This window comes from Lynx canadensis, chromosome D3 (genome assembly GCF_007474595.2).
Source record: "Lynx canadensis isolate LIC74 chromosome D3, mLynCan4.pri.v2, whole genome shotgun sequence".
NCBI lineage: Eukaryota > Metazoa > Chordata > Mammalia > Carnivora > Felidae > Lynx > Lynx canadensis.
The window spans coordinates 20,719,017-20,791,105 of record NC_044314.2 but is presented as its reverse complement, the minus strand read 5'-3'; the positions used below and the strand labels follow the sequence as shown (position 1 = coordinate 20,791,105).

The following is a 72,089-nucleotide window of genomic DNA, read 5'->3' as shown; positions in this document are numbered from 1 at the left end:
TAAGAAGCTTTTACTAGATCTCATAGTCTTGAGACTTAAACCTAGGAATGCTCAATACAAAAATGTATCATTTTCCCACTACCATGTTGCCTGTCCAGTAAGTAGTAACAAAAAATATTTGTTGCAGGATGATGATGATCATCATTGGCAACATAATCACAGGCACTGTTAGAGCGTTTACTAAGTGCCAGGAAGTCATACAAGCATTTTACCCATACTATCTCCTTTAAGCTTCACAAAAGACCTCATCAGACAGGTTTTATAATTATCCTTATTTTACAGATGAAGACCATGATCAGAATTGAATTAACTTACCCAAGGCCACAACGTGAGTGGCAGAGCCCGGCCGTTTTAGCTCAGACTATGTGCCTTCCAGCCACCATGTGTTCAGCCTCTCACTTGTACAGCACTTTATAGTTTACAAAGCAGTTTCACCTCCATTTGTCTTTATGCTAGAACTGTAAGTCACTTGTTCCTGCTACTAGCGTTTTACAGACGAGGCTTATCCATCAAAGAGGATAAGCCATGTTCCAAGCGACAATAGCTGGTAGCTTGCAGAAGCTGCTCCATCTGAAACATTTCATGCTGATAAATCCTAATCTGAGTTGGAGATCAGCCAAAGTATGTGTTTGGTTTAATAATTAAAATGTATATCACTGGAAGGTTTCTAGGAAGTCTGATCATGGGGAGAATTTTGGGTATTGACAGGCTTAGATAGGAGGGTATGTTAACCAGGAGAATTTGAGGGGTCCATTTTTTATAATATGGGATCATTAAACTTTCTTTCTTTGGAGATTTGGGATAGGTGTTAATAGTATTTAGCTATTTTTTTAACCTTTAAGGGATTCAGACATAAAAATTAAAAAAAGTAATAGCTGTGTACATTTCTTTACTCCAGTGATACGCAAAGCACAAGACCAATCATTTTCCAGGGATGAAAGTGTAGATATTTAGTATTTATTATGAAAATTTGACAAATAATAATGACATTTATACTTTTCTTTCATGAAGCAAATTGTAAATAAGTGAGAAACTATAAATTGCAAGTACAAATTAAAATGAAAATGACCATTATTTTTCTTGAAATATTTGGTTTCACTCTTACTATTTTATTTAAATCCTTTTTAGGTAGCACAGAATCTATCTGGTGATTGGTCTTTGCGGAAAACCTTCCTTACTAGTTTCTTAGCCTGTGTAATAACAACAGCGATCAGTACTCATAGTTTGTCTGGTCAGCATAGGGGGCAATACTACTGTGGCCGCTATTATCCATATATCCTCAGAAGATAGGGAACCTATAATAATCATTCCAGAAACAACCTCACTGCCTACCTCTCAGCCTGCAGTGGCCCCTACACCAGAAGGATCTACTACGACCACAGCAAAGGCACCCACAACCACCCCAGCAGACAACTCCACTTCAACCGAACTTACTACCGTAATGCCCACTACCACCTTGTCACCTGAATATACAACCAACACAGTTTCAACTGAACCTACAAATATAACTACCATAGTGGCGACCATAGTGGAAGTTACTACCATAGTGGCGACTCCCAGAATTTCAACTGATCCTGTTACTACAGTGGATGCTACCACCACCCAGACTGAATCCACCATTTGAGTTGAGCATAATACCAGCACAATGGTTATAGCCACATCAACAGAAATTATAAGTAGCGTTCCTCCAACAGACTTTGCAACAATAATCACTTCAATGGAACGTATACCCCCTGAACCCATGACCTTTGCAACTTCTTCTGAGCCTGCCTCAACAGCCATCCTTGCTTCACATGAACCTGTAAGTATCACCTCTTTGGTTAATCCTGTGACCCGTTTCATGGCAGGTGCTTCACCTCAACTAATGACCACAAGAGAAACGACCACTTCCAGTGAGTGAGGAGACACTGCAATTTCTGCTGAATCTACTGCTGTTATAAATACCATCGCCTTTTCATTTGAAATTATAATACATGCATCCCCTGAACCTAAAAACACTACAATTTCTACTGATCCCGCTACACCTAGAAATAGAACAACCACTTCAGCTGAAACTACAAACGTTAGAAGCCAGACTTCCACTTCTGCTAAACCCTTAGCTGCAGCACCAACTATCCTTGAAGTGAACCTAAACCTTCTACCCGATCCACTGAGATTGCAACCAGAAAAGTCCTTCCTACTTAAACTGAAGCTATAGATACCAATAAATGTGTATAGATCCAAATACGAGGACCAGAATTTCAATTACATTTATAGCCACTCACACCTTTGTCAGGAGCTCCTATTAAGATAAACGACCCTTCAACAGAATTTATAACCCTTCACATGAATCTGGAACCCCTGTAAGTGTAATCGCTTCAGTTGAAGCTACATCCACAACGGCAACTAATACTTCAGCTGAATTTACAATCACTGCCGTGACAGCCAACACAACCATCACTTCTCAGCTCTCTATAGCCAGTACTTGAGGCAAACCTATAATTTGCATACTTTGAATTTACAACTATACTGGACATCGCTGATTGCCTTCTCTTCAAGTCATTTCAATCACACACACACACACACACACACACACACACACACTTTTAAAAATGAAGCTGGAGACATAGGTGCTTTTTTTTTTTTTTTTTTTTTTTTAAATTTTTTTTTTCAACGTTTTTATTTATTTTTGGGACAGAGAGAGACAGAGCATGAACGGGGGAGGGGCAGAGAGAGAGGGAGACACAGAATCGGAAACAGGCTCCAGGCTCTGAGCCATCAGCCCAGAGCCTGATGCGGGGCTCGAACTCACGGAGCGCGAGATCGTGACCTGGCTGAAGTCGGACGCTTAACCGACTGCGCCACCCAGGCGCCCCCATAGGTGCTTAATAAATATCTGTTCCATGTTGTTCACCTGCCTAACTACCTACATAACTATGTGTGTAGATAAATGTTAATTGACTTGTGTATTGGTTTCCTATTGCTGCCTTAACAAATTACCAAAAATGTAGTGGCTTAAAACAACACGATTTTGGGGCGCCTGGGTGGCGCAGTCGGTTAAACGTCCGACTTCAGCCAGGTCACGATCTCGCGGTCCGTGAGTTCGAGCCCCGCATCAGGCTCTGGGCTGATGGCTCGGAGCCTGGAGCCTGTTTCCGATTCTGTGTCTCCCTCTCTCTCTGCCCCTCCCCCGTTCATGCTGTGTCTCTCTCTGTCCCAAAAATAAATAAAAAAACGTTGAAAAAAAAAATTAAAAAAAAAAAACACAACAACACGATTTTACTATCTTAAAATATAGTTAATAAAAATGATTATCTCTGCAGGAAGGTGTATTTTCTTGTCTTACTTGGCTTCTAGAGGCTGCTGAATTCCTTGGCTCATGGCCCCTTCTTTGAATCACTTCCATCTTTTGACAACATCTCCTTTTCTTATTCTGACCCTTCTGTCTCCCTTTTATGAGTCCCCTTATGGTTATGTTTGGTTTATCTTGTAAATCTAGGGTAATCCCCCCCCCCCATCTCAAGATCCTTCACTCAATTGCATCTGCAAAATCTCTTCTTTTGCCATGTAAGGTAACATGGGGATTAGGATATGTAACTTTGGAGGACATTGTTCAGACTAACGTCCATCTGCTGATTCCAAATATTCATATCCATTCCACATCTAAAATACATTCATTCCATCCTAAGCCCCCCTCACCAAGTCAACCCATTGCAGCATCAACTCAAAATATCATTAAGCTTCATGAACTATGAAAAATACAATCAAAATGCTTATTTTATGATAATAATCTATATTAACATAACAGAATATGATATATATGATTTTAAGCAATTATATTTTATGCAGCACAGTAATTGCACTGATAATGATTCCAATATCTTCATGAAAGTTTCTTTTGTATCTCCTGTGAATGATATTCTTATATATTAGAACTATTTAAATGGTATAGCAACTACAGTAAGCTTTTGAAATTTGATAGCTGGCTAGTTAATTACATCAATGACATAAGAAAATGTAATAGATACAATAATCCCTTTGCTTAACTGATTGCCAGATTTCAAAGAGCTTGAGCTCTTAGATTTATGAGAGCTTGATATTAGTTCTCCAATAGGGAAAAGGAGGGACACACAGATGTTTTAATTATCAACATGATGCTCATGGTCAAATTTCATCCACAAAAGCATATTATATGGATAAAATGATTTTTTAAAAAGTCAGTGATGACCCAGCATTTAAGACAATATTGATGTTCACTCTATTAATAGAAGAACTCTAAAATGGTTCACTGCTAACAAGCTTGGCTAACAAAAACTCAAATATCAAAGCTCTCAATTGGCCAAAATGCTCACTCAAGTTAATAAGCTTTCAGGGGCGCCTGGGTGGCCCAGCCAGTTAAAAGTCCGACTTTGGCTCAGGCCATGATCTCATGGTTCGTGGGTTTGAGCCCTGTGTAGGGCTCTGTGCTGACAGCTCAGAACTTGGAGCCTGCTTCAGATTCTGTCCTCAATCAATCAATCAATCAATCAATAGAATGTAAAAAAAGAAAACAAAAAACAAGTCTTCATACGAAAGTATGAGAAATAGTGAGATATATCCAGATACTTTTTGTACATATTCTAATCTAATTACTTTGATCTATGGAATAAGAAATGCATAAGAAATGTGGATTAAAAAACTCTATCATAATGCATGATTGTACACAATAACATTGTCATTTAGGATTTTGAGAATGGGCATTAAAAGTTTCTGCACAAGTGACAGAATGATGGATGGAGGTACCACTATCCAGGCTATTAGATAACATTGAGGTACAATCAAATGCTTATGGAATCCCATTTGCTCTATAATTATGCTGTCTTGGTGCTAAATTTAAATGTGCATCTCAGTATTGTACTAAGGCAGTGTCTTAGGCTGTTCCTGAGTTTTTCTACACAGACTTGGTCCGGGATCCTTCTCACCTCGTCTCGTGTTGTTCCACTATCGTTACGGTGTTGACCTTAAATGTACAGTCTGAGATTGGGCATCGTGTCATCTGCATTCCAGCTAGTAGGAAGTTAAAAAAGAAGGTAAGCTCCTCTCTTTTAAATAACTCACTTTGACTTGACAATGTAACGTTAGGCTAATAGCCCATTAGATAGGATTTAGTCATGTGGTGGCACCTAGCATCAAAGGGGACTGGCAAATGAGGTCTTCATTCTATCCATATGCCTGGTTAACCATATGGGGGTTCTCTTACAATAAGAATGAAGGGAAGAATGGTTACTTAGGATAACTTGTGTTTTTAAATATGTAGCCAGATTTTTAAAGAAAGGCCAGTTTAATTTCTGCTCTTTTTAAGGTTCATAAATTTTGTTGGCTAATAATAACATACTGTTTTTCAATTGACTTAGTTAAATTCAGTGTTCGTGTTCATTATTATGGAAACTCTCACATGATGTGAGTCCCCCCCTCATCCCCTTATAATCCCACAGCAGTTAATTGGCCTAATTTTATTGCTGAGCAGTCATCATGTTTTCATTGCTCCTTGGAAGAATTTTTTTTCTTACCTTTTCCTTTCCACAGATTTTTCATGCTCATCATGTTCTAGAGCAGTTTCTCAACGTTGGCATGTTTTGGATTAATAATTCTTTGTTATTAGGGGGTGTTTTGACAGCATGCCTGTCCTCTACCCACCAAATGCCCGTACAACCCTTCCCAGCAGCTGCGACAATCAAAATTGTCTCCCAGCATTGCCAGATGTCCCTTGGGGGGAACTTCCCTCCTTGTGAGAGTTTAAGCTATGTTATTTAGCTTCCATTTGTTCCAGTGGCATTCTATAAGCTAAAGGCAGATTTATGAGACCATTTTTGCAAAGATCATATATTTTGCTTTAAAATCATAATTGATATCTATAAAATTATGTTCCAGCAGGCAAGAATGCTGCCTGTTTACCACTGAACACTTAGCAATTAGTATAAAGCATAGACCCTAAATAATTTTTTAATGAATTACTTATTTTTAAAAATTTCCTCATTTTTTGGGTAAATTCCTAGCAGTGTTAGTGCTGGGTCATAGGGTAGATCTATTTTTAATTTTTTTAAAATGTTTTTACATTTATTTATTTATTTCTGAGAGATAGAGACAGAGCACAAGCGGGGAATGGACAGAGAGAGGAGACACAGAATCTGAAGCAGGCTCCGGGCTCTGAGCTGTCAGCACAGAGCCTGATGCGGGGCTCGAACTCACAAACCTCGAGATCATGACCTGAGCCGAAGTCGGATGCTCAGCCGACTGAGCCACCCAGGCACCCCTCTATTTTTAATTTTTTGAGGAACCTCCACACTTTTCCAGAGCGGCTGCACCAGTTTGCATTCCCACCAACAGTGCAAGAGGGTTCCCATTTCTCCACATCCTCTCCAGCATCTATAGTCTCCTGATTTGTTCATTTTAGCCACTCTGACTGGTGTGAGGTGATATCTCAGTGTGGTTTTGATTTGTATTTCCCTGATGAGGAGTGATGTTGAGCATCTTTTCATGGGCCCATAAGAGACTCTTAAAAACTGAGAATAAACTGAGGGTTGATGGGGGGTGGGAGGGAGGGGAAAGTGGGTGATGGGCATTAAGGAGGACACCTGTTGGGATGAGCACTGGGTGTTGTATGGAAACCAACTTGACAATAAATTTCATATTAAAAAAATTAAGCATTTTTAAGTTTAACAAAAATTGGATTTATTAAAATATTTCTCTTGAAAGAGTTTTAAAGGGTATATCTCATGTATTATAAATATCTCCACTTGAGAGTTTCTCAAACACTTAGGTATATAAGTATCATCTAAATTTCTGTCCTAAAACCCCAACTTCAGATCCATTTTATCATTAAGTCTGGGATGAGAGCAGAGCAGAAATCTTTACTTAAGAGCAGTTGCCACCTAGGGTCTTCTCCAATTTTGAGACTTCAGTCTTTGCTTTTCTTTGTGTTTTAAAGGACCTGTTATCTACTAGAATGTCTAGCTTTCTATACAGTCTCTTAGGAGATGGTTAGTGGGCAAGGGCATAAGACTAACAGATGGGGCCGTCAGCGTGGGATCCATACTCCATAGGGTGTGTGACCCTTCCTAGACTTTAGATTCCTCATCGGGAATTCGCTTTCAGCTCTGTTAATGGTTAATTTTACTTCTTTTCCATTTTATTCAAGGATTGGGTTCACAAAGTGTATTGATCTAAAGTGTATAGCTAGAACATTTTTATGTTTTTATACGCATGTGTAACCACCACATCGATCAAGATCTAGAAAGTTTTCTAGTACCTCATAATGTTCCCTCATGCTCCTTTCCTGTCAACTCGTCTACCCCACCCTGGGATAAACAATAGTTCTGATCTCTATCATCATCTGATTACTTTAGTTCATTCTTGAACTTCGTATAATAGAATCATACACATGTCTGATTTCCTTTGCTACATGGAGTAAGTGAACATGTCATATCTAATAATGGCTGATTTAAAAAATATATGTGTGTGTATGTATGAGTTTGATATAATGTATAGGATTCCATTGTGAGTATGCCACAATTTATTCATTGTGGGCATTTGGATCATTTCCAGCTTATGGCTATTATGAATAGCTATATGTATATGGATATTCTTCTATATGCCTCTTTTGTCATATGCACTCAGTCTCTTGGGGATCTATCTAGGAGGGGAGCTGCTAGTTCATAGGATAAGCATATATATTACTTTAGCAGAAACTGCAGCTTTCCAAAATGGTAGTATCATTTTGTACTCCTACCAGTAATGTGTGAGAGTTCTAGTTGGTCCACTTCTCACCAACACTTGTTAATGTCATTTTTATTTATTTTATTTATTATTATTATTTTTATTTATTTTTGAGACAGAGAGAGACAGAGCATGAGCAAGGGAGGGGCAGGGAGAGAGGGAGACACAGAATCTGAAGCAGGCTTCAGGCTCTGAGCTGTCAGCACAGAGCCCGATGTGGGGCTCGAACTCACAGACTGTGAGATCATGACCTGAGCCGAAGTCAGATGCCCAACTGACTGAGCCACCCAGCTGCCCTGGTAATGTCGTTTTTAATGTCTTGGTGATGTCTTTTCATTTTAGCCTGTCAGTGGGTGATTTTGGTCTGACAAATGTGATAGATGTCTAGACAAGGAGGCATTTTTTTCCAAAAGAACCAAATTATTTTACCCTGATTGCTTTGTTTGCAAGGGGTTATTTATGATTACTCTAGTCCTTCAGATAAATTTAGTTGAAAACTTTAAAATATTCTAATATAACTCTCACCCCAATTTTTTTCATGCTAGTTTTTTTTTTTTTAATTTTTTTCAATGTTTTTTATTTATTTTTGGGACAGAGAGAGACAGAGCATGAACGGGGGAGGGGCAGAGAGAGAGGGAGACACAGAATCGGAAACAGGCTCCAGGCTCTGAGCCATCAGCCCAGAGCCTGACGCGGGGCTCGAACTCACAGACCGCGAGATCGTGACCTGGCTGAAGTCGGACGCTTAACCGACTGCGCCACCCAGGCGCCCCCATGCTAGTTTTATGTAAGGTAACTTTGGACATATGTGTTTGATTTCTGTTGGGTAGCTTTTCAGTTCAGTAGCTAACTTATTTCTTAACTCCTAAAAATATCTTGATAATAAAGACATTTCTACAAAGAGGAAAAGGGAAGGTTCCCTTTGAGGTAAAATGGAAGGACTAGAATGGAATGCTTACTGTTATACCTCTTAACTATAACTCTTAAGGTGCCAAAAGTGTGCCAACAGCCTAAACAATTATGTTTATCTAGTACTCTGCAAGGAGAAAAGAAACTTGGCAGATGTATTAGTGGTTCCTGATTTATTAGATCATGTTGTTCTCACTTTAGGAAACATGGAGTTGGAACCTAAGCCAATGTGACCCAGAATTTCATTCTGTCAAATGCAGGGAGCACTATCACAGTGCTGGTTCATAGCACTGGGGACAGCTGGAGAAGGTCAAGGCCAGGTGATCAGGAGGCATGAATGCCGTAAAGGTGGTACCAACATAGGGAGAAAGGCTAGGTCATTCTAGGTTTGAAAGGAAGCAACTGGAAACTTCTTTTACTTCAGAATCCTATCATAGATTGGCCTTGAACTCTGGACGAAAGATGTCTGAGGTATGCTCACAAATGGGGAGAGAAGGAAGTATTATGTAAGATTATCATAGTTTGCTTCTGCTAGGTGGGTTGCAGAGAGAAAAGCCACAATACCTCTCAGAGGTGGCATTGTTTTTCTTGTTTCTCATCGTTAATTAATATTTTACTTTAAAGAACTCTAAGGTGAGTCTTCTGTTAGGAATGATATTTAATATTTATTTTATCAACACCTGCCAGGTGCATCACAGTCAATCTGCCGTCTGTCAACTACAATATTACACAAGGTTGCAGATGTAAATGTCAGTGGTCAAAAGGAAAAATAGTCCTGGGTTTAAACTGGCAGCTCAAGAATGGAGAAAAAATGTGGAAAATACATAGTAAATGTGGAATCCTCTAGAAACCAGCCTGTGAGTATTTGTTGTTTCATTTGATAACTTGTCTATATGAATTTTATTTCTAGTCTGAATAGAAAACCCTAATGCTTTTCACATAATATCACATAAACAATGCTTATATATTCTTTACCAAAAGAACCCATAAACAATTATAATTGGTAAGGAAAGCGCAATTTATTAGCTTTTCAACCAATACCTATAAATCAGAAATCTTGTATTTTTTGTGTTACATGTAAACAGAACTTAAAATTTTATTTTCTGTGTTATTAACCTAAAATATTAGTATTTTCCTGGGACTACAATTAAAATATAATATGCTGTTATAACCATGCATAAAGGGGGTTCAGCATTTGTAAAAGCATTTTTTTAAGTTTGATATCTAAGTTTTGGTGTATAATTCATAGATTTTTAAGGCTAATTCTAAAAATTTATGACTCAAATAATTCTAATACTTGGAAAATCAAGAAATTAATCTTAAATGTACTCTAAAACTTCAGTGAAACAACCAAGAAACCATGGTTCATGTAGACATCATTTTGGCAGTTATGTTTTTCATACCCAAGAGTTAACCCATTGTTTTGTCTTTATATTTGTCTTGGTAATAGAAACAAATGTGGAAATGTAGTTAGAAATAGACAGTTTAAAGAATGATTTGTAAGTGTGTAGAGAAATGTTTTTTTTCCACCCATGAGATAGACAAGGAGGTCATGTTGCTCAATAAATATTTTTTGAATGATTAAACATCAAGGAAGATACTCCTGTCTCAAAAGCAAGAGATTTTTAAATAATCTATTGTTCTAGTTCATGTGACTCCCCCCCCCCCCCAAAAAAAAAAGGTCTTCAGGTATATCTGAATCCTCAGAACTGGATGTTCGTTATGTTGAAATACTCAGATTAAAACAGAAAGTAGTTGCCTTTAGTGAGGCATTAGTTCATCATTTTGGTGGTTTTTATAGATAACAAAGCAGATGATAACACAGTTAGAAACATTTCAAATTCTATAAAAACAAGGTATAGGATGTATGCATATTGCCCTCTGACAATTTCTTTCATGTGGATATTTTGTCACAGTGGTAGAAAAACCTTGTCCATCTGAGGACAATCTCAACCGATGCAATAAAACATCACTTAAAAGTTACATTTTAAAAAGCAATCTAGGTTTTTTTTCTCTTGGCAAAATATTATACCTTAAACTTTAACACCATAACTTTTCAATAAATATACCAAGTGCATTTCAGTTGTAGTAAATAACATTAGTGACTAATTCTGATTAGAGTCAAACCAGAGCCAGGATAAAACAATGATGGAAGTTATAATCAGGATTCAGTATTTGTGACAAAATCCAAAATTCTCCCTTGGCGTGGTGTAGCATAGTGGCCCAGCATCATTGGATTTTCGCTCCTGACAAGTTACTACCTGTGGGTCTTCCTTTTTAGAAGGGGCTGGGTTTCTAATAGGAGAATGAGATGCAGGAAGCTGACCTGATGAGTGAGTTTTGATTGGATTACAGAGTGTGTTAAATGTTTAAGTTCATCAACCTCAGGCAAATTGAGTCATGACTGAAGACTAAAGCATAGTATCAACACACTTAAAAAAAGCACAACTATTTATAGAGCTGAATCCAGATTTCCTAAGTGCTCCTGAGTGATCAGCAGAATGTTGCTAAAATTTATTTATTCCACTGAAATCGTTAACTTCGAAAGTGTACCTCCATGATCTCCATGATCTAACTGGCAAGGTATGCTTGTCCGTGTTTAATCACAGTCATAGTTTTATTTTAGTGGTTGAGTTGCAACGGACTACTGTCCTACCCACACAAATAATTTACCCATTTAACATTGTTGGTCAGCGAATTTAATAACCATATAGGAATAACAAGATTTAGAGAGAGAGTGTGCAAATAGCACATTTCTATCCTGTTATGAAGAAAGTCCTAGATAATTCATAGTTTCTAGAGGTCACAAAGTGTCCCCCCAGATTCTGATTTCAGTAAGTCTACTTCTCCTTAGAATAATATATTAGATTTTCCCCTTCCTCTAAGGGGAAGAAACTTCAAAAAAACACTTTCCTCAAAAAGTTTTCTTATGTTTTTCTTTTACAAATCAACTACAAAATATTCTGATATTCAAAAGATCTGAAGAGGAATTCGGCACCCTGTATCTACCACTCAGCTTAAGAAATGAAACATTACATAGTTCTTTAAAAATCAGTCAAGATTGGGGTATGCTGGTGGGTGCCTTGAGCCAGACTTCTTAAAAGGGTGCTCAGGCACCCAGGAGTTTCCCCACGTCCTTTAAGAGCAGGCTTCTTCTGGGAAGAGTGGGCAGGTCTGCAGTGCTGCAGGCCTGACTGTGTTCTTCTGAGCCTCCCTGGTGCTTAGTGCATCCCAGTCCTTCTACACGCTTCTCCTCCATCAGGAGCCTCACACACATTCGCACACAGCTCGAAGCATGTAGGGCAACTGGCAGACTCCCCCTACATCCTGTTTGCTTTCCTGGGAAGTTTTCTGTCCACCTACCCAGACCAGATTCCTCAGCCAGGCCTGTGGGCTAGCCCCCATGATATTCAGAAGAGAACATTTTCTCATGGATGGGTTTGGGTGAATGGGCCAGAAAAAAACAAAAACAGACAAAAAAGCAAGTTGGGGGGAGTCGGGAAGGAGTTGGGGAGGGAGGGTACCTGGGTCGCTCAGTTGGTTAAGCCTTGGACTCTTGATTTCAGCTCAGGTCATGATCTCATGGTTTGTGAGTTTGAGCCCTGCGTTGGGCTCTGCACTGACAGTCCTTGGGATTCTCTCTCTTCCTCTCTCTCTGCCCCTCCCCTGCTCATACTCTCTCTCTGTCTCTCAAAATAAATAAATAAAAACTTAAAAAAAAAAGCAAGTGGGGACAGTGGCCTGACAGACTCTGAAGATGAACGGGACTTGTTTTATGATGAGCTGGAAGATTGTTTTGACGTGGGTGTATGCTTCGGTGTGTGACCCGGCATGCTGGTCCCTTCGTTACTGCACACTGCGTGGCACAGGTCTCTCAGCTGCATTTGCTCTTATGAATTTGGTCGATACTGAACCTTTTCTAGTCCTTTTTTTATATGAAATTTATTGTCACATTGGTTTCCATACAACTCCCAGTGCTCATCCCAACATTGTGCCCTCCTCAATACCCATCACCCACCCTCCCCTCCCTCCCACCCCTGTCAACCTTCAGTTTGTTCTCAGTTTTTAAGAGTCTCTTATGGTTTGCCTCCTTCCCTCTCTGTAAGTTTTTTTTCCCCTTCCCCTCCCCCATGGTCCCTTTTCTAGTCCTTAATTGCCCCTTGCTGTTAAGTCTTTTAATATTATTGTATTTTTATATATAATATGTATATATAATATGACTTTTTTTTTTTTTTACTTTTTGAAAGAAAAGACTCACTGACTTTTGTTCTTACAGAAGTGTTTCAATAATGATTTTCTACTCTCTCATGATACTGAAGGAGGAAAACTTTTTTTTTTCCATCAAGAGCCATTTGGATCAATGGACTAAAATATAACTTACATGAAAATATAGATTTTATTAGGATAGTTTTACTTAGGAAGTTCAACTCAATGGATTTCCTGTTTTCCAGGTGATTGGTCCTGGTAGCCACACTCAAGTCCAAGTGATCAGAAACTCACAATTCAGTATGTCAGTTTCCATCATCAACTGATGTCACTGATGATGCTGGCACATATGTCGCTCCTACCTTTGTCAACCTGGGGACTCCTGGACGCTCACAATATCCAAAGAGAGACTTTCATCATGGACAGGTAATGTTTGGGTTACACATGGCCAACATTTCTATGCAAAAAAAAAAAATTGATTCGTTGTTAGTATAATACACGGACAGGGAAAACAAGAGAAGGAGATTTGTGAGGGCTTGCCTTCCAAGAGCCTGTGTTCTTCTTTGGGAAAAAAAAATGTACACATGTAGAGAATAATGTCAAATTAAAGATGATAAAGCAAATTTGGGAGCCCCTGTTTTATGTGGGTTAAGTAGGTGTGAAGAGAGTCAATATCTTGGCAGTGAAAGGGCTGTTTTGCAAAAGAGGCTCGGATGGAAAACGATGTCTTCTGTTTCACGCCCCAGGGCTGCTCTGTGGGTCGTCTTCCTCACCGTCCTTCCCTCTTGCCTCTGAGACTGACTGTGGCCCTTCTTTCAGCCCTCCTGTGTCTAGTCCTCCTATCCATGCTTTGCCCTCTCTGTTTGGTGACTTGATTCACATCTGTGTTCCTGACTGCATATTCACCTGGCCTTGTGGCCATAGCTATGTGTCTTACCTCCAGGGAGAAATATGATCTTGACTGATCTTGACTGCTGCCCTGCTTAGAGGCTCATTAAAGAGGGCCTGAGCTTAACTCTCTCTTTTTTTTTTTTTAATATTTATTTTTGAGAAAGAGAGAGAAGAGACAGAGTATAAGCGGGGTAGGGATAGAAAGAGAGGGAAACACAGAATCCGAAGCAGGCTCCAGGCTCTGAGCTGTCAGCACAGAGCCTGGTGTGGGGCTCAAACCCATGAACTGCGAGATCATGACCTGAGCCAAAGTCAGATGCTTAGCTGACTGAGCCACGCAGGCGTCCCTTAACTCTTTTTTAAATATTAATTTTTAAAATGTTAATTCCAGTATAGTTAACATGCAGTGTTATGTTAGTTTCAAGTATACAATGTAGTGATTCATCAGTTCTATACATCACCCAGTGCTCACTCCTTAATCCCCATCACCTATTTCACCCATCTCCTCCCATCTCTGCTCTGGTAACCATCAGTTTGTTCTCTATAGTTAGGATTCTGTTTCTTGGTTTGTCTCTCTCTGAGATTAACTCTTAACACAAAATAAGAGACTCTTATCTTTTAGGTCTGAGAGCAAAGTGAAGAATGAATGACCTTGATCTGGGGGAGTTACTTAAAATGACTTCTCTTGCTTGCCAATTTATCTATCACTGAACAGAAGGAGATTTAGTTACCATCTGGTCTTACATTATTTAACAGACGGGGAAAATATCGTTCTGGAAGGGCCACATTTTTGCAAGAGTTCACGTGTTAAGTTAGCGGTGGGCTAGCCTGAATGCTCACTTCTTCTGCAGGGTTCCAATCTGCCTGGCTTCATCCTGCCCCTGGTTTGATTCAGCACAAGTAGTGCCTATTCTGAGTTCTGAGGTTAGTCATTTATTTCCTCCTTTTCCAGGCTTCCTTTAGCCAATGCCTGGACCCTGTGGTGCAAGGTGACATTTGGTGACTGCTGGTGCCCTTATTCCCTGGACATCTGAACTGGGGCTTCCTTCCTAAAACTGAAGCCCGCATTTTCTAGCAGTGAGACCTACTCCGTTCTTTTCAAAGATGTGACTTGTGTTGTGCCTCTCTCCTGCTGCCCCGAGCTCAGTTACGGAAGGGAATGACAGCGAGCTAATCACAGATTTTAAAATTGAGCAAGTGTCAGGAATTGCACCAAGTATATTATATACCTTATTATCTTCTTTAATCCTTACACTTATCCTTGGATATAGGTATACCTCTTCTTGTGAAGAAATAGAGGCTTAGGACATTAAGGAAATTGCCAGGTATTAGCCTGTTTATAAGAGTCACAGATGAAAGTCAACCAGGAATCTTTAGAATCCAAAGCTCTTAATCACTGTGCTACACTGCTTCTGATAAAAATAAAATAATTAAAAAAAATTGAAATCTCTTTTTAATTCTTTCCCTGAAGACTGAATATTATTCACCACCTTAGAGATAAACAAACAACCAAAAACAAAACAAGCAAACCTCAAGACTCAGAGGAGTTAAGAAACTTGCTTTTGATCTCAGGGGTTTGGGATTTAAACTCAAATTTGACTGCAGAGCTTGGATTCTCGTTGTTGTGCTGCTTATCCAGCAATATTTGCTGTTGTATCATCACCATTATCACCATCTCACGATCCTTATAGAGCGTTTACTACATGACAAGCTGTGTTCTTACAACTTGGCACATATCATCTTATTCAGGCCTCATAAAAGCCCTGTGAGACAGCTCTATGACCGTTCTGGTTATACAATCGAGGACACACAGTGTCGGGGTTTGAATCAAGTGGCCGAGCTCACTGGGGAATCTGGCCCAGGCCCAGCATCCACTGCCTGACTTGCATGGTGCTTCGTAAGTTACAGTGCTATTTGATTTGCGCTAAGCTGTACGTAAGTCCTGTAAGTCAAGTGTCTTTATTACCAGCATCCTACAGTTAAGAAAATGGGTAGTTAGAAAGGATAAGCAATTCTCAAAATGAAAGTAGCCAACAGGAGCTGGGCTCCAACAAGGACAGTCCCGGCCCAAATTTCATGCTGCCAAATAGTAACCTGAGTTGAAATGTTTTAATTTTTTTTTTTAATGTTCTCTTATTTTTGAGAGAGAGGGGGAGAGAGAGAGAGAGAGAGAGAGAGAGAGAGAGAGACAGAGCATGGGGTGGGAAAGGGGCAGAGAGAGAGAGGGAGACACAGAATCCAAAGCAGGCTCCAGGCTCTGAGCTGTCAGCACAGAGCTCGACGTGGGGCTCAAACCCATGGACTGTGAGATCATGACCTGAGTCAAAGTAGAACGCTTAACCCACTGAGACATCCTAGCTAGCGTTGAAATGTTATCCAGAGAATTGCCAGAATCAATACTGAAACTATAGCTACCAGAAGAACCACTACTTTCACCTGAAGCAACAACTATTACAACGGAACCTACAGGCACAACGGGCGTCACCACAAATGTGCTCTCATAATGGCTACCACTGCTGTCTCCACCGAACGACGCATTGCCCCAGCCACTACTACCAGGTTAAATGAACCTGAAACTAGCATAGCCTTGTCTGAAACTGCAACTACCACAATTTCTACCGGACCGATAACTAGAACAGCTGCTAAAATTTCAGGGGAACCTATAAATATCTGTTTGTACTGAACCGAGAGCCATAGTATTCCTGACGACTCTTTTATCCGAACCTATGACCACAGCATCCAACATGGCTTTAACTGGACTAAAAATCACCAGACTATCCGCCGAACATACGCCCACAATATCAAAAACAACAAGCACCACACCTTAAAGCCCATGACCACAACACTGCCACCATTTGAAGCGAATTACTGTCATAATAGCTTGTGTTTCTGCCTGGCCAAAACCAATACCCAGTTACCATAATTTCTGTAAAAACCTGTTACCACAACAGCTACCACCATTTCAATTCAATTTACAGCCGTGACAGGAAACACCACTGCAGCTGACCCTACAGCCACGTTAGGAAATACCACTTCAGCTAAATACACAACCGCTTTAATTTCTACTGGTCCTCCTACTACATAGTTACTATTATCACCCCCATTTCAATTCACCCCTACTAACAGTACCTTAAGTGAACAGAGTACCTACCCTACTTCAGCTAAAATGCAGCTATCACGATGTCTACTGAATCCACCATTGTAATCATGTCAAATTAAACTACATCTACCATTACTTCACCTGAGCCTACAATTTCCACACCTGCCACCATTTCAACCGGAAATACAACCCACAACAGGTACCAGCACAACCACTGTTTTCACTGCCAGTGAACCTTCTCCAGTAAATGCTAATATCACACGTCTTACAGCAACTACACTACAGTGGCCCTCTCCACAAAAACCCAGTCTTTAATTACTACCTTGAGGTTGTGACATATAACCATCCCCAGAGTTGCTCCTACTCTAAATTTAATGTGCAAATGCTATCACAAGTGATTGTTTGGCTAACAGAAATATTCCACCGGAACCTGTAGCAGTAACACTTAAACTACTCTAACAATAACGGTTACCAATTTCACATTGCCAATGCACAACACCAGATCTGCCTCATTTGCTTTCAATGCCAATCAGAGCTCTATTTTATTAGGAATGATACTTTGTTTTGTAAGAGTTTGACCCAGACATCCCAGACATTTTGTTCTTTAGTACGCAAATTCTGTGTATTGAGTCCATATGTTATATGAATATATTAAATAAACTTACATGGGATAATTTTTAAGTACTACATTTTGTTTTCTTCATGTGTAAAATTATGTTGTTTTCATAATTTTTCTTCAGATTGCTTTGTCAAGCAGCATAACTGCTAGAATTGTTTGCCGTTCTTTCATTTACCGAGTGCCTGTCTCCCAAAATATTGAGGAAGATACAGAAGAAACAACAATACTGGCATGATTATTAAGATAATTAATTTGAACACTGTTCGAATTCTACTCTTTGTTAGAATTCTTAGGTAGTGAAATTTAACCTGACTTTGATTTGCTTGGGCTCCATCTCAGCCTGCCGCACCAACAGGAGGGGGCCAGGATCGCATGTTTATAAACACTTTTACAGTTGCTTTTTAATTTTTTTTTTCAACGTTTATTTATTCTTGAGACAGAGAGAGACAGAGCATGAACGGGGGGAGGGGCAGAGAGAGAGGGAGACACAGAATCGGAAGCAGGCTCCAGGCTCTGAGCCATCAGCCCAGAGCCCGACGCGGGGCTCGAACTCACGGACCGCGAGATCGTGACCTGGCTGAAGTCGGACGCTTAACCGACTGCGCCACCCAGGCGCCCCTACAGTTGCTTTTTAAAAAAAGCTTCTTGGGGCGCCTGGGTGGCTCAGTCGGTTGAGCGTCCAACTTCAGCCCGGGTCATGATCTCGCGGTCTGTGAGTTCGAGCCCCGCGTCGGGCTCTGGGCTGATGGCTCAGAGCCTGGAGCCTGCTTCCGATTCTGTGTCTCCCTCTCTCTCTGCCCCTCCCCCCGTTCATGCTCTGTCTCTCTCTGTCTCAAGAATAAATAAACGTTAAAAAAAATTAAAAAAAAAAAGCTTCTTTATTTATTTTGAGAGACAGACAGAGAGAGAGCGTGCATGTGCGTGAGTGGGAGAGGGGCAAGAGAGAGAGGGAGAGAGAGAATCCCAAGCAGGCTCTGTGCTGACTGCACCAGGGCCCAACACGGGGCTTGATCTCATGAACGGTGGGATCATGACCTGAGCTGAAATCAAGAGCCAGACTGAGCCACCCAGGGCCCCCCCCCGCAACTCTAATCTTAACTTAGGTTTATAAAACGTCGCTTAAAGCATATGTGTCTTATCACCAAAGTGAGAATAATAATACTTAATTCTTGTAATTCTACTTAATTCTTGTAGGTGTTGTTAGGATTAGCTATGAGCAGTGTGGTATACCCACTGGACTAGGCATATCCCTGTAATGTTAATAATATTATGTTAATCAAATCTTAGGTCACAGTCTGTCCAACGGTGCCGTTGTTTGCTGTAATCCAGCAATAATTGAAACTTTTTATTCTTCTTCTTCTCATCTCCATTTTTAAAATGCCAGTTAGGAGTCATTTTACCAAGTGAAGACTTTATAAACTAGTATTTCAGAGCAATAAGAATAAGGAAGGATATATTAGTTATTTTTAAAAATTGTAAAATTTCTACAAACCACATATATAGTCCCTCATATGAAGTGCTTGGGTGAGATGTGTTCTACAATTCAGATTTTTTTTTAATGTTTTATTTATTTTTGAGACAGAGAGAGACAGAGCATGATCAGGGGAGGGGCAGAGAGAGAGGGAGACACAGAATCCGAAGCAGGCTCCAGGCTCCGAGCTGTCAGCACAGAGTCCGACGCGGGGCTCGAGCTCACGAACCGTGAGATCATGACCTGAGCCGAAGTCGGACGCCTAACCGACTGAGCCACCCAGGTGCTCCAACAATTCAGATTTTTAAAAATTTTATGACAGCGGTACGATACGTTATACAACACCCCCATCAGGACTGTGGTAGTAAACGTGCAATACACATCAATATTTTTGTAGTTAAACATATGAATAATCATGCTAAATTGATTAAAGGTTAGTTTTGATTAACTTTTGCTGCCAACTAAATTTGTGCCAAATACACAAAATTATTTGTTTCCAAAGCCTTTTGGATTTTGGAATTGTGCATCAGGGATCACAGACCAATATTCTGAAGAAACAATGGTTTAATTTTGGGTGTCCCCAGATGTAGCAGGACCAGCGTTTAAGTCATTTGAAAGAACAAGGAAAATTTTGGCTTGGTAGAAAAGAGAACTTCTGAACCCTGAAGGTCACTGTAAAATGGAATATCAGACCCTACAAAAACCACGAATTCCCAGTCCCTGTGGTCAGAGATGAACTATGCCATTGCTGTTTATTCTGTAGAAACTGACATATTGACCATTATGGAACCGATTTCCCAACATACAAAAAACGTGTACCTTTAACTAAATAAAAAAAAAAACATTCTCTTTGTTTAAACAAAAATATTACAATTAAAAAAATTTGAAAGTAAAATCAAAAGCCAAACATTCAATAAACAAAGCGTAGGGGATAAATAATGGTTTTGTCTGTCTTAATCAATGCTGTCTGGATATCCAGGGTTGAGACATGCCTGGGGTGTGCGAGGTGTTCAATAAACAGTTGGGGGTAAGTTACTGAAAAACCATGTTCTGTCAGTATAAACATATTTAAAATTTGTAAGTAGACTTAAGATATGTAATTAAGAAATTCAGTGACATGCATCAAAACATGTTTTTCTCCTGAAATTTCTATTTTAAGTAGGGCTAATTATTCTAGTTCCATTGTATTACTGAAATACTTTTTAATTACTTTTGATTCAGTGAAGGAACACCTGCTGTAGAGATGGAGTCAGCTTTGAAAATACAGTAAAACACCCCGATAGTGTTACGATTACCATATATAAACACATTTGCTGCAACTTTCAGGTTTCATTTTCAACTTTACTTTTAATGATTACTTCTAATTGCTTTGATAATAAATTTGATAGGGCACTTTGAAGATTTATTTTTGTTCTTTTTTTCCTTCCACAATGATCTTTCATACTTTTGAATTAATTGGGTTGCATATCAGTATTTTACTTAGGCTTTGAAATTCTGTGCCTGATTGTTTGCTTGTAATGCCAATAACAGAATGAAAAACTGTAATAATCCCTTTCCCTAAAATGTCTAAGATCAGAGAGCTCCAGCCGTCATATTGGCTCTCATATTATTAACTGACCAAAGAAGTCATAATCAAAGCATAGTGAAATTTCAGGCAAGAAAGATTTGTTTGAGTAACATGATTAAAAAAAAAAAAGTTTTGACCTAGACTTCCAGATAACGATGCAATTCAATTCTCTGTTAGATGAATGAGAAATAGAACTTTCCCCATGAAGATTGGCCAGCTATCAAACAGTTCTCTGAACTGCTGTCAGCCAAAAGACTTGCAGGTTTCTTTTTGGCTATAAATCCTGTGAACAAAGACTTTTTATAGGAGACTTTGACAGAACAATGAGAGAGATACCCTTGCTCTCTGTTCTAACAGTCCAGGTGTGTTCTGTTTTTTCTGTTGACCTTTGGGTGGAGGTGTTCATGAGAATTGTTACTAATACATGCTGAAGAATTGTTCTTTGCAAAATAAAGAAGACTCTAATTTTTATATGGGAAATTTAGCCACGGAGCAATGTATTGGTTAATTTTGTTGCTATTTTAAATGTTTAATCAATTTTCTATGTTTTTCTTCCAAACTTTGGGACTGAGTCTTGCAACTCCTAGAGATTGTGAACCTGAGATCAGAGAAAACTTTCACTCTCTCTGTCATTGCTATAATGTTGTGGAGGCTGTCAAAAATTATAGAATTCTAGGGGCGCCTGGGTGGCTCAGTCGGTTAAGCATCCGACTTCAGCTCAGGACATGATCTCACGGTCCGTGAGTTCGAGCCCCGCGTCAGGCTCTGTGCTGACAGCTCAGAGCCTGGAGCCTGTTTCAGATTCTCTGTCTCCCTCTCTCTCTGACCCTCCCCCGTTCATGCTGTGTCTCCCTGTCTCAAAAATAAATAAACGTTAAAAAAAATTAAAAAAAAATTATAGAGTTCTACCTACACCATGGCTATGTTGCTTTAGTACCAAATTAAAGTAAGTGCCTCTGAAGAATATAAGTGTAGTCATATTTTAAAAGCAAATATATTTAAATATAGTCACATTAATACCACTTGTTTGGTAATTTTATCGTTCTGATTTTCAAATAAATCAGTTTATTAGAGGGTCATGTTTAATGTTATGAACACCTTCAACCCATGTATGTCCTTTGTAGTCATGGCCATACCATGGCATCACTGGTTTTGTCTCAACAGGAGTAAGAGTAGTAATTATATGTTTTTACTCCTGTTTAGAACAAATCCCTTCCCAGTTTTTCAAATTTTTTTTGAAAAAAAAAATTCAGAATCCAAAAGTGAAAAGATACAAAGAACACTTGGTAAGGTCTATTTTGTTTGCTGCTGAACTTTTTGTACCAGGCAAAGTACCTGGCACACTTTAGAAACTCAGTATTCTCACCTGTTGAGTGAATAAGTCAATAAAAGTTCATCCTTTTTCAATTTGGGACAAACTAGATTTCTTGACAAAACAACAACAAAACTCGTCTTCCAGATTTTCAATATTCCATTACTCCTTTGGCATTATTGCCTAGGAAATTGATTCTAATCATTTTTAAATGCATGTAAATTCCCAAGCAACTGCCCAAGTAGACTTCCAGACTCCAGCCGTGAGACTGAAAAGGTGAAGCCATCCTGAGGCCATGGGTGACTAAGAGCTGGCAAGAAGGCATTCAGGCTTGGGTAGAGAGAAAGCAAAGGCAAACTTCTAACTCACAATTTTTTCTTGGGTTAGTCCTAAAATAGAAGACAGGTGTCTGAAAGATGGGGCCAAAGGGAAGAAAAAAATAATTATGTAAGCTTTTCAGAGTTCCTTTCTGTCAGGAGGGTTATTGAGGGAGTAATCACAGTAGCACTCAGAGGCTGTATTGATTTTCTATGATTAACACCTCACTTCCTTCTCTAAGGTGGATTCCATTTTAATAAATGACTACTTATTACTTAGTTTAATCCTCACCATCACTGATGCATCAGAGTTGATTTTCCACTAGTCATTTAAATTATTTCTCAGAGTTGCAGGTATAAAGGCCACACATGAATTGAAAAATATCCTTGAAGGTAAGCCTATGGCATTATAAGCTCAAGAATGGACAGAAAGCGTGGAAAATATGTAGTCAATATTGAACACTCTGAAAACCAGCTTGTGAGTATTTGCTTAATTTTAATAATTTGCCTATAGTGCTATCTCATTTTCAGCCTTTAAAATCAATCGAATTTCTTTGCTATTATGTGGTCAATGTCATAATTTTGCACTATTCTCAAAAAGGAAGCATAGCCATGTATTAAATTTTTCTGCTGCAACTTTTCATGTTATATTCTTCTGTATTATACTGTAAAAATTATTTTACATATTTGCTAATTTAAAGGATTAGCAATTTCTGTTACCACATCATATACAAATAAATCCATTTAACTTTCTATATTCACCATCATGTAAACATATATCTCCAATGATATCTTTGGTTTGGTCTTTAAGTAATATTTTTATAATCTGATTCTTCAATTTTATATACTAAACCTGTCAAAACTTGGATTTCTAAATATGCTGGAAATCCAGATATTGATCTTGGATATTGTCTTTAGGCCTAAGAAAGAAATCCTTTAAACATTTCTACTTTGTATAAGAAATATGGTTATTTTATCTATTTAAAATTTTTTTAATGTTTATTTATTTTGAGAGAAATAGAGCATGAGCAGGGGAGGGCAGAGAGAGAGGGAGACACAGAATCTGAAGCAGGATCCAGGCTCCAAGCTGTCAGCACAGAGCCCGATGCGGGGCTCGAACCCACAGACTGTGAGATCATGACCTGAGCCGAAGTCGGACGCTTAACTGACTGAGCCACCAAGGTGCCCCTATTTTATCTATTTTTAAATGTTTTTACACCAAGAATCAAGCTTTTACTGTATGTATAGTTCTAAGTGTTTTTTATATCTGAACCTAGCTTAGGTTCAGATAGGTTTTATAATGGCCTAGGTTTTATAACCTGGCCTAGATGGCTCAGTTGGTTGAGCGTCCGACTCTTGATTTTGGCTCAGGTCATGATCTTGTGGTTTGTGAGAATGAGCACAGAGCTTGCTTGGGAATCTCTCTCTCCCTCTCTTTCTGTACCTCCCTGATTCTCTCACTTTCTCTCAAAATAAGTAAGAAACTTTAAAATAAATGAATAAAAATAAAGGAGATGATTTCCTTTAAAAAAGAACAAAGGATGGAAGTATGATAAAAATTAAAATAGTAAGTTAAAATTCCTGCGTGAAGAATAAATGAAATATTTTTCCCTTTGCAATTTGGAGCTGTGGCAATTAGCCCATATTAATTGCCTACAGATAAGCCAAAGATGAAAGTCTTTGCTTGGTAAGTGTTGGTTGAATAAAAGAATCCCAAGGAGAATTCTTGGTTTACCAAAAGAAAAGGGGTTTGTCCTTTTGAGTCATACAAAGGACTCTCCTGAAGCTGTTCTCCTTGTCACTTCTTTTTTTTTTTTTTTTTTTAATTTTTTTTTTCCACGTTTTATTTTATTTTTGGGACAGAGAGAGACAGAGCATGAACGGGGGAGGGGCAGAGAGAGAGGGAGACACAGAATCGGAAACAGGCTCCAGGCTCTGAGCCATCAGCCCAGAGCCCGACGCGGGGCTCGAACTCACGGACCGTGAGATCGTGACCTGGCTGAAGTCGGACGCTTAACCGACTGCGCCACCCAGGCGCCCCATCTCCTTGTCACTTCTGAGTTCGACACTCAAGATGCCTGAATACTCAAATGGAAAAAAATCCCTTTAGCCACATATCCATCATCTTCCTAGTTTCTCTAGATGCAACAAACTTGAAGATGTTTACAAATATTATTTTGAGTTGTTTTTACAGTGTATATCTTGATAGGTGGCTAACTATTTCACTTTATTATGGATATTTAAAGCATAGCTATAAAAATATGCTTTTCTCCTAAGACCAAATTCAATTGTGAAGTTTAATAATTGTTGAAGATTATAAACAAAAGTAAAATAAATGTTGGTGTTTTGTTTTTCTGTTGGGATATGTGAGATCTTAAGTTAATCCTTATAAAATCACGGGGAAAACCCACAGAACTGTTTTTGGTAACTATAGCTAATTCACTTCAGTGGCCTATGGCCATTATTAGCTAAGGCTGATTATCTGATTAAATGTTTGGAGCTCTTTAACTGATCCAGTTCTGTGTAGAGACTCCACCTATACTAAGAGTCAGAGCAACATACCAGAGTAAAAATTATTACTTGGGCTGCAATATTACTCCAAAGCTGAATCTAGATCAGAGGTTCTCCACCCTAAGTGTAGACACCACCCATCATCTTTTTCTTTGAAAGGGCTAGGATTCCATCAGAGCCAGAAGATTTGGAAAACTGACTTGGGGAGTGAATCTTGTTTTGTTTACAAAGTGCATTAAAATATTCTAGTTCATCAGCCACAGGCAGACCGGATAACTACAGCATCATCAGCACTTGGCAAAATAAGCAAGGTTGTTATTAAAGTCCAACATTGCTCAAATTGATCTAGTGAATAACATGGAGTTTGTTTAGTTTTTTTTTTCAGTAAAACAGAGCTGTTTTCTTTACTTCTTTGATATAACAGAAAAATCTGTCTCCCCAAACCCTTTACTGCCAAGAATATTCCATCTTATCTATATTTAATAACCATCACATTTATTTTTTGTGTTGCTCGTGGTAGTTCTCAGTGACCACATACATTTCTAGTCTGACAGTTTTATGGAACTGATGAGTTGATGCACCAGCAATTTTTATGGCTCTTTAATAATGGGTTATTACATAAACGTGACCCAAGACAACTAGTAGTAGTAACAGTAGGAATAAAAACACTGCTGCGGCTGCTGCTGCCACTACTGACAGCCAACACTCACCGAGTACATATGGACATTGCTCCAACCCTTTTCCAGTTGTTTACTCGTTAATCCTCACAGCACATCTGCAGTGGGTAGTTGTAGTTTTTGCCTTTTGAAGAGAGCAAGGAGTGGCAGAGATGCCCTTGATTCACAACTAGAAGGAAACATTATCGTTCTATGCGATGAAGATCCCCAGACAGTCCTACATTGTTTTTGAGATGTAACAAAACTCTTGGCCCAGATCCACAAGTTCCTGAACTTGTTCCACTCCCATTTTCATTTCATTTTATTCTTTCCCCTTTTAAAACACCTGTTCCCCCAAATCTTTCCCACTGAGCCCAACACATTTTTAATCCTTATGGCCCCCTTTCTCAACAATATGTGGCAATTGTTATGCCTCCCTGTTATATTAGCGTATAAACTCTCAGAGCAGAGACCTTTTTTGTTGTTGAGAATTGCTTTTATACTGCTGTGTGTCCAAGAGGAACCCAGCATAAACATATCACAAACTGACAAATGATTTGCCTTTTGTCTCTTTGTCATGGGTGTGCAAGTTCCGTTGCATAGACCATGGTACAGATTATGTGAAGGAGTCTCTTTGTAGGACAACTTTTCACTAGTATAGTATAGATTAGTATACACTATACATCTTACCATGGTTTAGCATAACATACTATACATGGTGTAGTGGGACGGAGTGGAAAGTACACTGGTCTTAACACTGGAAGGTCCGGGCTCTGGTGCTTGCTATCATGTCATTATGGGTGGGATCCTGCTGCTGCTGCTGCTGCTGCTGATAATTATGTCAACTCTTTTTGCTTCAATATTCTCATTTCCAAAATGACCTAAATGGGTTGTACCCGATAATCAGCTGCAAGAACTTTTTTGGCTCTAACATTCTATTCCTTATAGGAATAGAGACTTCTTACTATAGCTCCACTTACAGCAGCTTGCAACATGAGGGTATTTAGTACATGCAAGTAATGTGGTAGAGAATAAGAATGACATACATTCCTGATCTGGAGCATTAGTAACTTACAAAAATTAGTTAAGTAGGGGCGCCTGGGTGGCGCAGTCGGTTAAGCGTCCGACTTCAGCCAGGTCACGATCTCACGGTCCGTGAGTTCGAGCCCCGCGTCAGGCTCTGGGCTGATGGCTCAGAGCCTGGAGCCTGTTTCCGATTCTGTGTCTCTCTCTCTCTCTGCCCCTCCCCCGTTCATGCTCTGTCTCTCTCTGTCTCAAAAATAAATAAAAACGTTAAAAAAAATTAGTTAAGTATACTATGTCATAATCTGTCTAGATTTTTTTTGATCTTCAGAGTATAGTTAGAAAAATTCCTTTTAAAATTTTGTTATGCGTTATCCCTTTTAAAAGTGATGCTCTTGATTATGTTTGACAGAAGAGTTTCATTTTAGAAATTCCACACCATGACTTTCTATTCACTTATGTTTTGTTTTATGTTTTGTTTCTGTAGCCAATCACGTGTTCAGATGACCAACAGGCTCACAGTTCTGCATGCTGGCATCCACCTTCAAGTGGTACAACTGGTCATGTCTCGTCCAACCTAACTGGGGTCTATGTGAGCCCAGTAGCCCTTGCACACTCAAGAAACCCACACACAGAATTGTCCAGTACAGAGGTAATGTTTGATAGAGCAGCTTTTATCCAGGTTGAAATGTGCTTTATACAGGGACGTATTTGTTCTGTTCTTTCCCAGGAAATGTATGTAATCATTTAATTCACCCACATTCATGTTAAGCATTTGCTGTATTCTCAGTATAATTTTAAGTCTCTGCGAGGCAGTTCGTAAGAAGGAGAATATTTGATAATCTGTTTTTGAAGAGCTGATATTCTATTGGGGACTCAAATATTTGCATAGATAGCGAACATTATTTGAAAGTAAAAGGAATCAATGTAAAGTACAAATGCAGGTGGGGAGAGGCAGAGGAGAAAATATGTTGACAATATAGAGTTTAATTCACAAATTAGACTCTGGTGGGAGACTGTGTCGTATTCAAAGTTTTAAGGGTCTGCTCAATTGGTGATCACCTTGTTTGCTTCCACTGTTCTAGACTTTGGACCTGTATGTGGCACTTTCCATAGGTTTCTTCCTTGTGATCTCTGGTGCATAAGACCTTGACATAGAAACCCGACTCTCGTTCTCCAGATTTTTTTCCCCCACTAGCTTTGGAGACTAGATGCAGGTCTTTGGTTCCTGACCTTATCCGTTGGTTGAATTAACTTTACCTCAGGACTGTATCTCTCTATCTTCAGCCCTGTTATAGCAATTAGACCTTGACTATAAATTGCTTATTCTACTTGGAAGTTTGGTTGGGTTTCCCTGACTGGAGTTTCTACCTTCTGTTGCTTAATCTTGCTGTAGAGGCTTGGTAGAGAGAGTATGAGCCTTGTTTTCTTGATTCTGGATAAAAGTATAAACTGTATTGTTGCTGGGACGATGTGAAAGAATGAATGAGCTCAATGGGGTGGAGTGAGAAAATGTTTCTTCTTTTTGCGGAGAGGTAAATTAATTTATGTAATCAGAGAATTGAGAAGTCTTAGATAACATCTAGCCTGGTAGTTCTTAATCCCAGGTGCATTTTAGAATCCCCTGGTGATTGTTTAAGAAATACCCATTGGTTGAGTCCCACCCCAGACCAATTAAATCAGAAGCTCTGGGGTGGGGCCCTGGCATCAATTAGCATGGTTTTTGCCAAAAGTGACCCAAAAAGAAGAACTTAGGTGTCCTATTGTCTGGTTGTGCACAACTTATTTCATTAAGCGGCTCTTGTATAATTTTTTTTAAAGTAGCATAGAGTTCCCCCAGATGTGCATAAGCCCTTTTGCCACTTTTTTCTTTTGAGACTGCTTTGTAATGTTTTCAGTCAAAGTAAAGAAAATGTTATTTTTTCTGGGGCTAACTTGGCCTTGGTGGCCCATGCCTTCATTCTACTCCTGTTGCTTTGGGGTTGCCACCCTTTGCACCCTTCCAACAAATACTGTGGCCTATACTGTGCAACATTTAAGATCTATTTTAGTGTGTATGGAAGGTGTGTATGTTGTATCCCATTCACTGAGGGTATTACTCTCACCCAGGTGATTATGAAATAATCAATCATGTTAGACAATCGGAAACTTACATACATGACACTGTGCCAGGCACTTTATAAATTTGTCTTATCTTTTCATCTTTCTAGGTATTATTAAGTATTATTATCCTTATGAGGGAACTGAGGCTTAGAAAGATAAAGGTGTTAAATTCTCCATAGCTAATAAGTGGCAGAGCTAAAATTCAACCCCAAATCTGTTGGACTCCAAAGTTCTTGACCTTAATTTCTATATACTATACTATACTGGATCCAAGATAAACATATTTTTAAAAACTAGTGACTTTATGTATGCTATTTGTAGTCTTCCCAGCAACAATATAAGATAGATATTTTTAGGTCTCTATTTTAAGATAAAGGGATTTGAGGCTCAGAGAAGGTAAGAAATTGTTTAAGATTTCATAGCTCTGAACTTTATAACATTTCTCCAGTTAAAAAGACTGTACTCTTCTACACTGCTTTGTTGCCTACGAATAAAGCAACAAATATTTTCAAAAACACTTTAGAAATGACAAAGCAAATCAATTTTGTTGATTCCGAAGGTAATCCTGTACTTCACAAGCCGTTTTATCACCATTTTGTAAATGATGAAATAGGGAGTCCCAGAAGCTATGCAATTCCATGATTTTTCTTTTAAATCATGGTGGTGGATAACATAATCTGTGATGAGGATTAGTGAGAAAATAAGCAGGGCTTTGGTTTATCTTGTTAAAATGCACATCACTAGAAAGCTCCCAGGGAGCTCTTTTCATTGCACGCTTTCAGGTAATAAGCCTGGGAAGGAGATAATGCACTCAGGTGGATTCTCTGGGTCCCTATGGTCATACTAGGTGCTAGGCAGCTACCTACCTGATGGGTGGTAGGAAGTTTTATATTTATATGGCTATCAATATTACTTAAAGAATTGGGAATACTCTAATTATGAAAACGCCTCAATGTATTATTCTTCTTCTGATAACAGAATCACTGAACATCATGAGTACTGTTGCAAAAATAGGTGCCGGAGGAGTCTGTGTTGTATTCTGGGTGGTAAATGGAGGATGAGAGAGGCATTCACAATGAACAGAACTATTTGTGCCAAGATCCCACTTTAGATGGAAGCATGATGCATTGTAGAAACGGAGTGAGTGGCCCAAGGCTATTTCACTAGTCCGTGGCAGAGATAAAGGAAGCTTGGAATAGAGTAGTATCAACAGATATAGAGAAAATCAATAGTATTGGGAGATATTTAGCAGGTACAGCTAAAGGGCTTGGTGATGGGTTGGGAAATTTCAAGGGTGATCCCTTTGTTAATAGCTTATGGAACTGAATATAATGGATGGTGGTACCATTTAAAGGGATGTGGGAACTTGCCAGGTTTCACTGGGGAGATCATGACTTTGGGTTTGGACGCAGTGAGTTTGAGGCATCATTTAGACATCTAATATATGGTATCATGTAAGCATTTGAAGGTCAGAAGGGAGAGCTGGACTGGAAATAAATTAGAGAGTCATTTAGATATGGATAGTAATTAAAATCATAGGAAAGAGAAAGCATAGAATGGTCAAATCCAGTCCACTGCCTATTTTTGTAAATAAAGTTGTATTGGAATACAGTCATGCTCACTTGCTTACTCAATGCCTATGGCTGCTTTAAGACTATAATGGAAGATTGGAGTCATTGTGACCAAAACTGTATGGCTCACAAAGCTGAAACTATTTACTGTCTTGCCCTTTACAGAAAAAGTTTGCTGACCCTAAACCTAGAGTGAGAGAAAAGGTCCTGGGAGTGTCAACAATAAAGCTGAATGTGACAGTAAGCCTCTAAAAGAAACTGGAAATATTTGGGGGGGGGGGGGGTTGTTAGGAGAAACACAATGAAAATGGAATATCACAAAAGCCAAGGGAAGAGACTGTTCAAAAGGGTGAAGGGATGCTTCAGAGGCAAATGCTACTGAGGGTTTGAGTATGGTGAGGGCTAAAATATGTCAGTTAGATTTGAGTGAATAAATGTCATTTGTGACTTTATTAAGAGGTGTTTCAGTGGCATGGCAGAGGTAGAAGCCAGACACAATTGGGTTGAAAGGTGTGCAAATGGAGATGTTGCATTTATACAACTCTCAAGAAATTTCATTTTCCAGAGAGAGAGAAAGGGAAGTAGTGAGAAGGGGATTTGGAGTCAAAGGAGGTTTTTTGTTTAAAATGGAAGAGATTTGAGTGTATATAAATGTTAAAAGGAAGACGCCACTTAAGAGGAAAAGGTGAAGTATTTAGTCCCAGAGGAAGAATGAAAAAAAGAGAAAAGTTGTTGAGAAGGATATGGGGGATGAGATCCAAGGACAGATTGGCAGATCAACATCAGCCAGAAAGAGGGACAGCATCTCTGTGTCAATCAGGGAAGGAAGAGAGGTGGAGCCCAGGTATGCTTAGGTCTGCAGGTTTGATACCTGTAGGGCTTTGAAAGAGTTTCCATTTCATGGCTTCAAGTTTCCCAGTGAAGGAGAAAGGAGATGAAGTCATTTGATGGAAATGAGATGGGTCAATTTGTTTTTGAGGGCTGGTAGGTGGAGGTTATATGTTTGAAGAGAGAGATTAAGAAAGATTTACAAAATGAGAGTGTATATTACAGAAATATAATAGAATGATGGAACAGTCCAGAAAATCCATTCAAGGATGGTGACTATACATTTATCTTGACTCTGATTTGCCCAGGTACTTGACTTTCCCTGACTGTGGTTGCTCAAGGGCAGTCCAGAGAAAGCAGACAGGCATTTATTTGCCAGCTGGAGGAAAAGAGGAGTCAAGTGCAAGAGATTTTAGGGAATTAGTTTTATTGGAATAAACGACCATGGAACACAAGGTGGGTAAGGAGGTAGGTGAGTGAAGCAAGGTCTGCTGGGCCAATAATTTTTAACAAGACTAAAAAAAGGTTGCTCTAGGGACAATTGAATAAATAAGCTGGAAGGAGAGGAGACAGTGGTAAGAGCACAGTGTTCCTGAGGAAGTGATTTTGGAAGTGGAATAGTTTGTGGTAATGACAACATCTACTGGAGGATTGGGTGTGTGACAGAGAATTTACCATTCAAGTGCTGTTCTGCCTGTGTGAAAAGACAAAGCTCTTCCTTCCCATTATTGGAATATTTTCCAATGAAAGAAGATGAGAAATTGGTAGATTCTCATTTCTTCTAATGTTAAAGAAAGTGTGCAGTTATTTTCACCTGGATAAAAACTTGGACCGTAAGCCTACATTTCTTTGGATATATATAAGGACTGAAATCATGTTAATGCACTACAGTATAAATAACACAAAAGAGATGAGAAATCACAAGCATTTTTGTTTTTTATTACTGATATTATCATTTACACTCTTCATAGGCAAAAGGAAATTGGTGTAATGACTTGTCTCTGTGGAAAGTCTTTTTGGCTTGTCTCTTAGCCTGTGTGATAACAACAGCAACTGGAGTACTCATAATATGCCTGGTGAACAACAGAGAAAATGACAGTTCTCCCATTACTAACCAGCTACCTGCAAACAATGAGGAGCCTATACTTAGCATTCCTGGAATGACCTCTACTACTTCACAACCTGCAGGGGCCACCACGTCAACTGAACCCGTAACTAAAACCACTTCAACAGAATCTACAGCCACTGCAACGTCCATTGAACCTACAGCCACAACAGCCATCACCATCGCTTCCACTGAACCCAGAACCTCAACAGCCATCACTATCACTTCGACTGAGCCTACAACCTCGACAGCCACTGCCATCACTTCCACAGAACCTATAACCACAGCAGCCATCGCCATTGCTTCAACTGAACCCACAACCTCAACAGCCATCACTAACACTTCAAATGAGCCTACAACCTCGACAGCCACTGCCATCACTTCCACAGAACCTACAACCACAAAAGCCAGTCGCCAGTAAAACGAAACCCACAAATGCAACAGCTCCACTATCACCTCACCTGAACGTACAATCACGAAAGCTACAACCACCACTTCAAGTGAAACCACAGCTGACCCCACTTGAACAGAATCTATAACTGTTTCAACTTCAAAAACAACAAATGCTATCACAACTTAATCTTAGCGGACAACCAACACAGTTACCACTTCCACCATCTCTTCCACTGAACCCACAAATCCTGTCAGCTGACTCTACAACCACTACCACTCCCACTTTACCTGCAAGTACTGTGACTTCCACTTAGTTCACAATGACAATGGTCATCACTTTCCTTCAACAATCTTTAATCTCCACCTTATCATCTGAACCTGGAACTATAAATGCCACTATTCTTACTTTAATCTAATAGAACTACCATCATTTGTCAATATGTTCTCTTCTACGACAACTTATGATTTAGTCATTATCACTACAAATTATCCTACAACGATTCTCCTCCACTGGCTCTTCCCCCAACTGTAGCCATTTCTTCTATAACACCTGAGTCTGTATCTAGTGCCATTACTATATTATACTTACAGTACCCACCATGGTGCCACTTGAAGAACGAGAATTCAGACAATTAACAGTGGAATAATTACCTGAATTTTCACTAAAGCAATACTTAGGACTTCTAAAACTATCAATATTGATTTTATTTTTAAAGAGCTGAACATTTATGCCATGCAGATCAGCTTTTGTTTGTGTATCTCAAAAGAATATAATTTCATATAGAAAAGGTAACCCAATTTGTTTATTTAGGAAACCTTCAAGAAATTTTATATGAAACCTTAGAGTAAAATTAGTCATTTAGATTTTAATATGTATGTATTTCTGTTCAGAACATAGCATTTTTCTGTACACAAATTACATGCATAATAAACACATTTTATATGTGGGCACTTAAATGTATGTGGAGAAAATTTTAGAATTTATAATAATTTGTTCTTTATGGTGAAATTTATGTTTCTCCAGTTTCTTTTTACTGTAAATACCTTTTAAGCAACCATATTCAATTTGAATTAATGTTATTAAAAGGGCATTTGGGCCTCTATTTTTTAAAATTAATTTTTTTTTTGCAAAAATCTTGTAAGTCAATCAATTAAAGACATCTTTTAAGTCCCAACTATGTGCTAAAGTATGGAAGATACAGAAGAAGAAAGTAGCAATGAAGATTAGGTAGTAAATTCATTAATTTACACTCTGTTAATATTGAGGTTTAAATTATAATTGCTGCTGATACCCCAGACTTACTAAATCAGGATCTTTAGATTGCAACTAGTAATCTGTTACTTTAAGAGGTGTTTATAATGTCCAGGCAGGTTTGAGAATCACTGGTTCAAAGGTCATAGTCTAAGAATGACATTAGTTACTGTAATATTTATTCTAACTTAAAATATTAAAAATCAGAATGATGTTCTAGGCATGCAAAAAAAAAAGAATTATAGACTTAATTATGTACAAAAACCTTACTTAATCAATTATATACATGATCAAGAGGGGAATGTTTTATTTACTAAATGGTAAAAAAATATTTTCAAGAGAAACTTTTACATTAAACTTCTGGGCAAGCTAACTTATTTAAAATCTCTTAAAGTTGGACCAAAGTGGATACTCATTATTAGTTTTTACTAGCTGTTACTTTAATTATATGTGCTTAGAAGTAATGACATTTTAGTAAATACATTAATTTAGATTTTTAATAATGCACATTGGCCTTTCTGTCCCGCCTTGCTGTTTTGATTAAGAATATTTTATGGGATATTTAAAACATACTGATGAGACCATTCCGTTTCTCCTCTGGACTTAGCGTTTTGTAATTGTTTTACAGCTTTGCTAGTCCTCAGAATGATAAATGAACCAAGTTTACCCGTACTTGTAAATAAATACATGTACAGCCTATTTTACAAAGGATGATAACATTTTCTCTGCCTGCAACACAATTGGTCCTTAAGAAATACATATGGAAGAACTAAATGAATGGTAGCTGACTTGTCCTATACAAGAACCATGAAAATAAACCCTCTGTATCACTTATTATTCCATCTCTCTAGCACATTAGTAGACCCCAATAAATATTTATTTAAATTTCAAGTAATTATATTTGAAAGATAACTTTTAAGGTAGGGTTCTTCAAGAATAGCATATTTAGCTCTTAAATGTTAGTACTAATACAACATTTTAGCCCACTTTTGTTCAGATTAACTCATCCCAATTCTTTTAATCTTTTTTTTCTCCATAAGACTTACTTTCTACTTTTAATACTATACCTGATTATTTTCTGAATGCTCAGAGTTTCCATATATTTGGAGTTTATCAGTTCTCATAGTACCACTGGCCTCAGGTCTCTGTTGGAAGACAAGCCATGTGGATGGTGGGAAGCAGGGGGAAACAATAGTAATTATTAATAAACGACTACTATATACCAGACAAAGATTATAAAGGATTTTATTACATTTGGCTCATAATTTATGTTTCCCATAATGTGATTTTTGCCGTACGGTCAGTTTGTAATCCACCATATGCCCCAGTACCTCTCCTATTCTGAAAAATATCCACAACTAAAGAATATTCACGTTCAACACTTCTATTCGTCTTTCTTCTCGGCATTAATATTTTTAAGGAACGTTATTTGGAAGTTTCCTCTCTGTTTAAACTATTTGGAAGTGGGTCATCTTGATTTATCATCTTACCATTCCTAAAGTCATCTAAAGGGAAGGGTGCAACAGGGGACACACAGGGAGCTCTTGTCTTATGCAAATAGGAGGAACATCACTCTTACTCAGCTATGGCACCGCTCATTTACAAGAATTGAATCCTGCTTACCAGCCTTTATGCAGGTAGATCAACGGTGTAGATCAAATGACAAAATATTCACTACTCAATCTGTGTGACACATCTCTCTGGGAAGAATGAGATGTGACCTCGAGTTCTATTTGGTGAGGGTAGAAAACATGCCGATCACCTTATAATAGGAGAAGTAGGCAATAAATGTGCAAATGCATAAACAAGATAATTTCTAGTAGTTAATAAATGCCATAGGAAAGTGATGGGGCAAGTGATGGGGCTGAAGATGGGCATACTTTATATGACATTTTTCATAACCTCCACACTAGTGACATTTTGGGTCATAGAATTCTTGTTCTGTGCAAGGTAGCATGTTTAGCAGCATCTCTGCCTTCTCCCAGCTAGATGCCAGTATCACCTGCCCGCTGTTGGGACAATCAAAAATGTCTTCAGACATTACCAAATGTCCCCTGTGGGGAGGAGGCAAAATTATCCACTGCTTAAGAAGGAGTCGTTATGGAGATGATATTTGGGTGAGATGTCTGCATACTCCTCCTCTGAGCCCCCAAACCATCTTTGTGGCAGCCCTGAGAGGGGTGTGATGGCCCACTGTTGTCCTTTGGTTTCTATGAGGCTCTCGAATTAGAGCTCTCCCTGCAGCAGAGCACAGAGGCGTGTTTGTGGGGCAAAAGTGTGGGAGCTTCCTCGCCCAATTCCCCACTGCAGAGCCGGCGGCAGCCTCCAGGTTCTCTCTGGCCTCTATTCTGATAATTTTCTGTTCTCATATCCTGTTTTCCTCACAATCTTCTTACTGGGCCTGGAACCTTGCCCTGTTTTTGTTTTTGCTTTGACTCCATCTCTAGTGATGGGAGTCTCCTCTATGAACCTCAGCTTGCCTGGCGATGACCCTGCTATCCTTGCGCACGTGCTGCAGGACTGGCTGCAGAGTTGACCGTTTCTGCCCGCAGTCCTGATCACTCACTCAACTCCTGCTGGGAGGCATGGCTCTTCTGGTTCTGGCAGCTCTAGGCTGATAATTTGCCTGAGTCCTGCCCAGAGATGCCAGGGCTGTTTGGAGACTGGCACTTGCCTCCTCCTAGGGGTCTGTGCTCTCATTCACAGCTCTCGGCAGTAATTTCCCTAGAAGGCAGGTCCAGTTCCTGGCCTAAGAGCCCTTCTGAAATGTTCTTCTCCCACTCTTTACCTACTGAAACTTGAGACACCTATCTTGCTCTCTACATTTCTTATTTCCTTGTCGCTGACTTCCAGATCTCGACATACGCTTCTTTGAAACTTTGTAGTACATTTTTGTACATTTTCCCTTCCTGACAATATTACAAGAAATTTGAAACTTTTTTGTGGGTGTGTCACAGACAATACCTCCTTTGACTTTAGCTAACTGCCAGAGAGCGTTTCTAAATACAACCACTTCCAGACAAGTAAAGTACTGCTTCCCAGATAAATGGTACCTACATATCGAATATGAAAAAACTAGCCAAACCCTCTCTACCTGATTTCATTTCAAGACTGTACCTGGTGGACTCTGATATTTATTTTTAGCTTCAATTCTCCTAGATGCTTCTGTATCTCTTTTTTCTATAGTTGCTTTGGCATAGTTTTTTGGTTTTCTCTTTTGGGTTAATATTTCTGGCAACAGTCTTTGATTTTCTTGGAGTATCCCTCTTTTATTTTCTCTTGAGATTTGCAATGATTTCTTCCCCACTTAATCTTGGACCACAAATTGAAACTCCTTTCCATTTATTAATTTAAGATGACTTCTCAGCCATTGGACTGAGAAGAGATAGAATGCCATTAGAATTTGACAATCCAGGATTCTGTTTTGATCAGCATTTCTGTTCCCTCTCTAGTGTAAAATGCGAGGCCACTTGCAGTGGGACTAAAGATATAACACCATTTATTTGGGATTGTCATTGCTTGAGTCATAGCAATTTCATCTATATCAGGATAAAAGGTTGCTCAGCAGCTACTATGACTTTCTTTCTCAAAGCCAATATTAAAGATCTACTTCAGAAAGTTGATGTTGAAAATAGTTTCAAGTAGAGATAAGAACAGTCACTTCCTGGGCCACTGCCAGGGCTGGTTGAAATTCAGATGTTCTGAAACAGCTCAGTGCAGCCAAGAAATCCTTTTCAAAATGCTCAGATTTCATCCCGGTGAAAAATGTAACAACTATTAACATAATTTTAAGATAGTATTTTCATCAATTTAGCATTGTGCTAGGATTAAGTCACTTTAAGAGGACCGAGGAAGGCCCTTCTCACTCTAATTTTAATTTTGAGGAAACTGGGTTTTTAAATAATTCACCTGTTTGAGCAATAAATAGGAGCACGGGGCTTCAACTCTGAGCTTCTGGCCCTTAGAGCTCCATATGCCTTTTAGAAAGTTTCGTCTTTTCCTGCCCTCATTTTCTTGGAGATACCCAAGAAATTCCTGCAAGGAATCAGATTTGTCCTTCTATAGTTGTGCTCCCTTGAAATCGAGGGAAAATCATAATCTTGTTAGTATGCAGAGTATGTTAGTATGTTAGTATGGTTTCCCCTGAAGAGAACCATATATAAGCTTAGAGATAATTATGCTCTCAGAAAAACCACTGATGTCTCTTCAATTACATGTACAAACAATGTTAACAAATAATATGAAAAAGCAGAATAACAATTCAGAAATAAAAAATCTTCAACATGACTAATTTAAAAATAAAAAAACGAATACCTTTTTTAAAAAAATGGCTTTGGGAATCAAATACATAGTGATGTGCATGAAGTGACATAGGTAATCTTATACTGAGTTGATGGCACTATTAATCAGTCTAAATGTATTGAAGGAAAAAACCTGACAGCATGTATTAAAACTTTAAAATGTTATAGCCTTTGCCAGAGTAAGTCTAATTATTGGAATCCGTGCTAAGAAAATAACCTGAAATATAGAAAACTACTTTATGGTACAGCTAATTTTTGTAGTTTACTTACAAATGCAAAATATTGGAAAACAAAAATCCAAAAGCAGGGGGATTATATGATGAAATGCAGTATAGTCAGGATATTTCCAAGCATCTTGAAAACATAGTAAAGAAGCAGATTATAAAATACACGTGCAATTTCAAGATCCAAAAAGACAGGAATACACTAAGAGATGGTGCTCTCAAATAGCGAGGTGTCAGACAACTTGGGGGGGTTGATTATACCTTTCTGTATTTTCCAAATCTTCTATTAAATTCTTATTAGGAAAACATTTGGGGGAAAAATGTCATTTAAGAAAATTGGATTATATTTTCAGCAAATACAGATCGCCTATCCACACACGTTCTTTTCTTTTGAAAATAGTTTCGTGAATTTTGTAAATGACACCACCTGGAGCATTTTGGCCAAAGTCCTATACCTGGGGCAGCGACAAGGAGAGACAGACTTGAGTGGAGTGGTTTTGGCTGCTCTCGCTGTCCATGTGGGGAAGCGGATCTGGGAGCTGCTGGCAGAGGAGCAGGGTATGTGAAGGATACAGAGGCGTCACTGTATTCCTGCTTCATTGAAAAGCTCTTTCGTGGTGCTGCCTTTTCTTTCTTTCAGGTAGAGTGGGACCTTAATTCATCACTTCCTTCTGAAATGGGGTCTGCTTCTGCACATGATTCCCAGTGGCCTTGAATCTTTCCCACCCTGTCATGCCCCTCATGAATTACTAGAACCTAATACCCAATGTTGGATAAATGAACCAATTAAATGAATGAAAGGCAAAGGAGATCTCAGGACTCCCATATTGCGTTAAACCGATTTTAATCAGGTACACGAGTTCGAATCTTGTGATCCCTGTCACTTCCATCAACTATTTCAATCTTGAGAAGAGTGAAAACTTGTGCTGAAACAGGTTATATGAAAGGCACACCGAAATTGCCAACTAGTCACTAAAGTGTGTAGAGGAAACATGATTCATGCAACAGAGATTTAGTGAGTCCCTAATACACACCGATGGGCAATTTGAGGGTGGAAGGGCATTTAATAAGCACCTATTACAGATTAGGTGCTTTACATTTTAGAAAATTTGTATGACAATTCAACGAGCTAAGTGTTAATGTCTTTATTTTATAAAGGAGAAAAATGTGATTCAGAGTTGTTAGGTAACTTGCCTAAAACACCAGTGTACTGAGATGTAGGAAGCTGCAAAGAGCATCACTTTCACCCTAACATGCAAAAAGCTGGATAATCTACAAAGCCATAACATTTTTTAACCCATCAGAGAATTGACATCACAGGGAAGTCTACTGGCCCAGAATTCAAATAAAGACAGACGCCTCCAAGGAAAGATGGGAGCCAAGAACCGGCTCACCTGTGACGGAACACAAGAACAACTTTTGTAAATCTATATATTTATTTCATGTTTATACAAGCTTCGAATCCTCAGTGAGCTGGTTACACACACTAATGGGTCCTTTCAGCTTTTAGTATAATCTAGGTCAATCACAAAAGCTATACTTTGAAAATTGCTGGAAGCCGAGCTCTCCCAGCCTGAGTGGCAGGGCCTGGGCTGTGGACAGATTGGTGACTGCCCACCGACAGGGAAGCTTCTTGTCCTCCTACTTTTAGGTAAGTTGGCCTTAAAACTACCTGGGGTATTGCCTGTTGGGGAATTGTTCTCGACAGGCCCTCTGGAAAAAGAACCATTAGGAAAGAAAATAAGGTTCCGCAAGAAATTGAGCGGCCTTACGTCTAGCCCTTGCCATCCTCTATGGAGACTCCTCTACTTACAGGAAGGATAGCCTCATGCATTTGCCAGCAAAGAGGGCCTGTAAAGGAGAGACATATGGATTTGAAAGCCCCACTCGGGCAACTAAGGAGTGTATCTCTGGGCACAGGTGACTTCAACCCCTAGGCCCACCTGGTGCCCCGGAGGCATTCCAGATGATGACTGAACCTAGTCGGTTAAGGTACAGAATGGTTCATTCGTTCCTAGGTGCATTGTCTCTCTGAGAATGTATGAGGCATGGGTTTCTAAGGCTTTTTCAGCCCCTTTCTGGCACCTCGGACCGAGGCAAACACATGGTTCTTCTGGTCTCGTGTGGTTAGGAGGTCATGTCCTGAAACTGTTCCACTTGAGGTGTTGAGAAATGGAGGGCCTTTCACGAGAACAGCAAAGCAAATGCTTGTAGATTATAGATAAACGCAGATGCATAATGGAATAATGTAAGAAATTAATCTATAATCAAAGAGTATGCGGAAAAGTTAGGGGAAAATCGCCATGTTATTTCTTAAAGGTTGTTTACACATAGGAACATTTTCAAAATTAGGTAATGTTAGAAAAACATAGATGATGTATGCTACGAGGAAACCACTAACATATATAATGCCACGTTTACTGCAATATATCGGCCAGTTCAACACACTGCTGTTGTCTGTGTCCATTTTTATTTTAGTTTTAGTTTTTTATTTTTGTTTTTTATTCTTTAGTTTTTTATTTTAGTTTTGTTTTATTTTCACCGACGCCGTTCTTCCTTCGGGAACCCCTGGTTGCTGGAGCTGGCCTCCGGCAGAAGATCCTATTAGCTGAAATTTTAATTTCCGTTGTTGGGTTGGCCCATAATTAAATTCATAAAGGACGTTGATTTTATCTCTTTACTATTTCTCAAAATTGGTCATTTCTCTCCATTTCCAGTCTGAGTTCTCTCTCTTTCACTCTGTCTGTCTCTCTCTCCGTCTTCTTGACTTTCACCTTATTCTCCTTGCTTCAGCTAGAGGAAAGTTCCAAAAATAAAAACTCTATTTTTGTTACTCTCATAATTAAATAAATCCTGTGGTCTCATTTAGCCTTCAGAATAAAATCTAGCTCCCTACATGACCTCTACCTCCCTCTTTCCTTTCCAGCCTGCCCCTAATGAACTCCTCAAAGTTCCACCAGTCTCTTCATAGGCTGCTGGCTCTTCCTGAAGCACTGTTCTTTCTTCTCCTGAATTACTTCTTACCTATCTTTTAAAAGTCAGCTTAGCTGCTAAACCCTACAGAATAACTTTCCTAATATCACCAATGGAGTTATGTGGTTTGGCACCTTCCCTCTAGTGCCCCAAGCAAAAGCTGTTTTCAACTATTCTACTTGAATCTCTCTCTCTTTGCCAACAGATAGCAGAGCCCATGGCAACACCTTTCCTGAAGTGGGAATTTTTCCTTTTCTGCATGCCTGCATCACCAAGACAGTGTTTCTCTGATCTCCTGCACTGTCCCCAGTCTTTTTTATGAGCACCCAGTGTCAATACATAGAGAAGAGCCTGTTAGTGGGTACAAACTCCCCTTCTAACTCTGGCTTCCACTCTTTCTGTATTCTTACACTAGCCCACACATTTTGTCCATTGCAATTTGATAATTTTATTTGAATTCCTCCCTGCGTGTATAGTGACTACATTGCCCTCTTGTGTTCTGCCCACGTGTTTTCTTGTTATTAATTAATGCCGTTTCTTTACAGCTTAAAGAAGTCCCTTTAACATTTCTTGCAAGGTTTCTTTAGTAATGATGAACTCCTTTATCTTTTGCTTCTCTAGAAAACTCTTTATCTCTCCTTCAATTCTGAATGATAACCTCTGCCAAGTAGAGTATTTTTGGTTGGGAGTTTTCTCCTTTCAGCAGTTTGATTACACCATACCACTCCCTTCTGGTCTGAAAGGTTCTGCTGAGAAATCTGCTGATAGCCTTATGGGTTACCTTTCCTTGGAGCAATTTGCTTTTCTCTTGTTGCTTTTAAGATTCTCTTTATATTTAAGTTTTGACATTTTAATTACAATGTGTCTTGGTGTGGCTCTCTTTGGGTTCATCTTATTTGGAACTCTCTGGGCTTCCAGGACTTGGAAGTCTATTTCTTTCCCAAATTAGGGAAGTTTTGAGTCATTACTTCTTCAACTAAGTTTTCTGCCTTTCTCCTTCTAACCCTCCTAATGGGAATGTTTTTCTACTTGATGTTGTCCCATAGGTCCCTTAAATCATCTTCATTTCTTAAAATTCTTCTTTCTTTTTGCTGCTATATCTGGGTGAGTTCATTGCATTGTCTTCCAGCTCACGGATCTATTTCTCTGCTTCATCCAGTCTGCTGTTGAACTCGTTTAGTGTATTTTCATTTAAGTTATGGTATTCCTCAGCTCTGTGACTTCTGTTTGATGCTTTATTATATTTTCTGTTTCTTTGTTGAAGTTCTCTCATGTTTATCTATTCTTCTCCAGAGTTTGGTGAGCACTTTTATGACCATTAGTTTCAAGTCCTTACCAGGTCGATTACTTAGTGTATATCCTTAAGGTCTTTTTTCTGGGATTTTGTCTTGTTCTTTCATTTGGAAACTATTTTTCTGTTGCCTCCCTGTGTTTGCTTTTGGGCATTAGGTCAAATAGCTACCTCTCTCAGTCTTGAAGGAGTGGCCCTATGTAGGTAATGAACTGTCTCATTCGACCTCACCCTAGCTCTTAGTTGTCTCTCAAACCCTTGTGATTGTCTAAACCTCCTGATTTATTCTTGATAGGTCCTGTCCAGGTGATTGATTATTCTTTAGTAATGAACCTTTTTTTTTTTTTTTTTTTCAACTAAGTCACCTCTGGTGAAAAGTATTATGGAACAAACTGCTGAGCAAGATGAATATGAAATACCAAATTGTCAAATTAAAACATAACTCTTCATTTGTTTGATTATTATAAATATGAACTGGAAAGTGAAATCATCAGGGAATAAGGCCATGATAATAGATTCTTTATTAGCTGACCAGGCAGGGTTTAGTGGAAAATGTAGGTCTTGAGCAGGATTTTAAATTCAAAGAAAAACTTGGATTTTCCAAACAGACAAAGAGATAGACAGTAATACAACTTGCTTAGCAGAATTTATTTATACAATATACATAGTCCAACTTTCCAAGCCAGCCTACTCTTAACCAGGAAGAGGATTCTCTTGCTCTATCTACTTCATTTTAGGTAAGTTGCTTCTCAACTCATTCGGGTCATTGTTTTTCCAGTGTGGTTACTTGTCTATAACTTTTCCAGAAATGAGAACTTCTGACTCTGTAAACATTTAAAACAAAACCAAAGGACAGAAACTGCGAACGGTGAATTGGGTTGTCAGCACACCTCAATTTTTTAACATCTCTACAAATATGTTCAACGAGGAAATGGGGCTAAATAATTTCTTCGGTCCCTTAAATTTTACGTTCAAATTAAAGAAAAAGAAAACAGTTGAGTAATTACACAAATTAAGACAATAGGCTGGAGGCAGTTTTGTTTTTCTTTTTGAGGCATGGTTTTAAGTAGGAGATTGATAGGTAAGCTAGAAGTTTGCTTTTATTTTTTTCAATAGGTGATAGTTGACTCCTTTACCCAAACAATGTTTTAGAGTTAAGAAAAAGTCTAGAACATAAAGTGGTTTGGGTGGTTTCCAGTAGACTTTCTGAAAAATTATACAAAGGAATTTAGAATTTTGTCAAAACAAATAGTCTATTTCTTTTAGGAATTTTTTAATATATTTATATTAATACACTACTATTAATACTATTAACATATGGGTATGTTGATGGAAGAAATTTTACTGGATTTCATAGTAATTTTCTTGCTAGGAAGGCTCATAAAAATATTTATATTTTTTTGGTTATATGGTAGCATGGTTAATATGGTTTTATAGAATATAAATGATCCAAATATTATATCCCCAAAGGTGTAGCACACATATGACATCATAATTATTGAATTAAATCCACCTCTTTATAAATGTATCATAGTTAACTTAGTGTTAATTAAGTCCAATATTTCCTGAAATCTGCACCTATAAAAGCTACTGAACAAAGTGACAGATATTTCTAGGGCTGAGAATGTGAAATTAGAACCAACGGAAGCAATGGAATGCAAACAAGATACAAGACACACAGACGTTGAACTACATCAAACCCGAAAAGTGAATAATGGAAATAATATTTCTAAGTCTTCTCTTTAACTTATACTTGAGCTTTCTACCTGTTGTGAAACATTTAGTTCTCCATTGGTAAGTCGACATGTTTTACAACAGTTTTTATTTCACTTACATTAGACAGACATAATTTCATAAGGAAAGAAATTTCTAATATATGAATGTCTTGTGTAAATGGTAATCTTCTAGATATACAGTTTGCTTTTATATCTCAACCATTTGAACAGCCAATATAAATTGGTCTTATAAATTTTAAATATAAATTGAAATATAAATTGCTTTTATATTTCAACCATTTGAAAGACCAATTTCTGCACAGATTCAATGTCACATTTCCACATTATTAACTATGCAGGCCTACCAGGGTAAAAGCTAGAATACATGATTTCAGAGAACAATTTTAGGACTTCGCTGAATTCTTAAACCATAGTCTCAAGTTGGACATGGTTTTTGCAGCCTAAACAGAAAGCTTATAAGAAACTACTGGCTAATTACGATTTTATTACAAACAGTGCCGCATGCAATATATACTCTGAAAGACCACTGCTTTTTCTAGATTTTCCACTGGGAGTAGCAGAGTAGGTTTGTACTTGCAATTCCCACATAAGCCACTTAGCAAAGATTCTGGAGTTGGGGGTGTTGGAAATCTTGTTCTCCAACAGTTGAAGTAAGATGATATGAGGAAGAAAGCATTGTCCACCAATGCTTTTTCAGTGGATGTGCTAACTCCCCCCGCCACCCCTTTTTCTATATCCTTTTCTACAGCCTGTTTATGGAAACCAAACTTCCAACAGGGCAGGGAGAATCTGCAAAACAGGCAGGCTGAGAGAATGAGGGGTTTTTGTTTGTTTGTTTGTTTTCTGCTTGTTTGTCTATTTTTTAATAAAATACTTCTAATTTGTTTTTCAGAGTTTCCACCCCTGGGCAAACTGAATAATCTCTAAAGATTGGGAATAAGACCAAAGGGCAGGTCAGCAGTTTTGTTTCTTGAGCATGTTGGGACTCTAAGCTAACTGTGCTTGTCGTTCTAAACTTGAGCTGCACAAATGTTTAATCCCCAGCACTTAGTGCCAAGTTTATCGTACATGGTTGAGAAATGTTTCCTGAATGTGTTGAATTGACCTTGACTCACTCTGTCAACATCTCACCATTTGAAATCATGAGACATCAGGATTGGCATGTACTTCACTAAAACTGCTTTAACCACAGTGCCCCTTGGAACATTGAGATCTGTGAATTCCACCTCACCTATGACCCAAATGGAAGTAAATCTTTCTCATCACCAGTTCTTGAGCTGACTCCCAACCACATCTTGCTTTCTACTTCCTTTCTACTACTCACCCTTCAATTCTGTCCCCTTTTCCTAATCTTTCCCATTGTGTCCCATGGAAGCCCTGTTACAAAGTAGAAGATTCACCTACCTTTCCAGTCTCTTCCAACAATGATTCCAGTATCTTTTTGCCTTTATCATAGGATAATGCTTTCTTTTGTCTTTTCTAGTGACCATTTCTTGGTATCATTTATAGCATGTTTTGGGAAGACTGGGGGTGGCAGTGAGGGATGAAGGGAAGGTGAACATTCTAGTTCCCCATCATTGCTGGAAAACCATCACTTATCTCTGCACACTGAAATGCACATTATTTGAGGCTCTTGCCATCAGCTATTCGACCTTTTCCCCCTCCCTGTTATAGTTCTAACAGCTCCTGGGAATGCTCATTTGGCACCTGCTCAGTCCTTTTCTCTACTCAATTCCTGCCACATTATAATTCTCTTACTACTTTAATACCCGTGACCATTCGGCCTCCAATAATGAATAGCTTCACCCTAGACTCTGTCATCTGCAGGAATATTTCTGCCACTGAAAGTTTAATCTTTAGTTTTGTACTCTGACCACAAACACCTCATTTTCTGGATATCCCATTTCCTCACTTCCATTACGCCTGTTTTTGGTTCTCCTTGGGACCACTAATGCCCCCATTTCCCTCAATAAATGACCCTTCTTAAAGCATCATTACTTCCTTGCCTATCGATTCTAGACCAGCACCCTCACTTTTAGGCATAACTGGATCCTCTCCTTTTCTTCCATAATTTTCTGAGAAAGCCACCATTCAGACTAGGTCAAACAATTTGTCTTCTGTACTCCTCCTCCTGGTGAGTGTTCTTGGAGAAGAGCATATAAACATGCACATTAAAGTTAATTCAAGTTCCTAATTCCCAGTGCCAGCCAGATCCACCCAGTGCATGTTGAGGTGTTTTGGGGACATGCAAAAAAAAAAAAAAAAGGCATTTACAGAGGCCAGATGTACAAACTCCAGATAAAGGTCTGGACAGGAGGTAATGATTTTGGAATTATATTCACCGTTAGATTTACTCATTCACTGCTTTCCTCTCCTCAGTGAACAATGCCATCTCCACTAGGTCACAAGCCAGAAAACTGGAAGTCACCTTTCATTTTCTTCTCTCTTTCAACCCTGACCCCAACTGGTTAATAATTTGATTCCATTCTACCTGTGAACTGTTTCTTAGATCAATTCTATCTTTGTTTAACTCTACCAGGGAGGTTGTATTTCACTTGCCACCTGTGTTACTGTTACAGCTCCTGACTGGCTTTCCAGCTCTCCACTCACACATACTCTCACCTGTTTATGGCTTCCAGAGAATTGTTTTTTAGATAAAAGAATACATTTGAACTTTTCTCAACCCAAATGGAAAAATCTACATTAGTTTTGTTTTTTTTTTTCCTTGCCATAGCCTACAAGGCCCATCACGGTCTCAAACCTACATGTATCTCCATCCTTACCTCTTTCCCATTTCTCCTCCCATGTACCCTGCTGCTCAGTCCCACTGGCCTTCAGCAGTTGCCCAGATGTCACTCACAGGTCTTCTCCTGCCTCTCCTTCACAACACATATACTCTCTCTTGCCTGGAAGGCCTCCTCTTCTACTCAATAGTTCCTGGGTGCCTGGCGTTTATGTTCAACCCAATAGAATGTCAGGCCATACAATTATGCCAACATCAGCCCAGTGTTTCTATTTGCCGAAAGTCTGTTGACAACCAAAATTAGAACAACTTTCCTAGTATTTATTTGGTGTATTGGCTTTTTATTTTTTTATTTTTTTATATTTATGTTTATTTTTGAGAGAGAGAGACAGAGTGCAAGTGGGGGAGGGGCAGAGAGAGAGGGAGACACAGAATCCCAAGCAGGCTTCAGGCTCTGAGCTGCCAGAACAGAGCCTGATGTGGGACTTGAACTCATGGACTGCGAGATCATGACCTGAGCCGAAGTTGGACGCCCAACTGACTGAGCCACCGAGGCATCCTGTGGTGTATTGGCTTTAAAAGAAAACTTTTTTTTTTTTTAAAGCAGTAACAGTACTCCATTATCATGAAACTTGATAGTACTATTATGCTTTGGAAGAAAAATTCCATTCAGTCCAATAACCTTTTTATATCCAAGGCTCACAAAGGAGATCCCATCTCTTCCTGTCCCCCAGGCTCTGGGATATCATGCTGCTTCTGTCTTCATTTCCTCCTTCTTCTCATTTTAGGCCTCAGAGAGGCTTCTCCCAGAGCTCCAGCCAGACCTTGCAAATGTCATCTTGAAAGTCCCAGAGAAGCACTCCAGGGTGGAGTGAGGAATGAGGAAGAGTCCTGTTAGGGTAGACTTCTCCTCTTCTCACCCCCATGCTACTTGTTTCTCCTACTAAACAAGGCCCAAGACACAGAAAACAGGAGAGAAATGTGGGGCAGATGACTGACTCTTTTGTAAAATCCATGGTACAGACTTTAACTCTCAGTCCTGTGCAGACACCCTTACAAATGACTTCTCAATTTGATTCTCCTTTCCACGTGCTGCCAGTATGACTTTTTCCCATTTGTATTGTAAACTCTGAGGGTATGTTCATTGATTCATCCAGTAATTTGTCTATTAAACAAACATTTGGGAGCAGAGCTTCTGTGTGCCAGGCCCTGTTCCACAATAGTAATCCAGAGAGACAACGTCCTTGACTGGGGGCTATTATGTGCTAGTGAAGTAGAAGGAAAATACAAATAAATACCACGGTTCTAGACAAAGGCAACCTAGTGGATGGGAAACACAGGGTTGGAGCTAGTTTGCCCAATGGTGCAAATCCGGTCTTTGCCAGTACTAGCTTTGTGATCTTGAGCGCGTTATTAATCTCCTCTGTAAAATGGTGACCATCATCATATCTTGTTTAGTTGTTGTTAGGATTGAAGCACTCACTGAGTGAGAGTTTTGTATACACAAGAAACATACAGGAGAAAGCTCAATGTATTCAATGCCCTGCTACAAGCCTGTGTGGCTGGAGCTTTGATGAGTGAATGAAGATGAATTTGGAAAGCAAGCAGCAACCCCATCATACTTGAACTTTGTAGATTTAATTTTTAATGAAATGTAAAGTCATTTAAAAATATTTGCTTTGTGCTTTAAAATGATGGCACTAACTTCTTTGAGAAAATGCTTATTAACTATAATTCAGGCTCAATATGAGCTATATAAGTAAGTATTTAAGCCTTAGGAACTAATGAAAGTCAAATTCTTATTTCCTAGTTCCATTTAATGTCAATTTGTTTTGGTTTCTCTGGTTTGGTTAATTAGCTAAAGATCCAAATGTGGAATCTTTGACAAATGGCTGTTGACTACAATTCGTATTGATGTACTTCATTATTAATTTACAGTAGGTTCCCAATCCTACTTATTTTCTAAGCCTTCTTCTATTTTGCAAAAGACATAGACACCTTCTCATATATTTTGGGGATGGTATATAGATCACCTATAATGAGTTCAAAAATAGGGCCATGTGGGGCTCCTGGGTGGCTCAGTCGGTTGAGCATCGGACTCTTAATTTTGGTTCAGGTCATGGTCCCAGGGTTGTGGGATCGAGCCCCACATCTGACTTTGTGCTGAGTGTGGAGCCTACTTGGGATTCTCTCTCTTTCCCTCTACCCCTCACCTGCTCTCTCTCTTTCTCTCTCAAATTAAAAAAAAAAAAATGGGGCAATTTGTTACAAGCTTTGAGGGCTCATGCCAGTGAGCAAGCCTGCGTGTATTTAACAATTGATAGGCTTGTGAAAGAATGTCAATCTAAAATGACTGTTACCAAAAGAAAAATCTCGTGTATATGCCCTCAGGAAAACAAAATTTGAAGGACTGGGAGACCAATTTTCCATAAAGGCCTGCTTTACAGACCACTGATAATGGAATTTTCTTAAATGATTGGAAATTGGTGGTCTCATATCAGCCTTGAAAAGTTTTTCTTATGGTTTCTAGCAGCATGAACAAGAAATGACCCAGGTAGGGCTGGTTTAGCAAAACAAGCTGACTTGAGCTGTGTTTGTCTGACAGGACTGGTTTGGTCTGCTCAGGGAATTTTCAAAGTTGGTCTCCTTTGGTTTTGATTTTAACAGACTCCAACTGAGCTCTCCCCTCTTTCCACTCCATACCCATAAATGCAGCCCACCCCAAACCCTCAATGGATGCATCTATAGCTTGCTACAGTTCGTATGTCTCAAATGGCAAGCCCTCTGCTCTTCCCGAATTCATTCATCCTTTTGAGCCTGTCACAGTTGACCTCTTTATTTAGGTCGATAGTGTCTACTTAAAATAGGATTGTTCTGTCTTAGGGGTGCCTGGGCGGCTCAGTCAGATAAGCTGCAGACTCCTGATTTCGACTCAGGTCATGATCTCATGGCTCATGGGATTGAGCCCCACCCTGGGCTCTGCACTGACAGTACAGAGCCTGCTTGGGATTCTCTCTCTCCCCCTCTCTCTCTCTGCCCTCTCCCATTAGTGCACACTCACACGCTCTCTCTCTCTCAAAATAAATAAATAAACTTTTTAAAAAATAGGATTTTTTTCTGTCTTAAAGTAAGCTTTAGTCTTTCTGGTTTACCAGTTTATCAGCAAGCATTAACTGAATGCTAATATTTTTAGGACATTGCGCTTAGCATTATCTTTTTGTAGGAAATATTTCTAACATCATTCCACAAACACTTATGAGATATTTCCCATGTGCCCAGAATTGTGCTAAGTGCTGGGAATTCAAAGGCAATGTAGTAGGGGGGACTATTTTAATACTGTGTGATAAAGGCTGGGGTAGAAGCAAGCCCAGGATGCTGTGGAGACATGCAGAGGAGCAGATGATCACATTTTGTTTTTGTCGTTGTTGATTATCAGGCTTGTTTTTACTAAATCAAGGGTAGAAACGTATTCTCTTCAATTCCAATGACATTAGCCAGCTTCTTTTCCCTCACCAGGTGGTGAAGTAGTTTCCATGTGGGAGGCTGAATGGTGACCCCCTCCAAAGATGTCCACCTCCTAATCCCTGGAACCTGTGAATGTACCTCACATGGCAAAGGAGACTTTGCAGATGTGGTTAATTTAAGGATTTGGGGATGGGCGGATCATCTTGGGTTGGTGAGCCAGCATAATCACCAGATTCCTTGTAAGAGGAAGGGAGGGGGTCAGAGTTAGTAGTAAAAGGTGAGGTAACAGAATCAAGAGGTGAGGAAGGGCTATGGATTAAGGAAGGCAGGCATCTCCAGGAACTCAAGAAGCAAGGAAATGAGTTTCCCCTGCACCAATCAAGCCTCCAGAAGGAACGAGCTCCTTGTTAGTGAAATTCCTTCTTTAAAGAATCCCATAGACTGCAAATCTGCCCATTTTGTTTCTACAAACTATATACTGCCGTTCTTTAGGAGTGAGAAACTGTGTATCTCTGGTTTAGTGCATGGCTCTTATGAAAGAATCACAAGCTGGGAAATAATTGCTGAGATTATTATTGTGAACCATCAGATCCCCAGCTTATCCAGAATGTGGTAACTCACAAAGTGACATGACATTTCTCAGTGTCTCTCAGAAATCTGAGCCATCTTGGTAAGGGGCACTTCCCAGACTACCTACCCTACCTCGTGTTGTAAGGAAATATAAGTGACCAATACACTTCTCACCATGTAGATGTTCCACTACATTAATTACCAGGGAAATCCATATTAAAGCCACACGGAGAATTAGATTGGAAAATATTTTCTAAAAGTCTGAAAATCTCAAACATTGATAGTGATCTAGAAAAATGGACACTTCCTGCTTGTAGGAATACAGAGTAGTGCAAACACTTAGGAAAATACCTTGACGTTTTCCAGTAAATTTAAAATGTGCCTATCCTGTAACATAACAACTCTACTTGAGACAAGTGCCGGGAAGCATGGATGAGATGCTCATAGCAGCATTATTTATCTTAACAAAACATTTAAAAAATAAAAATAAATACAAGTCCAGAAGTGTACAGTTTGTAACTTTACCACTGAAGTTTCTAAAGTTATATAGATGTGGAGTCTAACTATAAAGAAAAACAAGGGAATGACAAACAGATAATTTAGGGGTTTGGCTATTTCTGGGGCGGGGGTGGGGAGGGAATATTATCTGGAAAGTTTATCATGGGGCTTCGATTGTATTCGTGATTTCCACTTATTGTGATGCGCAGTAGATATATAGGTAGGTGTCTGTATTGTCATTCTTTATTTTTGCTGTTGTTGTTAAACATGTGTGTGTGTGTGTGTGTGTGTGTGTGTGAATGTCTGGAGAAATCTCATAATACTAACAAAAGTAAATAGTTTTTTACCTCTCACAACTTATGCCACTGTGTCAGAATGGGTTTCTTGAATCACTCTGGAAGGGGTGGTTTTAGGAGACAGTTCCTGTTGGAACAATGGAACAAAGTCCTAGGATTCATCGTCATAGGGACTTTGGCCTCCATTTGGTGCTGATAAGAACAAGAAGGTTATACTAAAGTATAGCTATACAAGAGAATGCAAGATTGAAAGTTTCTATCAAGATAATCTTGGCACTTGGAAATCCTCATTATAATGAAACATTGTGCAGGATGAATAGAATTCTCAGACTAGAAACGTGACACCCGACACTTGTGTGCGCTAATTAACTCGTGACCTCCATGTCTGTTGGGTGTCATGTATTCACAAACAAAAGAAAGACTCTTCAGTAACTATAAACTACATATTTATGGAACTTTGTAACCCCCAAATACTGACTTGTCAGTTAGTCATTCAGTATTGATTAAGTTCTTATAAATTGTGCAGCTGGGCACTAACGATTCAGGAAATTCATTTAAAAAAATAGCCCTGGTCCCCACCCTTGAGGAACTGACATTATATGTTTAATTACAATAGCTTGTGTTCAGTGTTAGAGCAGAGCTAACCTGGGACTATAATATCTGCAGAGAGAGAACCGAGAGAGGATAAAAATGCAGAAATGCAGAAGGTAATTGAAGGGAGGGAATGTTTTCAGAAAAAGATGATGTCAAAAGAATGGACACCTGTCCAATGTCAAGTGTCAATGTTAGTTGATGAGAATCAGGAAAATGATTATGGAACGGATAGAGTGGATGTCACCTGGATATCAACTAGATATGTAACCAATTATTAATAAGCCTCTAAGCTATGACATATGTAGGCCAATTTTCTAAAGCTCAAATAAAGCATAAAGGTTTGGATGCTCAAGTCATATTTGTCAAAATATTTATGCACTATATGTAGTAGCCAGAATGTCCAACAAGCAACTTTTAATTGTCTTGAGCTCTTGATTAAATAATTAAATTTGTTTGTAATTAGGTTAAATTGTTTATAAGAACTTGAACAAAATCATCTATAATGGAAAAACTTATATATCATAATTGGAAGGGAAAGAAATATTATACAATAAATGTTTTGGGAAAATTGGTTAAATATTTGGGGAGAATTGATTTCAAATGTACTAAAGAATTAGTTGTTGGAAATCAAAATATAAAAATCAGACATAATTAGCTTAGCCTCCTAAATTTTAAAAACTTTTGTAGGTCAAAGAAATCATTCTTAAAGAAAAAATAGGAAAAGTAAATTGCTAGAAAAATATTTGCAACACATGGGGTAAAAAGGTCAGTGTATCTTGATACATATAATGTTCACTGAAAAAAGAGTACTGAACCATAATAGTTGAACTGCCTAAAACATGAATATGAATAAATATAAATATGAACATGAATAAACATATATGAATATATAAGTATTAATGCTTTATAAATGCTGAATAATATGGAAATGGTTATTAATATCTTTAATTTTAGGGTTGTAAAACAAAGGAAATGACTACACACACACACACAAACACACACACATGCACACACACACACACGTTTTTTTCCCTGACCTGATTAGCAAAGATTAAGGAAATGATCAAGCAAGGAGAATGTAGTGAGTAGGGCCATCATGTGACGTTGTTAGTGACACCGTAAGCTGGTACAATTTCTTTGACAATTTGACAGTATTTACCAAGAGTTCTGATGAAATTAATTCCATGAGATTTCAACCCAATAAAACAATCACAAATTTTGAAAAAATGGTTTTTAAAATCAATTATCATATTGAATGAATAAAAGAGAAACAATCTGAATACTTAAGCCATGGAAGCGTGGTTAAGTAAACTATCTTACTTTTATGTGATGGACTGTTATGTGATCGACTGTTATGTGATCAATAAAACACACAAAACCAAACAAAGAGGAATAAATATCTTTAGATGTGCATTGAAAAAATCTGTATGGAATCCATCACATTTGATAGTGACAGATGATTATTTTCTAATTTTCTAAACTATCTCCAAAATCCATTTATATTACTTTTCCAATTGGAAAAAGGTATACAAGTCAGATGTTTCATGACCTAATGAAAAAAAAAAGATAAGAGAAGCAAGATAGTAAATTGAGGGCAGTGAGTAATGGAAACTAAAGTTAATGGATTTAGAACAGCAGGATGAATCTAGTTTCTGTGGATGGTTGTGGTGTTTTTTTGCTTTTTGTTTTTTTGTTTTTTCCAAATAGTCATCATAGAACATTGTTTTAAAACTGTGGTACAAAAGAAATCCGAAAGATCATAAGTGAATGCAATTCACATATGTGACCTCATATCTTATTGACATCAGAATATTCAGCTATTAAGTGATTTGTTTATTAGATTTCTATCTGAAGAATCAAATTTCTGGCTCTACATGGGTTTTTGACTTAAATTTGGGATTGAATTTCTGCTCTGCAACAACTATTGGTTTTGCAACTTGAAGAATGGTTCTTAAACTCTTTGAGTTTTGGTTTCCTCATCTGTAATATGGGCATAATACTTTTTCAAAGGGTATTTTTGAAGGTTAAGGTACTTTATGCACTTATCATAGTCCCCGATACCTAAGTGTTTGTATTTATTAGATTAAAGTGTTTTGAAAAAGAAGCATTGAATTTTATATATTTTAGTATATATGAACACATATCCACATATGTCATGTATATATATTTATGTATAATATATAGTTAATATTTATAGACATTTGTTTATATGTAATTGTTAATATTTTAGTTTATATGTATACATATACATAGTACATATATATTTTAGGATATGTGTCGATATATGAATAGTAAAACTTCATTTATTTTTGGGTGTTTTAACTTCTATTATTTTGGTCTATCAATTTTGTTTTTCATACTCTACTGAGCTTCTAGATAACTTTCTCAAAATTCTAGATTTCCCTATTAGGGATTCCATAGCAATGGGAGAGAATCAGAAATGGATCTTCTTTTGTTTTGACTTCCATCAATCTTCACAACCAAGAAGAAACACAAATGGTCCCAATATCCATGTTCTCTGGGCAACATGTTTCATGTAGATATTTACAACAGAACCCAGAAATAATCTCTTCATTTCTTCTCACGATTCTGCAAAACTGCCTCTCCGTTTTCCTTTGTGGATAAAGCAAAGTAAAGCCCAAGATACGCCAGCAGAAATCCGGATGCAGGTTGGCTGCTATGCCGTCATGCTTCCCGATCTCGGCTGGTTAACCAGTGTTCAGTAGCTGGGAAAAAGGAACAGCCCTCTGCTCCTGCTCCTTTCTCTGCGGAGTAATATTTCAATCTTTGATGGTCAAGGTGGAGACCAAACTTTAAAAGATAGGACAAAATGGCTTAGGTCATGAAAGTCTGGGCTAGACCATAAAGTTGAAGGTTTAGGTTCAAATTGGAGGATTGATAATAATTAATATACTTGCAGAACCAGCAAGCAAAGCAGAGAATGCGCATGAGCTCATTGGTGTACAATGAATATGGCCCCTCAGTGACAACCTTGTTCCCTGCTGAGAGGCACCAAAGTTCAGTGGCCTGAGCACCTTTCATGAAGTGAGGAACTAGACCCTAGGATTAGAAGCCGTTTGGGCTGGTGTGAAAGAGGGTGCAATCATGAAGCAAACCTCAACCCTAATGATCTTAAAGCAATTGGATTTTTTTTTTAAACCAGGTCACAGGTACAGCAGATAGTTTATTTTATGGTTACTTCTGACTGTGCCATCGGGTCTTGAAACTGGAAATTTCAATGCATCAAGCTTAGCTGAAATGCAAATGGACGTTCCAAGTTGCTTTTCGGAGAGTTGCTATGAACACGGAGAAAAGAGAGGGTATTAAAGAAAAATCAAAATGACATATAATATGCATTTTATTAGAGCTCACCAATGTATTTCAGTAAGTACTTTTAACTTACATCGTACGTAGAGAAAATTTTCATGTGTGATGGATATTTAAAAGATGAACATCCATGTTATCACTCTCAGGTCAAAAACAGAACACTTCCAGCACCTCTAGGGTCTCCCCCCACCCCCTATGTTGTATACAGCCCCAATTCTGCTTTTCTCCTTTTCCTGATGGGTAACCATTATTATAAGTTTTTACATTTATTTTCTTGCTTTTTATTTTTATTTATTTTTTTCTTTTGTGTTTTCCTATCTATCCATTCATCCATCTACCAACCTACCTACTTATACTATTCCTATTCTTCACTTTAACCTTTCTATGTAAATGAATTTGTGAGAAGGTATAAAATTAAAATTGGCAATAATATTAGTGGGCATGATAAAAATATTGGTGGACATGGTATTTTATTTATAAAATTAAAAGAGATGTCAATGGATTTTCTTCATTGATTGCAATCATGTTTGTGACATTTGGTTTTAGAGTGACTCTATTATATTAAGAATGGATCCTTTCTCTCCTGCCTCTTTCCTTTGCTCATTTCTGTCTTTCTCCTTTCTTATTTCCAAAGTGGTACAGAAGAATGTATTTTTAAATTTTTTTTTTCAACGTTTATTTATTTTTGGGACAGAGAGAGACAGAGCATGAATGGGGGAGGGGCAGAGAGAGAGGGAGACACAGAATCGGAAACAGGCTCCAGGCTCCGAGCCATCAGCCCAGAGCCTGACGCGGGGCTCGAACTCACGGACCGTGAGATCGTGACCTGGCTGAAGTCGGACGCTTAACCGACTGCGCCACCCAGGCGCCCCTTTTTTTTTTATTTTTTTTAATTTTTTTTAATTTTAAAAAAAATTTTTTTTCAACGTTTATTTATTTTTGCAGAAGAATGTATTTTTATAGGAAAACCTCAAGCAATAACAAAAGTTAAAAAATTAAAGTTGAAACTTTTTTTATTGTTGTTGTTTTGAGTCTTTTTAAATTTTGTTTTGTTTTTTGTTTTATTTTATTTTATTTTTTATTTTTTAAAATTTACATCCAAATTAGTTAGCATATAGTGCAACAATGATTTCAGGAGTAGATTCCTTAGTAGATTCAATGACTTGAAGCATAAAAGTCATTTAATATTTGCTTGGTGAAAGGTCCAGAGGTTTGAAATTAGTTACGTATATTTTTTTGTATTTTCACAAATATACTTATTACACAATAAGAAGACATGTCTGCTTTTGAATTAGGATTGTGTAAGTCTATTAATATTTTGGAAATTCATGTCACTAACTTCCTCTTGCCAAAAGTTGTTGGCTTATAGGAAATGCATGACTAAAAAGATCTTTAAAGCCATTTTTTTCTCCATTCCATACTGCATGCCATGTTGTCAAAGGGTCAGGGAGCATTAATTCTCAGATTGACGTAAAATACCGCCTCAATTTTGCGTGCCGTATCATGAAAACTTTTCCTTGGGAGAAGTGGCAAAGTATCAAAGACATTGTTTCTTTCCTAGTTCCAGCTTATCAAAAAGATTGGGATTCATGAGAAGCAGTGACATCATTCCACAGCCAAAAGCAACACAAATTTACATAGAAGAGATTTACCATGGATAATCCTCAATTCATATAATCAAGAGCTACTGAAGTATACTTACTTCTTATTTTTATCTGTATTTTTAGTAAAACCATTTTGGTAAGTTTTTAGTTCCTGTTTCCATCTCAGTTTAGCCACTGACTTCAACAGCACAGCACATTTTATTCAACAACCACCTAAATCTATCATGATCCGCTAATCTCCATATTGTCTTATTTCTGGAAAGTTTTGAAATTAGTCATTACCATAATCCCTCTGCTTAGCTACAGAATATTCTGCAATACTCATTACCAAGGAGTGGCTTTGTGGGTTTTTTTTTTAGAAACAAAAACTAAATTCCTAACCCATGAGAAATCAAGTTTCAGTGATTTTAAATGAATTATGTGAAATAAAGAGGGCAAGGGTTTATATCTCCTCCAGAATCTTAGAGTCATTCTGATAGTTGGGATAATTTTCTGCGTGTTCTGTTTTTGAAGGGAGCAAACTTTTCTATTTATTTTTCCTCAGCAAATATAAATTGCATACTTTCGGGTTGAATTAGGAAATTCTTTTCAGAAAATAGCTATTGTTTTACATAACCCAGATTGAATACAGTTATTAGTTTAACATAAATCCAGGATTTCCCAAGTTCTCATCCACAAAGTGAGCATAGACATTTTGAGGGTTGTATTTGAGACCCCAGCAACCTCAGAATGGATGGGGAACGACGACATCATGTTGTGGATATTGAGCAAACCTCAACAGAGCTGGTGAGTACCAATACCTTTTAATGGCTTTCACGTCTAATAATCTTGTTTGCAACATTTAACATTTAACCTTCCAAGAAAGTTCAGTTGCATTGTTTCTGATTTTGCTATTACAAGATGAATGGAATCTAGGACGTTATTACCAGAAATCACGAGGGTTGAGGCTGTTATTTAACATGCCAGATAGTGCTTTCACATCATTTAGGAATTGTGTATTAGACTTTGCTTAAATTCAGATATTTTGTCTAAATTTTGGCACTTATATATAAGGTACCAGTAGATAGAATTCTTAGTAAATTATTTTAAGTGTTTATAGCAAATATTGATTATTTTTTATTTTAGTTTATTTATTATGAAAATTATTGTATATTTTAATCTAATGAAAATATTTATTCTCATTGGCCTACTTGCATTTAAAATAGTAATTTATGGAAAATGTCTCATTGAGAAGCTTATGCTGCAAATGTGTTACTCTAGTAATATAAAAATCATATTTCTTAGAAAGTATATGGAATCCATTCATTGTTCAAACAAATCTGTTCATTTTACACAGGAGGAATTGAAACATTAAGAGTCCAGCTAGCTAGTGGCAGAGTTAGAAATAGAACTCAGATTTCTCACATATAATCTCATTATAAGAAACTACTTTTCAGAAATCTTGACTATTATGTTCATAATAAGGAAAAATGAATTTTAAATCAACTTGAGGTTGTAGAACCAAGAGACAAATCAGAAAAAATAAATACAAAGGTAAGATTTGATAAGAGTTGTTTTGCCACTTGAAGGTTTTACTTGTGAAGGTTTTACAGTTTCAGCATTCAACAGCTAGACCATTGGAAACGTATTTTACAGGATGCCTCATACTTCAGGGAAGCTACCAAGTGTCATCGCTTTAATATCATATATACATCACTTTATTTCCTTCCCCTTTTAATTTACGTTAAATATGACTTATGGTATTTCCCCACATGCTAAAATCTATGCAATATATTCCATTAAGTCAAATGATTAGATAATCATGCTAAACAAACAAACCCAAACAGTAAAACTGACTTCTGAGACAGTGAAAAGGAATGTTTGGATTTCCCATTTTTTACCAATCTGACAATCTATAACTTCTTAGATTCCACAGCATGATGGGTAGAAAAATTTTTTTTTACAATTACCATATGAGTTTATTTGCTAATTTTAGAGAATTTGCGAAATATAGAGAATAACAAAGAAAACAGAACATACCCATGATTCCTCCCAGAAAAAACTAACTGCTAATATTTTGTTTCTTGTCTCCTCTCCCATCCAATCTAATTTTATTCTTTTGGGTACTTTATTTTGCCACATGAAATTTTTGTTAATTTTCTTGTTTTTCCTCAAAAAAGTCCCATAAAGATATTAATTAAAATTCTGGAGAATTAATTAAAATTCAGCTTATACTGCTGAAGCTTTCTTTTATTATTATTTTTAATGTTTATTTTTAGAGAGAGAGCGTGAGCAGGGAAGGGGCAGAAAGACAGGCAGACATAGAATCTGAAGCAGGCTCTAGGCTCTGAGCTGGGTTTGAACTCACAAACTGAGAGATCATGACCTGAGCCAAAGTTGGACGCTTAACCAACTGAATCACCCAGGTGCCTCTGAAGCTTTTTATAAGAGGACATTTACCCAAATTGTCTTTTTGCTTCCCAGTAAAATTTTGTGGTTTTCTTTATGTAAGTCATATGGCATTTGATATGCTTAGCCATTTTAAATTGCTTTATTACACGAATAGTGGTTGCTAATACATGTACACACACGCACACGCACACACAAAACAAGTGCTGTTACGTATATTTTTCATATTTTTATAATGAGCCAACATGATGAGTTCTTATTACTTTTGAGATGTTGTATGGTTGATTATTTGAGATTCTGTTTGTAGACAATCATATCATGTACAAATAATGTTAATTTTATCTTCACATTTCTGTTATTCATACATATCGATGAGAACTTCTAGAAAAACATTACCTGATACTGGTGGTAGGAGACATTTTTTCACTTCTCCTGACTTCAGAGGAATGTGCCTGATGCTTTACCATTAAATATGATGTTTGTTACTCATTATTTTGAGGAAAACATTCCTTGTTACATTTGGAAATTACTATTTTATTTTTAGATTTTTGAGATTTGCATTGTTTGTCTGCTTTCATCAGGATTAAATGTCAAAATTTGTTAAAATGATCCTTGGGCATCTATTGAATCGATCATTTTATTTTTCTTCATTGATCATTTGATGTGAAAAATGTATTTGTACAATTCATATCATCAAACCATTTATTAGAGTTTCAGATTCTCCTAGAACTTGGTTGGTTCTTCATTTAATACATATTGGACTCACATCATTTGTATGTGCTTCATTTGTTTATGTTCCTGGATAAAATAAACTTTCTTCATCTTTAACAATAAGAGTTATTTGTTTGTTTGCTTGTTAATTTAAAAATTCTTTCTCTGCAGTTGCCCAGAAATCCATACTGTTTGAATGAAGGAAGACAGTGTGGTTGTACATTGCCCAATGTGACCCTCCAGCCACAGTGGGTAAGATTTAGGGCCTGGGGGAAGGGGAATCTTCAGTAGTCCTGAGGAACACTGGTGAAATGGGGCAGGCAGGCCCTACTCTGCAGACTCTTCTGGCATCTCCTGTCGCCTCACTGTCCCCATGTCCTTTGGCTACTCTGCACTTCTCCGTGCTGCCACTCCACAAGCTCCTGGCGACACCTGGGACTCATGGCCCCCAATAGTTTATTAGGGCTCCCTTCTATTCCTTTAAGACCCTACACCATACCAGAGTTAATAAGTTTTGTATTTTGATGTCTTTCCAAGCTCAATGAGAGTCCTCTTATGTATAAGAGATAAAAATGTAATTAAAAAATATTTTTTGTAATTATAAAATTTCAACATGTGATATGAAAATAGGAGATCACAAACAATGAGCAAAAGAATACCTGCCATTTTCCATCAGTCAAAGGTAACTTTGAGTGATGTAAAATAACTTGAGTAGCTGATAATTACTTAACAGTGATTTGAGATGATGCCTTATTGCTTTAGTACAAAAGAGTGATTTAGAAGGGACATTTTGTCCTCATGGACTTGAAAACAAGGGCTGTGTGTGTGTGTGTGTGAGAGAGAGAGAGAGAGAGAAGGAATGAGAGAAAGAGACAGCTAAGAGACAGCTGATAAACTACTTTAAATTATAGCATGTGGAGTAATTGAAATCAATTACCTAAGTCACTTCTATGTAATTTGCTGAAATATTTTTCATACTTCATTGCAGGTTACAGCAAAACCATGGTCACTCTGGAAAACATTTCTGGTGTGTCTCTTGGCCTGTCTAATTGCCACAACCCTTGTTATTCTGGTCTTATATTTTGTCCACTTTGGCAAGCACACCAACAGTACCACTATCATCATTCATGCAGATGGAAAGTCGAATCGTGTCACCTGCATCCCTGATTCTACCCCATCTCATACCTCATCGACCCTGCCTGGATCTTCTACCCCTGCGGCCACCCAAAGCTCCTCTGCCAAGGTGTCTCCATCCTCCATGGAGACAACTGAAATAACAACACTGGACCATGAAGTTATCATTGAAGAGAACTTTTGAGCCCTGAGCTCTCCTCAAGCCGGACCAACACCCTTACCCCAAAGGAGGCATGTCCAGGTGTTCTCTCTTCCTGCCAATGGGTTGCAAAGCATTTGGCTTTATGAGAGCTTGCTCCTCCCCCTCCACTCATTTGCTATATTCCCATATGGTAATGACTCAGTCTTGGGCCCTCCAGTGTTCAAATGATTGGAAAACATTTTTTTTTTTTTCAACTGAGGCTGATTGATTCATTCAGGCTGGGGCCCAGGGTTTTCTTTCCATCCCTCCCATACAACCAACTTTATTCTCCACAAATAGTGGTTTCAACTGCTGAAGAGGCTGCCAGGAGGATGCTGCTCTACTTAGATCTCTGCCTATTGGTTCTGAAGCCAATATTTACTACCTAGCTATTGATTATTTTCTAATCTCATAACTTCCCTATTTTCAGCATTTATATTCCAGTAGGGAGAAGGAAATGTTCAACTAAAGTGGTTAATGAGTCGGCGGCCTGGGTGGCTCAGTGGGGTAAGCGTCCAACTCTTGGTTCAACTCACGTCATGAGCTCACAGTTCATGGGTTCGAGCCCCACATCAAACTCTGACAGCACAGGGCCTGCTTAGTTTTCTCTCTCTCCCTCTCCCTGCCCTCTCCCTGCCCTTTCCCTGCTCGCTCTCTTTCTCTCTCAAAACAGATAAATAAACTTAAAAAACTAAAGTGGTTAACGAGCAAGAGTTTTTAAATACCTATTGGTCACTACAGAGGCATTTCTCTTGGGAAATTCAGAAAAGAAGTCAGTGAAGTTAGGAATAATCAAGGAAGATTTTGGAGAAGGACTAAAAGTTGAAAAAGGATGAAAATTTGGACTTACATAGAGATCATTAAATAGAAAATGAGAGGGTTAAGGGGGTTTAATAGATTTAAAATCAAAAGCACACTTAGGAACACTTCAAATGTAACAAGTGATGTATTTTATATTTCTGAAGTTTCACTGATATTGTCAATATTATTTTCCATATTTGATATTTTGCTTAGTCTCCAAACTACTATAAACTATTACTTACAAAATTTGTATTTTGTACTACAAGTTTGAGGGCACATTGCTTGTAATTTGCTATGAAACACAAGACTTATTCAATGTTATTTATATTCTGAGTGTTTAATACTCACTGAAAGCATACATGTTTCATTCTGGGAAAGACTTTAGAGTTAAATTAACCTGCCCATTCCACCCCCAACCTCCAAACTCTACAAAAATGGAAGAGTGTTCCAGACAAGGGGGCTCCTACCCAAAGACTCAGCCCTATAGCCTATACCCAAGCCACTAAAGCCTTGGTATCCAGCTTCCAACTTCTGCTTGTCTTTTGTGCACCATTAAAAGTTCTAAAAGCATTGTTTTGTTTTCCTAAAGCAAAAGACTTTGTGTTCTCTATCATTCTAGGTTGAGTTGCCGCAGGCAACAATAAGTCATGTAAATTAGCATGACTTTGAGGCCTTACTGAGTAATTAGACTCCACAAAAGAAAGATCAGAAATACAGTCATTTCTTACAAAATTGTTATATATGGACAACTAGTATTATTTTTCAGACACCAAGAAATGTAAAAATTTGAGTCTTTATTTATTTTTTTAATGTTTATTAACTTTTGAGAGAGAGACAGAGAAGGAGACACAGCATCTGAAGCAGGCTCCAGAGCTGTCATTGCAGAGCCCGATACGGGGCTCGAACCCATGAACTACGAGATCATGATCTGAGCCGAAGTCCAATGCTTAACCAACTGAGCCACCCAGGCGCCCCCAAATTTGAGTCTTTAAAGAATATATATTTTTTATACCACAATATCATTTGATAATACAATTCAAGAATGATGAAAGTCAGGATGCCTGGGTGGCTCAGTCAGTTAAGCATCTAACTCTTGGTTTTGTCTCGGGTCGTGATCTCATGGTGGTGAGACTGAGCAGGATGATGGCACAGAGCCTGCTTGGGATTCTCTCTCTCCCTCTCTCTCTCTCTCTCTGCCCCTTCCCTGCTCTCTATCTCTTCCTCTGTTTAACAGAAAAAAGAAAAAAAATGATGAAAGTTGTTATATAAATTTTAGAAAAAAAATCATAAAGCTCTAGATAAGATTAATAAACATAAGGGAGTAAGTGTGCATGCGTTTTCCCCCAATCTTAACCCAAGTCATTTCTATTGCATTTTTGATTTAAAAGCTTATGAAGAAGAAAGACTAAAAGCACTAGGTTTAAATGTACTTTCTGATATGACTTAAACTTTTTGATATAAAAGTTAAAAAAGTATTTTTAAAAAGACCTAAAATAAATTTACTGCTAACTAAAAAAAAAAAAAAAAAAAAAAGTTTTGTATTCTAGAAGACATGCTAAGTTGTAATAAGAGCTGTTGTTTACTTCCCTTACTTTTAGAGATAATACAGAATGCAGTATGGTAATATGGAAAGGATAGCTTCTTTAAGTTTAAGGAGAATCTTAGCAATGGATTTCCCATGTTAAATATTGGGGTGGAGGATATTGCAATTAAAGTTATCTGAGATCATTAGATTTCTGGGCTTGTGACTAATGATGTGAATGAACTCTTTGGTTCTTGTTTTTTGCTTTAGACTTTCAGTTTTAAAAAGTTTAATAAAATATTAAAATAGTAAACAGAGTTGTGGGAAATATCTTCACAAATTAAAATACACATCTCGAACAAAAATTTTACAAAGTACTATGAAAATACTAAGTGCGCATAGTCAATAAATAAGTAATCACCCAGTTTTAGTGGTTTATTCAACAAATATTAAAACCATATAGAAGTCTAATATTTATTATTTCAAAAATTTATTCACCACACTTGGTCGATTGTGACATATTTTATTTTTAAAGAATTTTTAATGTTTAATTATATTTTAGAAAGAGAGAGAGAGAGACAGTGTGTGTGAGCAGTGGAGTGACAGAGAGAGCAGGAGACACAGAATCTGAAGCAGGGTCCAGGCTCTGAGCTGTCAGCATGGAGCCCAATGTGGGGCTCGAACCCACAAACTGTGAGATCATTACCTGAGCCGATGTTGGACGCCCAACCGACTGAGCCACCCAGGTGCCCCTATCGTGACATATTTTAAATTAGTCAGGAAGCTTCTCGATATAAAACTTCTGTGCATAGACTTTTGTGAGAGTATCATTTGTTCTTAAATGCAAAGTAACTTTATGTAGGATTAAATGTTAAGCTTTCAAATACGCTTCACTAAATTAGAGTGTAATTAACTGCTTTAGAAGCTTTACTGGAATATGTCCTAATGGGCATTTTCTTCCCCCCAAAGCCCATTTATCTATACTGAAAATCTGTTGTAATAGGTAGCCCTGCTCTATGATGACATCCACAGTATTTTAGGGAAGCCTTTCAACAGGTACACTATTTAAGCCAGTCACTCTGATACTGTGCAGTTTCAAAAGACTTTGAATTTTGGAACAATAGTTCCATCTGACTCCATCTTTGGCCCTCCATCTTGTTCTGGCCTGTTCAGTGACTTCCTCTACGTGTTCCATGCCCTGTGGAAATTAAGGTATAACCTGCCTGGAATGTGGGAAGGCTTGTTTGGAGTTTGATCTTTCCTAAAGTGGCACACAGAAGGCTCCACTTTAGATAACCAGCAGAGAACCTCTGGTGCACACAGATGGTACCACTTTAGGTAACTACCCTGTGATTGCCCCACCATGCCCCTTGCTCTATAAAAACTCGGGATTAAGGGCTGGACTTGATGGAGAATAGGGGTAGAAGATAGCTCTGCAGTTACAGTGAGTCATTTTCTGCCTGATTCCCCACAGTCGGTAAGTCACCTTGAATAAAACCCTGTAAATGGTATAGAGAGGTTTGCTTCAGTTTTCAGTCTCAGAGTGCCTTCTCTTTGGGCTACTGACCTTCCTCCACCTTCTAACAATGGGCAAGTCAGCTGGGAGACTGAAAACCAAAGCCTGGGTACAGGGGAAAGCCCATTGTTTGTGGGAGAAATCCCAGGTTGGCCAGCCACCCCCATGTGGCGCAACTTGCCAGGTTTTTGGAGCATTTCAGACCAGTGCAAACAGGAATGCACCCTATCTCTGCCCCCTGCCAGCCAAAAGCCCAAGGCATTGTTAGATATCATATCTGAAACAGTAGGGGTGGGAGGAGAGGAAGGAAATGGAGATGGGAAAGTGAATAAGCTATTGCGGTAGTAGTTTGGCCATTGATCTGTGCATTATTAGATGCCAGGGAAAAGGAATTACTAGCAAGGAGAGCATTGGAACAAATCAGTGAAGTGTGTTTTTAGAAGTGAGGCTTTGGAAAAGGATATAGGAACCCCTGTTCCTCTAATATGGACATTATGTCCAAAAGAATCCAACAGCAGGAAGAATGCTTGGAAACTATGGCATTTAAGATGGCAAAGATGCACGGGCACAGATTGTTGCACACTAAAGTGGGAACTGTATCCCAAGAGAAGTGGGACCCTAAATCATGCGATCCCTGAGATAATGACTCCTCTGATGAGTACCTATCGTGGAGGAGCAAAATGATGTATGGGCACACCTTCTGATTCAAAGACCCAGGCCACTTGTGAGCCTGGGGATGATAAGAAGTTCCCACTAGTGAGAAAATAACTATGAGGGACTATTCTGCTGAATTAGTGGAGCTAACCAGCTGCTTTAAGCAAATGGGCTTGGAAGATTGGCTTCTTGGGTGTTACGACGGTGGGATACTGGGGGAGATATGTTAAGTGGGTTTGAGATGTCAAAATGGCCTCAGTCACTGCTCAACCTGCTTTGTGACAAAGATGATGCAGGCATGGGTGAGAATCTAGGTGCTTAGCTAATTTGATTGGATAAATACTAACATTACCATAACCTGGCTTAAATAAAGGGGATATTGCCCCTGCTCTTCACTATGCTGGACCTTTAAGGGAGAACTATAAGAAATTATAGGTGAACTAGGAATAAAACATGCCTTTGCCCAGCATTTTAGAGGCCCAGGCAAAGAATTATTTTCCTCTGGTAGGAAAGACCATATCTTACAGTTAGCCCTGGGGCCATGGTAGGAGACTTTAGTATATGTTCTTGCCCCTATGGTTAATCGGCCCATTGCTATAGTAGCTGTTATGAGGGCTGACTAAATGAAACCGAAAGAATCTGTCCTGAGGGAAACGGGTTGAAAATGGGGAGAAACAAAGGATCCTGCCAACGATAAAATGGCAGAAAGTAGACCCACCAAGTTCCCTCATAAACAATTATGGCAAGATGTAATATCTGGAACCCAGAGGGAAAATATAGACAACCCAGTCTAGTCTCGCCAAGCACGTGGAAGGTGCTAAGGCAAAGCAGTTCACTCCCTTGAAGAAAGGCTCAAAGCCAGGTGTGTCGCCAAGTGCCTCTCCATTAATGGAGGAATTTCAGGGGTGGATACCCCCTACCCCACCCACCCTAGAGATACGGGGTTAGGCCAACATTGCCCTCTAGTGTGTGTGTGTGTGGGGACCCATGTTGAAGTGGTCGTTTATTGGTCTTGTGCTGGTGGGCAGCCTGTACTTGCTCTGATAGATGCTAGAGCTAGATGCACACTTATCTGTGGAAACCTCTCAAACTTTGGGGAGAGACAGTGAAGCCATTAATGCTAATGGGGGACAGATTATCAAGGTCAGACAAATTAGTCTTTATCTACAAATGGGCAGGCTTCCTTCCTGCTGTTTTTTAGTGCGTATTTCCCCATTCCTGAGTAGAATTTGGTTGTAGATGTTTTCTAGGATCTGGATCTAATTACAAGAACAGGTGAACTTTGTTCTCTGTATTTTTTTTAATTTTTTTTAACATTTATTTACTTTTGAGACAGAGAGAGTCAGAGCATGAACAGGGGAGGGTCAGAGAGAGAGGGAGACACAGAATCTGAAACAGGCTCCAGGCTCTGAGCTGTCAGCACAGAGCCCGATGCGGGGCTTGAACTCACGGAGTGCGAGATCATGACCTGAGCTGAGGTCGGACACTTAACCGACTGAGCCACCCAGGCGCCCCTGTTCTCTGTATTTAAAGGTCTCTTATGGTTGACAGCAGGTGGGGGGGGACGGTGGGGGAGAGGGGAAAATAGGTGATGGGCATGAGGAGGGCAGTTGCTGGGATAAGCACTGGGTGTTGTATGTGAGCGATGAATCACGGGAATCTACCCTCAAAACCAAGAGCACACTGTATATTAGCTAACTTGACAATAAATTATATTTAAAAACAGGTGGACTAGGTTACATACTCGAATAATGAAACCTGTTCTCAGGACCCCTGCAAAATGGGAGTCTATACAGTTGCTATCCCCTGGAAAGTAATAAATAAAAACAATGTAAAGTACCTGAGGGCCATAATGAGATAACCACCACCATTAGAGAATTAGAAAAGGTTAGGGTAGATCTGCTCAAAGCTCATTCAATAGTCAGGCTGGGCCTATAAAGAACTCTAATGGGACCTGGCAAATGACAATAGGTTCTAGCGAACTCAATAAAGTTACTCCACCCATCCAACCTACAGGTGCCTGATAGAGTCTTATTGTTAGGTCTTAATGGATACCATGAATTTTTCTATCATTATGTACTGGACCTAGCTAATGCCCTTTACAGCATTCCAGTAGAACTCAAATCCCAAAACCAATCTGCTTTCATGTGGAACAGGAAACCATGAAACTTCCAGATGTTCCATAGTCCCATCATTTGTCATAGGATGGTACCCAGAGATTTGGAAAAATGGATGTTGTTAGAGGAGATGGTGCTTTATTCTATAGATGCTGTATTAACTTGTGGTGATTTACCCTCCTTGTCTTCAGCAACTGCGGCATTACAAGTGTTCTTAGGAGGTTGGAAGGTAAATACTGATAGAATCAAGGGCTAGGTCAATCAGTAATGTGCCCACGAGTCATGTGGTTAGTTAGGTAAGACCAAAGCAATGCCAGAGGCAGTCACTGATAAAATATAAGCCTTCCCAATCCCTGTAATGGCAAAAGAATTAAAAGCTTTGGTTGGTTTATTGGGATCCTGGAGATCTTTTAGTCCTCGTCTAGCACAGATATTAACACCTTTATATGCCTTGGTTAAGAAAGGAAGCCAATGAGATTGGGGTACTAACCAACAAGAGGTATTCTCAAAGGCAGAAATGGTAGTAAAACAAATACAGGCCCTGGGGGTATTATACCAAGTATCTTTTCTGACCACTGTGATATGAAACTAGAAACCAATAACTGGAAGAAGGTTGGAAAACTTATAAGCATGGGGAAACTTAGCACACTACTGAACAAACAATGGGTCGAAGAAAAAAATCAAAAGGGAAATAAAAATCTTAAAATAGAAACACAACACCTGAAAACATGGGATTCTGCAGAAGTTCTAAGAGGGAAGTTAATAGAATAAACTCCCAGAAAGCAGACAGATATCAAACAACCCAACTTTATACCACAAGGAAACCCAGAAAGAATAAGCCCAAAGGTAGCAGAAGGAAGTAAACAACAAGGATCTGAGCAGATATGTCACTGCCCCCCCCCCCATGAAAATGAATCAACTACTTTAATTTTAGAGCATGAGCATGAGAGATACTCAAAATCTCTAATTTTAGAGCAACTACTTTAATTTTAGAGCAAGTAGGGGAGAGGGGCAGAGGAACAGGGAATCCCAAGCAGACGCCATGCTGAGTGTGTAGCCAGATGCAGGGCTTGATCTCATGACCCTGGGGTCATGACCTGAGCTGAAATCAAGAGTCAATGCTCAACTGACTGAGCCACCTGCGCACCCCTGAATCAATTACTGATACATACCACATGAGGAATCTCAAAGTAATTATGCTGAGGGTAAGCAAACAGAAGAAAACTATATGATTATTAGTAGAAACTTTCAGAAAACTTAAAGTAATCGTTAAGAAACAGACCATTGGTTGCCTAAGGACAAGAATTGGAGTGGGGAGACCTGGGATCAATTACAAAGGGGCATAAGGAAAATCTTGATGGTGATGGCTGTGTTCATTATCTTGATTGTTGTGAGGTTTCCATGGGTTAAAAACTATCAAATTGTATGATGTAAGCATGTGCAATTTGTTGTAGGTCAGTTATACCTCAGTAGATCTACTTTAAAAAAGAGACCAGGGGTGCCTGGGTGGCTCAGTTGATTAAGTGTCCAACTTCAGCTCAGGTCATGATCTCACGATTTGTGAGTCTGAGTGCAGGTCGGGCTGTGTGCTGACAGCTCAGGGCCTGGAGCCTGCTTCAGATTCTGTGTGTGTGTGTGTGTGTGTGTGTGTGTGTGTGTGTGTGTGTGTGTGTCTTCCCCTCTCCTGCTTGTGCTCTTTCTCTCTCTCTCTCTCAAAAATAAACATTAAAAAGAAAAACAGTAAAACAAAGATGAATAAAACTAAGAGCTGGTTATTTGAAAAAATAAAAAAATAAAATTGAAAAACATTTAGCTACACAAACCAAGAGTCAACATTAGAAATGGAAGAGGAGACACGACAACTCCTACCACAACTCTAGAAAGATCAGAAGAGTTTACTGTGAACAATTCTATGGCAACAAATTAGATGACATAGAAGAAATGGACAACTCCCTAGAGATCTATGACCTGCCAAGGCTGAGTCATGAAGAAACCAAAAATCCAAACAGATCAACAGGAGTAAGGTGAATAAATCAGTAATCAAAAGCTTTCTAGCTTCTAGAAAAGCCCAGGACCAGATGGTTTCACTGGTGAACTCTACCAAACATTTAAAGAATTCATTCCAAGCCTTCTTAAAGTGTTTCAAAAAGTTGAGGAGGGAATACGCCCAACTCCTTTTACAGGGCTAGCATTACTCTGATACCAAAACCAGATAAGGACACTGCAAGAAAACAAAAGTATAGGCGAATATCCCTAATGAATGTAGGTACAAAAACTGACAAAATATTAGCAAACTAAATTCAATTGCATATTAAAAGGATAATGATCAAACTAAGTCTTCTGCACAGCAAAGGAAACCATCAGCAAAATGCAATCTACAGAAGGGGAGAAAATATTTGCAAATCATATAAGCTGATGAGGGGTTAATATCTAAAATCTATAAGGAACTCACAACTTGATAAGAAAAAAAATATACAATTTAAAAAGTGGGCAGAGGATGGGACACCTGGGTGGCTCAGTCTGTTAAGTGTCCAGCTCTTGATTTCAGCAGTTTGGGAGTTGGAGTCCTGCATCAGGCTCCATGCTAACAGTGCAGAGCCTGCTTGGGATTCTCTCTTTCCTTCTCTCTCTGCCCCTCCCCTGCTCACTTTCTCTTTTTCTCTCAAAATAAAAAAAAATGGGCAGAGGAATAAACATTTTTCCAAAGAAGACCTACAAATGGCCAAAAGGTCCATGAAAAGATACTCAATCTCTAATCAGGAATATGCAAATGAAAACCACAAGACCTCACCTCACACTGTTAGAATGGCTATCATCAAAAAGACAGAAGAACAAGTGTTGGCAAACTTGTGGACAAAGGGGAACCCTGTGCACTGGTAGGAATGCAAACTGATGCAGCCACTACAGCAGACGGTATGAAGGTTCCTCAAGAAATTGATAAAAGAACTACTGTATGATCTGGCGATTGTGCTTCTGGTTATGTTTTGAAAGGAAATGAAAACACAATCTGAAAGAGATCTGTAGTCCCATGTTCAGTGCAGCCTTCTCCACAACAGTCAAGATATGGAAGCAACGTGTCAACAGATGAATAGATAAAGATGTGGAAAAAAATTCAGCCACCAGAAATGGAAATTCTTCCATTTGTGAGGACACGGATGGAAGTTGAGGGCATTATGCTAAGTGAGATAAGCCTGAGAGTGAGAAATACAGTATGATATCATTTATATATGGGAAGCTAAAAAAGCTAGAATCATAGAAATCTTAGAAATACAGAAAGTTTCTTTCTTACAGACATTAAAAGCTGAAGGCAGCTGTAACACTTGGCAAAAGTAATTTTATGGTCATCAGAGACCTTGACTCCCTTATCTCCTTGCTCCCTATCCTCAGCATCTGGTTTTTATTTCATGGTTCAAAATGGCTGCTTAAACTCTGGTCATTGCACCTATATTCCAGCCAGCAGAAAGCAAGAGGCATCAAAGTACTGATCCTTCCCTCCAAGAATATTTTTCAGAAGTCGCATGCAGCAATTATATTACAACCCACTGCCAATTTTAGTCCTACGCCATGCCTACCTGTAAGGTAGGCTGGGGGAATACATAGTATTTTGGATGTTTGTGTGACCAGCTAAAACTGATGGTTTTATTTATCAGGAAAACAGAAAGGATGGATATCATGGGACAGCTCAGAGTCTCTCCCATAACAACTAATTCCAAAATTCTTTAGAGGAAAAAGTAAGCACTTCATCCCAAATTCCTAATCATTTTATGAGCTCCCAGTACTCTTTAAAACTCTTTTACAAACACTTGGGGTGCCTGGGTGGCTCAGGCAGTTGAGCACCCGACTTTGGCTCAGGTCATGATCTCATGGTTCGGGAG

At 38.5% G+C, this 72,089-nt stretch overlaps 2 protein-coding genes across 2 annotated transcripts; both read left to right on the top strand.

Moving 5' to 3' along the window:
- The first annotated feature begins 22,547 nt into the window (after positions 1-22,547).
- Positions 22,548-32,344, top strand: LOC116738389 (dynactin-associated protein-like). Its single transcript, XM_032595321.1, has 3 exons — positions 22,548-22,604; positions 26,804-26,968; positions 31,790-32,344. The coding sequence occupies exons 1-3, from the start codon at positions 22,548-22,550 to the stop codon at positions 32,342-32,344; spliced, it is 777 nt and encodes a 258-aa protein (XP_032451212.1).
- A 25,284-nt stretch (positions 32,345-57,628) lies between these two features.
- LOC115528592 (dynactin-associated protein) lies at positions 57,629-62,136 on the top strand. Its single transcript, XM_030336819.1, has 3 exons — positions 57,629-57,976; positions 60,461-60,541; positions 61,278-62,136. The coding sequence occupies exons 1-3, from the start codon at positions 57,920-57,922 to the stop codon at positions 61,605-61,607; spliced, it is 468 nt and encodes a 155-aa protein (XP_030192679.1). The 5' UTR covers positions 57,629-57,919; the 3' UTR covers positions 61,608-62,136.
- The last annotated feature ends 9,953 nt before the right edge of the window (positions 62,137-72,089 follow it).

Bases quoted from the DNA above. Each gene is read 5' to 3' on its own strand.
- LOC115528592 (XM_030336819.1), top strand. From the start codon at position 57,920: ATGGATGGGGAACGACGACATCATGTTGTGGATATTGAGCAAACCTCA. The intron at 57,977-60,460 runs GTGAGTACCAAT...CTTTCTCTGCAG, and splicing joins AGCAAACCTCAACAGAGCTG to TTGCCCAGAAATCCATACTG. The intron at 60,542-61,277 runs GTAAGATTTAGG...ACTTCATTGCAG, and splicing joins TGACCCTCCAGCCACAGTGG to GTTACAGCAAAACCATGGTC.
- LOC116738389 (XM_032595321.1), top strand. From the start codon at position 22,548: ATGGACAGAAAGCGTGGAAAATATGTAGTCAATATTGAACACTCTGAA. The intron at 22,605-26,803 runs GTGAGTATTTGC...TTGTTTCTGTAG, and splicing joins AACACTCTGAAAACCAGCTT to CCAATCACGTGTTCAGATGA. The intron at 26,969-31,789 runs GTAATGTTTGAT...CACTCTTCATAG, and splicing joins CAGAATTGTCCAGTACAGAG to GCAAAAGGAAATTGGTGTAA.